The 72,089-nt window shown below is 32.1% G+C and overlaps 2 protein-coding genes across 2 annotated transcripts in view; one reads left to right on the top strand and one right to left on the bottom strand.

Moving 5' to 3' along the window:
- The window catches only part of LOC123692642, a 945-nt gene extending 404 nt beyond the window's left edge, over positions 1-541 (top strand). Inside the window, exon 1 of the mRNA XM_045637410.1 lies at positions 1-541. This exon is cut by the window's left edge and continues 404 nt beyond it. Coding sequence (XP_045493366.1) covers positions 1-541 — 541 coding nt within the window.
- A 23,843-nt stretch (positions 542-24,384) lies between these two features.
- LOC123692351 lies at positions 24,385-67,038 on the bottom strand. The gene is made up of 9 exons (XM_045637089.1): positions 66,891-67,038; positions 49,069-49,312; positions 43,766-43,974; positions 38,962-39,097; positions 34,438-34,571; positions 33,759-34,070; positions 32,503-32,626; positions 31,142-31,205; positions 24,385-25,000 (listed from the first exon to the last, which is right to left on the bottom strand). The coding sequence occupies exons 2-9, from the start codon at positions 49,109-49,111 to the stop codon at positions 24,961-24,963; spliced, it is 1,062 nt and encodes a 353-aa protein (XP_045493045.1). The 5' UTR covers positions 49,112-49,312; positions 66,891-67,038; the 3' UTR covers positions 24,385-24,960.
- Between the last annotated feature and the right edge of the window lie 5,051 nt (positions 67,039-72,089).

Below are 72,089 nucleotides of genomic sequence, written 5' to 3'. Positions count from 1 at the left end.
GGGCTCACAAAAACCGTCACATTTACTACGGCGCATGAAGGAACTTGGCCGAAATACCCAAGTTTCTGATAAAACCATCCATAGTTTATGGCTCTCAAGGTTACCATCTTCAGTACGAGCTGTCTTAACCGTGAGTCAAGATCAGACGCTAGACAATCTCGCGAACATGGCAGATAAAATATTGGAAAATATGAAGGGAGAACAGATTGCTGAAGTCCATAGTTCCAGTAGTCAACACCAGTTTCCAGTCAGCGATTTGGTTACTCAGATGCACAAAATGAATTTGGAAATTGCATCACTGCGCGAGGAGGTGAAGGACAGGCGACAACAATACCACCGCAGCCGTTTTCGAGGGTATGGCCGTGGACGAGGAGGATTTCGAGGAAGAGCGCGTTCCAGATCATCGTCAAGACCACGCATGACTCCAGAACATCCAAACTGGTTGTGCAGATACCACTTTCGTTTTCGTGAGCGAGCTCGAGCCTGTGAAAAGCCGTGTGCCTGGAAAGCGCCATCTCGGTCATCTTCACCGGAAAACTAAGTGCGGTACGGATATCGGCGGTGGATCACGTACCTAACAAGAATCACCGTCTTAGTGTATTCGATAAGGAGACCGGAATGACATTTTTAGTGGACACAGGTGCAAATATTTCGGTGGTACCAGTAACACGTAAGCAGAAGCTGTCCGGTGAGTGTTCTAATTATAAACTTTTTGCCGCGAATAATAGCGAAATTAAAACTTATGGTGTAAAAACAATACATTTAAATTTAAATTTAAGAAGGTCTTATCGATGGACATTTGTAATTGCAGACGTAAGCCAACCTATATTAGGAGCGGATTTTTTAGAGTTTCATAATTTATTAGTAGATTTAAGAAATAAGAAACTTGTTGACAGGGTAACTAACTTGAATGTTGTTTGTTCTATAACTAATTCGTCGCAGGCACCAATATGTACGATTATGGATACACACCCGCTTTATAATTTGTTGAAAGAATTTCCTAATATAACAAAACCAGTTTCGTTTAAGGAAACACCTACTCATGCCATTTATCATCATATTGAAACCACTGGTCCACCAGTTTACGCGCGGGCGCGGCCATTGCCGCCAGATAGGTATAGAAGGGTTAAAGAGGAGTTCCAGGTAATGCAAGAGATGGGCATATGCAGGCCATCGAAAAGTCCTTGGGCTAGTCCGTTGCACATAGTACCTAAAAAAGGAGGCGAGATAAGACCAGTAGGTGATTATAGGAGGCTAAACGCTGTTACTATTCCTGATAGATACCCTATTCCGAGACTAAGGGATTTTACTTACCTGTTAGCAAATAAAAAGATATTTTCGCGGATAGACATAAATAGAGCTTATCATTGCATATTAAATCATCCAGACGACATTCCCAAAACTGCGATTATTACACCTTTTGGATTGTTTGAATTTACTAGAATGATGTTTGGCATGCGAAATGCTGCGCAAACGTTCCAAAGATTTATGAATTGTATTGTTTTACAGGGATTTGACTTTTTATTTTGTTATTTAGATGACGTCATTTTAGCAAGTAATAGCTTAGAGGAACATAGGGAACATTTAAAATTAATATTTGAAAGATTTGACAAATATGGTATAACTATTAATTTAAGTAAATGCGATTTTGGTAAGACAGAAATAGAATTTTTAGGCTACAAGGTAAATACAAACGGTATCCATCCATTAGAGAGTAAAGTAAAGGTTATTGAAAATTTTCCTAAACCAAAAACGGTAGAGGAACTACGTAGATTTTTAGGGATGATCAATTTTTATAGGTCACATTTACCTAAAGCCGCAGAAAATCAAGCTATATTAAATTCATTTATACATGGTTCAAAGAAACGCGATAATACTGTAATTACGTGGAATGAGTCAGCTGACAAAGCATTTTTGGAATGTAGGCGACAGTTACGACATGCTGTAACGTTAGCGCATCCGTTGCCCGATTGCGAGTTAGCACTTTTTACTGACGCCTCGAACACATGCATAGGTGCGGTTTTGCAACAATTTGTTAATAATGAATGGCAACCATTAGGTTATTTTTCCAAAAAGATCACAGATTCCCAACAGAAATACTCCGCATATGATCGCGAATTATTAGCTATTTATATGTCAATACAACATTTTCAAAATTTAATAGAAGGGAGACAAATAATAGTCTTTACAGATCATAAACCTTTAACATACGCCTTTACTAAAAAGAACTGTGAGAAAGAGGTAGCTAGGAGAACAAGGCAATTATTATATATAAGTGAGTTTACAACAGACATACGTCACATATCAGGTGAACAAAATGTAGTCGCGGACTGTTTATCACGAATAGAAAGTATATCAGGTCAAAGTGTAATAGATTATAATGAATTAGCGGAAGAGCAGAGTAAAGATAGAGAATTACAAGAGTTAGTCAAGGACAATACGCAATTTAGGGAAATTTTAGTACCGACATGCGATAAGTCAATTGTTTGTAACGTTAGCGGACAGAAAGCTCGTCCTTATTTAACAGAGAAGTTTAGAAAAATCGCTTTTGATATAATCCATAATTTAAGCCATCCCGGTATTCGCACTAGTAGAAAAATGGTAGCAAATAGATATTACTGGCCAGGTATGAATAAAGAGGTAGGGCAGTGGGCGAAAACATGTATTAAATGTCAACGTGCAAAAGTACAACGTCATAACAAATCCGAGTTAGGTACTTTCCCATCATGCCAACGCTTTGAACACATACATGTAGATATAGTAGGTCCGTTACCTAGCACACCTGAGGGCTATAGGTATTTAGTCACGGTTATAGATAGGTTCACGGGGTGGCCGGAAGCTTTTCCTATAAGAGATATACATGCGGAAAAAGTAGCAAAGGTTATATACAATGGGTGGATAAGCAGGTTTGGATGTCCTATCAGGTTGACAAGTGATCGAGGAACCCAATTCGAAAGCAATTTGTTCCAGCAACTAATGAAATTATTTGGAATAAATAAAATAAGAACAACTAGTTTTCACCCAGAGAGTAACGGAAAAGTAGAAAGATGGCACAGATCTCTTAAGGCAGCCCTTATGGCCAGAATGAGTGAGTCAAATAATTGGTTAACAGAGTTAAGTACAGTATTGTTAGGATTAAGAGTAGTTCCACGCGTAGATACTAGTATTAGTGCAAGCGAAATGGTGTATGGTACAAACATAAGAATTCCAGGTGAATTTTTTGAAAATAGCGAACATCATTTTAACGAGGCACATGATTATGTTAAGCATATTAGAAATATAATTAGCAAATTAAGACCTAAATCAATACGTCAATATAATTCTAGAAATATTTTCGTACATTCAGATTTGAAAGAATGCAATCAAGTATTTGTTAGAAATGATACGGTAAGAAAATCACTTCAACCACCTTACGATGGCCCATACAGCGTCATAAGTCGTGGTAATAAAAGTTTTGTTATACAAATGCCAAATAGAAAGGTTAGGATTTCTATCGATAGGTTGAAGCCAGCCTTTATATTAAAAGATGATGTTAATGTGGAGAACAATATTGTTCCGCATAACACTCCTGTATCGAAGTCGGTTCAGCATGCGCCGCCCATAAGCGTAACTAGGAGCGGTCGCGTAATCCGACGACCCGTGCGATTCGCCGATATATAGTACTTCACACGGTCTTTAATTCTAAGCATTATCTGTGCTGTTATTCAATGTATCATACTTGTGTGTTATATACATTTTTTTTTTTTTTTTTACATGTAGCTATCGCGTTTTATACAAATTTTTATATTAATTGTTCACTATACAACGTTTTAAAGTAATTTAGTTTGTTTTTATTGTTTCATATTATTACTGTTTATCATTACATGTTTTACATAAATGTGATTAACATTATATTGTGCATATTTTACATTTTTGTGTACCTATTGCGAAAGAATAAAGTAATACGATAGTTTTGTTTTTACGCATTGAAGATGCCTATTTAGTATTTCGTGTTTTATAATAATTAGTACCTATTTACTAAGTAAGTTATATCGGATTACATAGGTAATAATATGGTCACTCTTTTAGCATTTTTATTAAACTTTATTTATACAGTTCAATCTTGCAATTAGTTAATAATTTATATAATATTTTTTGTAACAACCTATAGGCCGCAACATTCAAGTAAGGAACCCCAATTAGTAAGTAAGTCTAAGCGAAGCGTTTCATTTTCAAATAGCGATAAGTTCGTACCTCGTACCACACGAAGCGGGCGAGTTACGAAATTATCAAGTAGATTTTTATAAGCGTTGCATATTTTTATGTAGGTCACAGTTACAATGCAATTTACTTACGTCTTATGATATTTGTTTCATTTGCTATCAAACCTCATTAAAAGTACATTACTTATCTTATTTTATTAATATAAAGTAAAATTATTTTCAAAATGGGTAAAAGTTACAGTAAGAACGAAGAAATAATTATAGCTCAAAATGGAGCTAATCAATTGGACTTTAATAATATCGAAAGACACATGAAGAATCATTATTACTTATCTGTTACAGTTCTATTGTTAATTATAATTATTTTATGTTATTTGTGTTGCGGTAAATGTACTGGGAGAGTAAAGAAATGTTTTAGAAAGGAGATGGATAATGTTATTCAGAAACGAATGCAGCAAGTTTAAATAGGTATGTAATTTATAAACATAAAATATGTTATATTATGTTCCTAGCTTATTTAAAATGTTTGTAACTAGATAAACTAAATGGTAATGTTTTTGTTTTAGGTTTTTATATATTGTATTGTATAATTTTAACTATTGTTACACATTTTTTTTTTAAAAAAGGGGGGGAATGTTGTGGCGACACGTACTTATAGTTATACCTAAATGTGTGAAAATGATGACAGCGCAAGATGCGACTTGCGAGCGTGCGTTGTGTTACAATTTTATTTCATACAATAAACCAGTTGATATCTAGCGTCCGAGCGTTTCACTTGTCTCCTTTATTCACGCAACTTAACATTGGTGACCCCGACGTGATCTCAGCACGATACGATACGTGAAGTGACGTGGCGTGAGAAGTGATATCAACTCGCTATGTTTCCCATGTCAGGAAAACAAGTCGCAGCACCAGCTACGGAACCGACGCCAACACCAGAAAAACGAGATTCAGATAGAGACGCTACATATAAGATGGAGGAAGGACAAGGAGAATTAGCAGCAATCAGCGTCGGTTCTCGCATGCAAATGTTCTTGTTATCTGCACTTACAAAGGTTACGTACCAACGAAATCATTTACATATATAAAGTCCCAACGAATTGTGAACATTACATTTGATAGCGGAAGCGTTATCGACGCGTGCGTGGTTCGAAAAGTTTATGAGCGGCTTAAGAGTCGAGTGCCACGGGAAGGTTCAATAATGTCGAAGGGTTGGATAACGATGGCTAGAAGTTTTAATTAAACAGCAACATCTGCTGAGCTCGTTTCTGACACGACAATTATTGTTACGAGCACACACAAAAACACATCACTGGCGATACGTTTTGTTATTGTGCTAGAGTTTGCTCTTCAAACATCATTGTTTTATTGGACGCGTATCATTTTCTGTCGTTAGCTTGGCGTCTGGTATCGCCTGCAGTGGTTCTGACTTGAATTCGACCGGTATATTATGAATAAAATTGTAATCCATAGAAGGTCTAATGCTTTGGTTATAATGTAATGTAATGTAACATTCCGATATTAATTGCTATTTTATAAAAAAAAAATGTTGGAGAAATGGTCATTTATAAGACAAATTAATGAAAGTGTAATATTATGACGGTGTATGTATCGTATTTTTTGCAGAGTTAAGAATTCATTACAAAGACTACAGTGTAATATTTCAGGATAATACTATCCATCTACTACGCCCGGGTTTAACAGAGATAAAAGTTGGCACTCTTTGTGTTATCTAGGTTATAAATTATACAAGATATATTAAACAAAATTTTAAGCATAACTAGTTAGTATATTGTAGAATGTAGATAATTGAGAAACAATAATACTTAAGATTTTTTTGTAGTTATAACTTTGTAGTGAAATAAAGAGTCATTTTAAAAAGTCCATTGTTTGAAATACACACACCATTTTTACCGAAACTAAGTATTTAAAGACGGCGCTCTCAATAAATATGTAAATAAAGCATGTTTTACTTTTATTTAAATTGAAATATCCCCAATGTGCCTTCAATCAACGACAGAATTGAATTCAAGTGAACCGTTCCCGCAAAATCGAGAACTGGAAATAGCACTTATTGGCATCAAACCAGCCATAAAAATCACTACTCCACTATCCATTGTGTCGGTGCTATTGTGCGTTTCATTTTTTAAAATGTGGCGCACTACTAAACATTTATTTTTCAATTAAGGATTTTCTGTACATACATTTTCATGTATGATGACGCTATGATACATTCGTTGATTGAAAAATATCTTTCGTTTTTTCGAATCCTTCATCTGAATAATTAATTACTTTCATACTAGGATGCCTGAAAGATATTGCTCTATAGAACAAAGTTCGCCTCTTTGTATAAATACATAATACCTTTTTGTTACACTGTTAATATTGGTATACAGATACCGGGCATTGCATTGAAAATTTGGATGAAAAACGCAAAAAACCATTTTCATTTAACCCCACGATTTTAATTGTCACACGAACAAAAGAAGACATGCAATGAGATGGGTTAAAACAGCAAACATTTGAAATGGTTATTGAATGTACACATGTGTACGCTCGCATGATGTATGGGAAAAACTAGTGCACATATATCATAGAATGCTTCGAGCGACCGGTTCCTCTGTTTTACATAAAGGCTGTGAGAATCGCAACAATTTTCCGGCACATTTCCGAGCGGGCTAACGAACGGAAACGCAGGGGACGCGGCCAATTGGCGGATAAATGCACCTCAATTACTATATTGTGGCAACATTTTTCTCCCTAGATTTGTTCCGTCTGAAGTTGCTAAAAGTTTTTTGTTCGCGATCAAGGATAACGAGCGGGACTTGTTCTCGGGTGAATATTCATTTTAATATTTAACCGGCGTATCTGATTCTGCCAACCAAATTTAAAGAAATACTTCAAATTTTTGATGTATTTTTGCAGCTTGGAAGAAAGAAACTGATAGACTTAATACGTCTTATATTACAGACAGGAACACAAATAAATTAAAACTCAACGCAAATGATGACAAAAAAACGAACTTATAAAACCCACATAAAAGAAACCTCAACAAAATAATAACTAACATTCTACGTTACAAGTTCGTACTCAATTTGAGCAAAATGTTACTTTTAGTAGGCTTGAAAAATTTAGGGAATGTATTCGCATTACATTGCGACGTTACTTATGCTCTCGACTCAACCACGAGTCCGTCAGTGGTTGACTAATGGCCGTGGTCCGGTAAAATATGTTTCATGGAACCTCACGACTTTACATATAACTGGCATCAATAGTATTTACCTCTAGCTAATATTAACAAAGCTATATTTTTCAATTATCTATACTAATATTATAAAGCTGGAGTGTGTTTGTTTGAACGCGCTAATCTCAGGAACTACTGGCCCTATTTGAATAATTATTTGGGTATTAGATAACCCATTTATCGAGAAATAAATAGCCTATAGGCTATATATCATTACTCTAAGACCAACAGGAGCGGAGCCACGCGGGTGAAATCGCTAAGTGCAGCTAGTTTAATAAGTATATATATATATATATATATATATATATATATATATATATATATATTTGTTGGTATTTATATATATATATATATATATCAATTTTCAGTTTCTATAGAAAGAACCAATTCTATAGAATCGGTGATCCTGAATTTGATTTACATAGTCGGCTGATAAAAAATGGTCTAAATCTGGGAGTGCATAGAGACCTGGTCACCTATTTCATCGTAAAGAAAATTGATCAGTGAAACAGATGAAGTGCATCTACTCTTTATCCACAAGGGGACATAACTATTTTTAAGAGAATGTTTAAATATTACTCAATGACTTTGTATTATTTTAAATAATACATAGTCATTGAGACAACCTTCACATGAACGAAAATATACCAAAATGTAAATGAACGCTTTTCTTGGAAGTTCCTTTTTTACAGAAATCAAGAACCGCCAATTCAGGGAATCAGAAAAGAAAAAAATGCTTAATGCGAGAGCGTAAGAATTTATAATTATCAAGGAATAATATTATTCTTTATTCGAGATGTTTAAATTACTGTGATATTTATTTGAACCCGAATTCCAAGAAAAGATTTGAGGATACTTCTCTTTTAGCCACGCATTAACGATTTATTAAAATTATAATATCATATAAAGTTAATTAAAATGAAAATCACATGTGTTCTTTATATATTGTAGGGGATAATATTAAAGCCACAGATCACAGATTAAAGCCTTCTTGGTCACACTAAAAGGCTTTATTTATAATTAAGCATATTTTTGGGTACTAATTTGCTGAAGGTTAGGTGGCGATTATAACTCAACCATCTCAAAATTAAAATTACATTGAGATAAATTGTGTTGTTTAAAAATTAAGTAAACGAGTCACAATTTACCTATCGAGTAAATCGCCTATTTTTCTAATTCAGGAAAAACTATGTGGTGATTAGCAAATTCACTGAACTTAACATTGTTGAACTGACATCAATGAATTATGAAATCATATTTTAAATATATGATTTTAAATAGTTTTCTGTAACTATATAGGTGATACCTACTTGCAATATAATATACGTGACGAGGCAGCCTCGCGGGTATCGTTCTACTTTCATTCAGGGAAGAAGGTTAAAAATTGCCCGGAATTTCACCTGTAAAAGGTTAAGCAAAGAAAAATTAGTTGATATAATGTTTGGGGAATGAAGGTAGAGCGAATTCGCAGGCCTGCCTTCATTATTCTTCCGCCGTTCGTTTAAGTGACTTCATTTTGTCGTCTCACTTCCTTCCCTTCATATTGAATAATTTCGGCTCACGACTGTAATTGAAATGAGATTTATGTTATTTCACTTTAATCAAGTTTGTAAGCAAGTTTGAATTGAAGTTAAATTGAATTAGTAGGTTGCTAATGGTTCTCATCGTGATTAGCGGAATTAGAAAAACATTTTTATTAAATCAAGGTTGTAGAGAGCAGTATAAGATAGCGTTCATTTCATTTATGAAAGTATTATGTTAATGTTTGTTAACTTTATTGCGTTGTTTAGCAAACATATTAGTGTTCTCTCAGAATAATGTTATTTCAATTTCATGTATTAATTTATAATCTATTGTATTGAGTAAGAAATATCTTATAATAAAATTATTCAATAATTTTCAATTGGGTGTACAATGTACAATGTACCCGCCTAATTATTCCACCCCATTCTATTAATCATACATTTCGCTAAAATCTCCTGTTTCAAGAGGAAAACCGATGTGTGAATAAAAATAAGTTTAATTATAATCCGCGAGCGTAGACACAATGGCAAAGTTGTTTTATTTGGTCGTCGTTTTATTACCTTTTTAACCTCGAGGCTTGGAAACGAAGGAAGTCGTAAATATCGTCCCGTCCCCGGCCCGCGAACTTCACACTAACTCTGCTTAAATTTTCGACAATCATATCTTTACCGAGGAAACTGAACAAAGGATATCCTTTACATTTCAATTTACTGTTATCTTTGACTACGTTAAATATTTGGAACGTGTTTATTTAACGGAATGAATTTACATTAATGTGTATAAATGAATTTAAAAACAGGTATTTTTGAATTTTTTATAATAATTCTATGTATTTTATTCGAAATATTTCCAGTAAATTTTAAAAGGGATTGCAACGAAATATCCTGTGGTATATTCAATTGTTTAGAAACCATATAAAATTGCTAATTTTGTGTGCAATATTCCATAAAAGTTTATATTTCGATAAAATAATCCATTAGATTTAAACACAGCATTAAAGTTTTGATGTCTGATAGTATACTAAAAGTGTAGTAAATATTAATGTTGCTATAATCCTACCTCTACTAATAAAGAGAGTAACGATAAACCAATCATTTTATACCGCGGGAGCAAACAAAATGAGTCACGTCGCGTTCTTACATACATTTGTTACAGTATTTGTGTAAGTAACACGAGTAAACGAGAATCACCAAAAGTCACGTGAGGAGAAAATTGAATAAGGTTTGTTTACCGCGTGGTTTAACATACTCGTTGGATAGTAATGTGTGGGAGGAAGTGAGGTTGGCTGAAGGTGCCGGTGCGGTGCCTCGTTTAGATAAAGCGAACCACGAACGATTTTCAGGCTCCTTTCAGTGTTACTTGGAAAGCGCTGTGGCCGCGCTCGATATACTGCAATGTCTGATGTTATTTGGTAATTTTCAGTTTCAGCACAAAATCGAGGTTAAAATACATTTACCAAAATACCTCCTTAACTAGCTACGCTTTTCTGTGTATATTTACATGTTTATTGCGGAGGCTCAGAATAATAGAGCACACGATTAATTACCTGCTTCTTATTTACACATTTTATACAAACGTAGCCGAAGTACCTACGTAAAAGAACTAGACATGTTTACTATTCTCATAATAATCTAGAAGGTAATTCGTGGTTTCTAGAGAAAATTGTTTAACGTGTATATTTAAGTAAATTGCTTAGTGGTAGCTTTTGAGACGAAAGCTTAAGATTGTCTCAGATGCTCTGTAAATATGTAATGAATATATAAGTATTCTCTTATACCGCAGACACATGGAATATCTCTGTTCGAAGTTCAATATCAGCATTTTAAGGCTCAATAAGATTTTACATTCAGCTGCCGAGGGGTAAATGTCTATAGGTACCAAGATAAGAAATGTTACCGACAATCGCCGCGGTTTCTAGATTATATTTCTCCGATACAATTTCTCCAAAATATACTTATTTTTATATGGAAAAGCGTCATCAGTTTTGCATTCCAATGCTTATAAATGTATCCAGAAAATCTAATTTGTGATACTGAGTAAGTAATGAACAGATTAAATGATAAATAGAAGAAAGATAATGAACTAAATAAATTGAGTGTTTCTCAATGTAAATAAAAATGTTTATTTTTTTTCCTTTTTTTCTCAATCCGATTTTTCATGTAATCTGCCTGAGGACTTGCCATTATCCAGAAAAGTAAAGACTAATGTACTAGTAATATAAGATTAAAACACGATTTTTATGACAAGACAAGGCATTAGTTCTATAAATAATATCAAGTTTTAAAGACATGAAATTGGAAATTACATTTACATAAAAATTAAATATAATTCGTATTGTATTGGTTTGTTTGCAAAGCCGATTCAAACAAAGATCTTCTTCATAAAATTCATGCTTAGCAAAAGTTTAAATACCTTGTTTCTCTGAACTCGCTCTTGTGATATTACGAACTTTAATTGAATTTGTAAACAATCTGTAAGCGATCTTTGATACAACAATATGAAATTATTATCAAGTTTATTTTTGGTAAAGATTATTATTAAGTTTATTCTTTATATAGGGAGAATCAACAACAATAATAATGAAATAACGTGAACTGACTAGAAAATAATTTATCAGAACTTATACACACTATTACACACAATATAGATGCTATATCTTCAGAATTAAATTGAACGTTTAAGTTTTTACACACATAATCAACAAAATTGTCTCTATACGCTCTCCTTAATTAAAACAGGTGAACTAATAGGTGGAGTTGATAGTATCTATCGAAACTGCAGGTAACTTTGGTAAGTGGCTGGAGAAACAGCTTTGGCAGTTCGACGTTAACGGGAAGGTAGAAAGATGACAGCCACACTTTTAATAAGGTATTAAGGTATGAACTTAAGCGATTGTTAAAAACTATAATATCACTACATAGCATAAAACGAAGTCGCTTTCCGCCGACGGTGTCTGCATACTTAGATCTTTAAAATTACTCAACATTTTTTTTTAATAGATAGAGTGATTCAAGAGGAAGGTTTTATTATAAAATGAATTAGATATTAGACATAGCGGGTGATGCCGCGGGAGGAAAGATAGATAATAATTTGAAAATACAGCAACTTTGTTTTCTCGAAAATGTTTAAAATCTAGGGTTAATTAATACTGAATGGGTTTTGAGTTTCTACAGCCTAAATTTCTAAATGTGTCCTAAATCAAACACAATGAGATGCTCTCAATTGTACTTCGTATCATTTTTAACAAAGAATAGTAGTGAATAGATAACATACAATAGCTGCGTAAATTTAGGTTTTGAAAGACTGTAAAGTACATTAGAAAATCTTTATTTATTATAATTAAAACTCTACATAGTGAGCCGTTAAATATCAAAAGAATATGTTTTTAATAATGATGATGATTAAAAGATTTATGGAATATTTTGACGCTTAAAAAGGAAAATCAGTTCATCGTGACAAAACAGCTTTTCAATAAACGTAACAGTCAATACAAAGGGTATTCAGTGGGTATATTAAATAAAAAGCAATCGAACGTTGCGGGCATCACTGAATAATAGATTGTTACAAAGCATTTGAAAAACGAAACCTTTTTATTATGTAAACGTCATTTAACTTTAACTCATTTCTTTAACTAACAGGCTTTTGAATAAATTACGCTCTTTCTTCTTCTTGTTCAATAGTTTATATTTGTTGTATTAGGATTAGAATTATTTCAACATAACGTGTTGTGTTTTACTTGTTTTCCAGTCATTGTGAGCTCTATAATAAGCCGTTAATACAATACGCGTTCAACAGACTCTACTCTAAGGAAAAAGCACAGCGCAGTTGCCAAGTGTTTGAGATAACAACTGCGCAGTGACAAGAGCCTCCGCAAGTTTTACCTCAAGTTTCAACTACCGCCCGCACTTTCCGTCTGAATGTTGCAAGGCATATCTTGTATCTAAGTAGCCAGGAATACACAACTTTATTGAGTTCGGCGGCATACTTTGCAGTGTTAATGAAGCAAATAATCAGGTTTGTTGATTTCAGCTACAATTCCGACTCTTTAATAGTAGCTGTAGGTATTACAGGTTTTGCTTCTAAGGAACTAGTTAAGGTGGTAACTATAACATATCTTTAATCTACTTGAAATTTGTAAATGCCACATTATTTGTACTTTATCAATAGTATTAAAAATACCTGACTTATCTGCCAATAATCGGAATATTCATTTCATTCCTTTAGTGTTTTATCAAATGTTCCTATTTTGAACGTCGATAACAAACTTAGTTCAGTCGTTTACTGAGTTTCTAAAGTTATGTTATGGTTTAAACCTTTGTATGTACGTCGACCTTTGATCCTAATTTAGTTACAACCATATTTTTAAACTAGGTAAGTTGCACAAGACTTTTAATTTGCAAGAAGTATTTATGCACAAATTTTAACATTAGTTCGTTTGAAATTTCGTAAGCGAAGAATGACTGCATTTCAGAATTTTCTTTAAAATGGGTTTTACTATTGTAAACTCTACTTAGTAAGTTTAGGTACTTTTAATTCTTCGATACTCATATTTTTTTACAAATAAGTATATCAATGTACATACATGTAGATAGCATATAATAAATAGTTCACAGGTTATTTGATACATCCAATTTTGGGGATGATAATTCGATATATAGTTCTCTGATGAGCTTTTGGAAATTTTGTTCAATTACCAAATAATGCTTCCATCGACGTTGTATTTTATGCTCTACCTTCAACAATAAAATTAAGAAGAAAAGTTTATTTTTTTTAATTATTACTTTTAAGGTCAAAGATATTTTTCATTATAATAAAACTGTGAGAATCTAGAAGACTCTATATAATATATAAGTCGAAGGTTCTCAATCAAGTACGTATACTAGTTTTCAATATGAAGTTAAAACTTCTGCGTCAGTTTTATTGTTTGCTGTTGCATAGACAATTTTACGAATTGCATGTGTTATGAACTATTAAAATAATTATCGTGAAATATACAGCTTATATACATATTTCTTATTGTATAGTTTTTCAATATGAATATTAATGAATTCAATAATTATTGATTTGCGGCTGTCGCACATTTAATCGTAATTACCACAAAAACATCAACAGCCGTCAATTATCCGAATACACAAAAAGCCCGATCATTAATTTGATAGTTATACAAAAATAACTGAGTTTGAAGAATGGAGTGTCATTGATAAAATGAAGGTAGCCATTGGTCACGTATTCTGAAGCAGCATTGTGTAGAACTGTTCGCTAGAAAACAGCTGCAAAATAGTCTCAAGTCCAACTTAAGAGATGCTCCTTGAAAACTGCTTTCCAGACATTCCGACTCTTTAAGCATTTGTTTTACTTAGAACTTTAACAGTTCTTCTTATTGTTATTTTAGTGTTTGTGTCAAGTATAAAAATTGTTTCTTTATAGGTCAATAAACATTCTATACGTACAATGAATTTTGGTTGAGTGAAATCTTTATTTCAACACTGTAACTTCGATATTTTTTTAGGTATAGATCGGGGTTATGTAAACATGATTACTTATTATATGGCTTGGAGAAATTCTAAGAATCCTGATGTTTTATCTGAGGTATCTTGTTTCTTTTGCCTTAAACATAAACACGTATATTAAAAACCTGTATCTGTTTGCTAGAGTATTTTTTAATAAAAACAATATTTAAAATCATTGTCAAATAACCTAAATTATTTCTTGTGTCGTCTTTAATGTCTTATTTCAAAAAGTTTCTAAGATATGTTTTTTAGAATAAAATTTATAAACATTATTTTACCGCGAGGCATTGCATATTTAAATAATATTTTTAATTATATTATTTGTAAGTAATGGTATTGTTTTTTCATGATTTATAGACCATAATATATGATAGACTGTATTCTGTGTAACGACCCTCTTTACCATTTTTTCTCTACTACAAGGGCTCAGAAACCCAGTGTCAATCCTTGTTCATATAATTATGAATATTTCTTTCAGTTATACCTTTTTATGTTTTGATTTTTTCAGTATAAGCACAATATTTTATTAAACGTTCAATGTTCATATAAATGCTGTGCAATAAACTAAAACCATAAAGCTATCTATGCGTTACGAGTATATTATGATGAATTTTGATCACAAAACATCTCAGTTTTAAAGACTTTTATTAATAAAATATGAAATAGTGTGAAAATACATTTTTCTCTAATGTAGATGATATGGACACTAACATGTTCAAATTGATTTAATAGAATATATTAAAACGTGTTTCATTTTATGAATCAGAATTTCATTGATCGGTATGTTTCATTTAATTACAATTTTCATAATGCAAATGAAGTTTGTTGTCATGAAATAAATTAATGAAGAGCATTGTACAAATATACCTATTCATTTTATAAACGGTTAGGTACGTAATCCTTATAAGTTCATATGTGTAGATAAAGTTTTTGTCATGTGACAAAGAATACTAATATTATAAATGCGAAAGTTTGTGAGGATGAATGTATGTGTTTTGTGTATGTTTATATATGTATGTTTGTTACTCATTCAGGCAAATACTACCGAACCGATTACATGAAAATTATCACACATTTCATGGATTAAGACATAGGATAGGGACGGGAACGGGAACTATGCGAGTTTTTCTTTGAAAATGCGGGCGAAGCCGCGGGCATAATGCTAGTAGCTCATAATAAAATTTGCGTATTATCTACAGAGATAAACTATCGATAACATAAGGGCAGATTTCTTCGCCGATATTAATTACAACCCGATTTTATCCATAGACTAGAATGTATTAACAATAAGCATTATTTTTCCTTTATCATTGAATCTGAACGGTTCTTATAAGTATACTATATCCAAAGCAATTATCTTCAGAAGACTATACATATACAGTTTGAAGTAGCGGTGTGCGTTGAATGGCTCGATGAGACGGGAATAATTTATTTCCTTTGTAATTACCTATTACTCTGAGGAAAAGTAGTTATTTACCACAGAGGTTCTCTCGATTACAAATAAATATTTAACAACATAAAAATCGTGGAGTATGAGCGGTTGGGGACAAGTACACGATTCGCATTTTCCCAGTAGCCTGTGCAATGTCGTAGAAAATATGTTACAAGAAGATTGAATATGCTAAGAATTGTTTAATATTAAAATACTTTAAAACTTGGGTCACTGCAGGGACTTTTTAAAATTAATATGTCTCTATGGTCTCTGTAGTAGAGACACTGACCACTGCCATCATGTTTCATTAATGTACTTACAATGAACGTTACTAAATATCTTTAAATCCCGTATTAATCTTTCTATGGTATAAATAAAAAAAAATGTTATGACAATAGTAACCATTATCCATACTAAAATGAAAGTTTCATAAAAATATTTTCTCGTTTTTAATGTTAAATATTTAAATCGACGACTATATATTTTGTTCTTGTTAAGCAGAAATAATATTTAGGTTGGTCGCTATAAAAGATATCTCAGGCTTTCAGATTGCTTTTGCGAACATCCTCTGGGAGTGTTTCCCCAATCGGTTTATGCAACAGCATTGCTCTATAATCACATTCTACAATTACTTGAATTTTAATACTATTCTTTCTTGTCTCTTCATCATGAATATTATGTTTTCTTATGTTTTAAAAAACTCGCTTCACTTCCTCGAACCCGAAATAGAGGATTTCCGTTACAAAGTCAGATGAAGTAAAATTTGCATATAAAACCCAACGTGGTCGATGAAAGTCCTTCCAGTGTCTGTTCCGTTTAGATTATAACTTTCGGACGCTTATGATATTTACCCACTCCTATCGTATAACTTCCATAGCATATCATTAAATATCAATGAAAAGCTTTTAGCAAATTAGTTTGTGTATTCTTAATTGGTTTAGTACTAATTCATACCAATCTTTAACTATTTAGTTCAATGTTGGTATCATAATGATCATTATCATCCCCATTACCACCATTATTTATTTGCCATTGTTTGACCTTATTTTATGTGTTTGGGCATAAGGCACGCAGTAGCGTCTCATCATATGCAGTATCAGTGTATAGGTTGATTATGTTAGTTATTCACTGTATATAAATAATTGTCCATTCGCGATTTCATTTTGCATGATTTTTACGAACTTGATCTATTCCCAGTAAAAATTTTCAACCTCTATTTCGACCCTTTCAATGAAAATTGATCAAAATCCATTCCACGGCACGGGCGTGAAACCTAATACAAAAGATAGTCACTTTCGTATGTGAGTACATACGATATATAAGCATAGAACAACAATAATAATTAAATTTAATGATAGTACACGCAAACTAAATCCTTATCTAACTCATGTAATGTCTAACTTTCATGTTAAGAACAATAGAGTTAAAGTAATTAAGTTTAGATTGAGTGTGATTAGATGGAGATACAATTGTAGCCGTAAGTTTTGCAGAGCAAACAAACTTTGTGTATAACAGTTCACTAGGAAAGTAGAAACTTTGGTGGGGAAAGCCAACTGGAACCAAATTTATTATTGTTATCGCACTCGCTATCTTAAACTTGAACCGTGGGATAAGAATTGCAAATGTATTGCACTAAACTGGAGCTTTGTGAATTCAATATTCGAACGTTTATGAACGATTTTATTTCATCGAAGTTTATATTTCATCTTTTAAAGAGCTTACTTAGCGACTTTCTCAGATATATTAATTTAATAAACTGATAGTGTCTATTTTAAAAATAAATTTAAGTATATCGTATTTATTGCACTCTTAGAAAGATAAAGAAAATAATTATATCACTATCTGGTCAACATTGATTGAATTGGTGCTGGAAACATGTGCTGTGAATGCTCTTTAGCCTTAATGCATTTTTTTAGATATTTTAACAACTCTACGATTTTATTCTTAACCATTCTTCGAACAACCCATCAACGAAAATGAGCGTTTCGCTTATTAATGCGCTGAACGCAAAAAGAGATACACAAATAAGTGACTGTAGCACACTAGCTGTTTCGCTGTAATTTACTGCCAAAGATAAATTAGGGTTATCCAATTCGCTGCCATTCCTGTTCCAACGCCGACGTATATAAACTGTATGCACTTACCGATGTCGGATCTCATCCCCGACAACAGTTTTCACTCCACATTTTAACAGCTACCGAAGACTGAGGAGATCCCTGATGAAAACATAACTCACTGAGCTGCGTTCTCATTTCTACACCGTTTACTACGCTTCTACAATGGCGTATTTCTCAAAAGCTGAACATAGAACGTATCGATATAAAAAAATCAGCTCACTCACACAAAAACTCAGCAAAGCCGACTGCAGTCGAACTACGTTTTCGTACTTATTTAAGTGTGTTTTGTACCCAATACTCTTTTAATTCTTTGTGATTCAGATAACCTATTCAAGAAGTGTTACTTCGTAACTGCTGTTTTTTTTTTAACTACCTAGGACAACATGTTGAAACACAGAACTAGGGACTGCATACACTATGGTACTAAATTAATTATTGATATGGAATTCCTGCATTACAGATTCCTACATGTAAAGTTTAATTATACATTGGTAATGATTATAATTAATTAATTAATATAATATATAGGTACCTAAATTGTATGTTAAAAATATATATTATATTAAATATATTTAAAAAGGTATACAAAGAAAGTATGTTGTAGCATAAACATAATTATACAAATTTTAATAAATGCCTTCGCTTTATGATGATACGCATCTTTCAAATAATAAGCATATTTCGAATTTTATGGGATGTTTGTGAAATATTTAACCGTATTAATTTCCCAAAACATTATATTCACGGTAATATTATATTTAAGTGAAACTTTTATTACATCGTCTCAAACTTTTTGGTATGTGTAGCGCATGTCGCGTGACGCACGATACGTACGATAATTATCGTACAAATACGATAATTTTTAGTTAAATGTCTATAGTGTGAAAAAAAGTTTCACTTTTACCGTGGTTTCATAAAACCACACAACATTTTTATGAAGTAATGCCATTATCGCTCATGTAAATATATCATCTAATGACTAAATACTCTTTTTTCTCCATTTTTGCCAGCAGTTACTTAAATATTCATAGAAAAATCAAAGCAACAAAAAGCAAGTGCTTATTATTAAAGTATTTCAGTTATTATTGACTTATAAGCATTATGTTGCAGCTATTAATTAACAGCTGCACTAGTACGAAGCCTAAACTCGAAACCCGAACTTATTTTTACTATTCCAGTACATTTTCTTAAAAGAGTTTTAGCAACATTAAATATCATACTAAACCACCGATACAGAAAGCAATTTCTCAGAGGAGTAGGCATGAAAAATCTGTTATCACTAAAATAATACGATATTTTGATAAAAAAACATCTCGGCTAAGCACACTTAAAGTACAACCTACAAAACAGCAAGTTTAATACAAGAAATAACACCAACTAAAGAACAATTAGGATTGAAGGAAAATAGATTGACCTGACTTATTGACATGGGTCTCGCACTCTAGGAAGGTAATTAGGTAACACTCAAGGAAAATTGCTGATAAGAGTTGTTACGACGATAAGATAGAGTTGTAACCCTTTCTGTTCGACGAATTTGTTGAGATCCACAGCCGCAAAATATTTAATTACACGTAACACATTCAATGCGATTTATGGGAAATGCTCTTGATCAATATAGGTATGTCTCTTACTGATAGGTATATCACCTGAAGCTGTTACAAAATAATGTACAATAATAACCAAAACTAATTGACATGTAGAGTTAAAACTTCATGTACGGTCATAAAAGCTTATTGCAATTGCTGATACTGATTATTTTTAGAATTCTTAGTAATGCTTTGTCACGTAAGTTGGGACGTAAAATTAAAATGGATACTATTTTTGGAAATAAGCTGTTATGTTTAAAAAATTTTTATCTGTCTGTCTAGGAGACAAAAAAAAACTGCATACTTTAGTGTTCTATCCAAATTGTTTGTGCAAATAATTTAATTTGATACGGCTTTCCGTATTACCCGAACTCGATTAAAAAGTACTTCACATGTGTATCGAAAACTGTAAAATAACGCATTCCTCAAACCATTATTATAACTGGACTCTTAGTAATATATCAAATTATACTGCGTCGCGAAAACTGTCGAGGGTGAAAAATACGTTGGAAATTTATTGCTTTCCACATCCGTCACCCACTCGGCGGGTGCCGTGAGAGTGCCCTTGAGATTCAGCTCTTTGCACTTTATTCGTCTAACGTCTTGGAACACATTTGGAACACACATTTGTGGCGGTGGTTAAATGTTGAGCACTTCATTCAGACGTTTGTAATAGGCATTTTTTTTTATAAGAAGGTGGTCAACTTGATCCTGTCTTCCTTTGGATAATATAGCTTAGAGAACATCTTACATCAAATTTTAATTGTCACCGAAATATTCCATAATTTTATTTAGAAATTATCATGTTTTTTGTACAGGAAAGTGGTAAATTGATTCTGTCTCTTGATTTTGTGTCGCATTTTAATTGTAACGTATAATAATTAAGACAATTGTATTTACAAATTATTAGAGAAGCAGTCATTTCTCCAGAAAACAATGGCTGAATCCGGTAAGCGCATCTGATTAATAAAAAGTCTCAAACTGGCGAAGCATAAACGCTAAAATACTGGCCCATAAAGAAAAATGAATCAGTGAAACAGATGTGAAATGCATCTGCCCTATAATCCATAAACTACATACATCCTGACTATATGTAGGTACTAAGTTACGTTCTTTCATAAAGAACGAAGCTATAAAGTTGTTCGTATCAAAAAGGTATCAAATCACTATGCCATATTCACTAATATTATAAATTATTATATATTCAGAATAATCCTGTCTACACTCATCTGCTGGTTGCAGACAAAGAACATCCTGATCAATCTACACAGTAATTTCATTTCGACCAATGTAACCAAAAGGAAATAGTTGCTCCCATAATCGGACAGAACCACAAGGACCAGTGTATTTTGGCCTCTCGACTTCATTTGAATGCCCTTGTAGATAAGGTGCATAGTGCCGTTCGGCTTGTATAACAATAGGTTAGCAACTATGGAATAGAGCGGAGTATTAAGATCGTGAATAGTAAATTCTGAGGATCCTCTGTGGAATCGATTCACAAGTCGTTGATGGACATGTAGGTGTTTCTCGTCTTAACTATCTGAGCATATTATTAGCAAACCGAGCCATAGGCAAAGTGTTTCTGCAGACTGCATGTACAAACTTTTTGCCATTGCAACGGCATTTGCACGGCACGTGTTGTCAAAGTCCTTTTTGGAATAGCACTTATTAAAAAAAATCTGTATTCTAAAAAATAAAACTAAGTATACTTTATACTTATTCCTAATACTTAAATATAGTAGACCCTACTATCAATTGGTTTGTATTTTTAAGTATTGCTTAAAAATACAAACGAATGTTTAGTAGGGTCTAAAATTCTATATTCAACTAAAATTTTACGATGGGAATTCGAAGTGAGAAATAATACTACCTACAGAAAAATTTCGAGTCTAAGTACACCCGATGAAAAAATAAAAATTGTAGATGGGATATAGGAAGAGTATGTTTTATTCAGTGCTAGTGCGAGGTTAGTTTAAGGCTGCAATGAGGTTTAAATCCAGTACTATTCAATTTATCTAGACTTAAAATTCTTAAAATTCACACACTTAATACGAGCTTTATCTGCTGCTTTTTAAAGATAAATTCTAAAAAAAATTGAATTTACTTAATGAAAATTGGAAAGCATTTATTTGGAATGGTCTGTCGCTTTAATATCCTTTTCTATACTTAATCGTTTATTAAGTACCTACTTAAAAATTGCTGAAGATTCACGTAAAATATTGTCCCCAGTTCGATACTTTATGAAATTTTATATAATTTTGAGAAATATCTACAAAAAAACTTGTAATTCAAGGCAAAGAGTTTCCAATTCCGTGACATGTTCTGTGTCAGCGGGCATGCATCGGTACAATAGTGGTCAATTACAAATCTCTTTGAGCAAGACATGTGGTCTGCGGTCCGGCCTGCCGTGAATTTATATCCCACATTCATTTCCGTCAACAACCATTTAATAATAGCGCCTAATTCACTATAATTTATCTCGCATTGGACTCTGGAATACAGATTATCATGCACCTGATTTTTCTTTGCGATTATTTTGTTATATATGAGTGTATACACTTCTATACACAGTGATGATTTACCCACTATAATAGAATGCTATACCGTTAGATAGATATATAAAGAAAATATTAAAAAATTAAAATGTACCTATTTGAAAAATCCGTTTTACTGTGAAGCTTCGTACTTTGCATTAGGAATCACTTACGGCAATAGGTGCCTATTTTATTAAATATTATAAAATAGGTACATTTAAATTATATCAGATAACTATCTTATTTTTTTACTAAGGGATCCGTTTTCACATAAAAAATGACATACCTACTCAATTTATGGCTGATAATAATAATAGGAACAGACCCTTGTAAGAGATCACTCCGACCCTATTAAGATCCATTCGATCGAGAAATTTCTATTACATGCAGACTGCTGTTTTATCAATGGATAGTGGGTACGTATTGCCGTAAATTGGACGAGATTCAATTATAAGTGCCATTTAAGTGACTAACTCTTGCAACGTATTCGGAAACTTGGTTTTGTTCCACAAAGAAGGCGCTCTACATTAATTGATTTTACTGTGGATTTTATCCACTCAATCCACTACTATCAAGAATGTCAGTTACTGAAGTGTGCAGTTATTCCGAACGATTTATTTGGAAAATTTTGTATTGAAACTTTATTGTTTTGTGTTAAATAGTGTAACTTAACTACACAGTGTGTGTGTACTTAGTAGTTTCATTCCTCAACGACACACGATATAGTTTAACTGAAACACGGCAAAATGCTTGTAATTCCACTACAAATTCGATCTGTACAGGCAGAGCCGGTTAACATACGTGAACATTACGCATATAACGATACACCGACCAATTTGCTTCAGCTGATATTGCAAACTCAGCAGATATCATAGTGATCAATTTTCAGTGATGATTCCGTTAGTTAACTGTAAACCTTTATTAACTTCAATTTCAATCCTTCCAATCAATATCAAATTTTAGTTCTAAATACTCTTTCTAACTACAGTAAGACTCCAACTTTTTTGAATTAGGTACTTTAAGAAAGTGAATCATGAGATATATATTTAGGCAGGCTTTTATGAAATATATTTCATAAAAGCCTGCCTAAATATTAAGATTGCACGTTGTAAATGATTGCTCGTAAATGTCTCACAATTGCAGTCTCTTAAATACGTAATTAATAGACTCCAATGATGAAACTTTATAGCTCTAGGCTCGCTCAGTGAGGAAACAAATTTCAGGCAAAAGAACGATGCCGTATGCGGTCGTCTTCTTTAGTTACTAATAATAAATATGTGCTTTCCTTTCCTGATATGAATCACAAAGGACCTAGAATCACGTGTAGAACCTATTGTGAGTTAGTTCTTTGTGAAAGTATTACGGAAAAAACTATCCGATATTTATAAAACTTTGCTGTTTTGCAGTTGGTAGGTACTTATACTGTATACTACATAAAACTCTTTTTCAATAATATTGATCTGCATTTTGGGTATTACAAAACCTATTCAAATTTCCTATATCAGATATTTTTAATAAATATATTCATAAAAAACATTCTTTCTTTAAAATTAATTTCGTCTCTGATTGCAACTTAAAAAAAATAATCGACTCTATAGACGTATACTGTAAGTTGTAACAATACAAGTAGAATGCCTAATAAACATGTCTCATGGTATTCTAAGCTGAGATTCCGTGTGCCGTGTGACCCAAATAAGCTGGAATTGGCACAGCAAATATTTTAGAGCAAATCCAACGAAACAGTTTGAAACATTAATTTGTGGGTAAATAAATTTTAGTTTTGTATCAGAGTGACATGATGCTGTATCGGTGTGTGCCTGCGAAGTTATTTTGAATTAGTAGTTTTGTATTACCTACTCAGAATGTGCCTATTTCGTTAAACAACATACAATATGTTTAGATTTGATAAAGAACTTTTGCGTCAATTTAAAGCTAAAAGAAGATATAATTATTAAATATTACCTCTGGAAATAATTGAATTTGAACAAAATAGTTTCTTCAATATAATTCTCCTCTTTTTTCCTATAATTAAAGAAACTAATACTGCTCGACGTGTCCTGAGTAGTGTCGAACTATCAATCGTAAATGAGCTCTCTGGGAGCAATAAAGGTAAAAGTTACTTAGAAAATGGTTAATTTGTGGCTTGAGAAAAAAGTTTGCTTTAACAAGAGGACTAAGTAAAATGACATGAGATGCATTAGTGTCTAACAAGGTTGGTTGTAAATAAAAGAATTGTGAAAAACAGAGAGTTTTATTATACTTATAAATTACAATAACAATTAATAGTTACATAGAGGATGTGAAGCACAACATCACTATTTCCTTACACGATCTATTATTATACTAATTATTATATACAAGTATAAAATTCACTACTTTCAAATAAAAATACTTACAGATAAAAATTATATACCTGCACAATTTGATTGTATATTACACAACTAACACCAAAATACTATCGATTATAGTTAAAATTAAATTTTCACCACATTAAATTTAATTTACATGTTTATACTCACTTCGTGTTACATACTACATACATACATAATATATTAAGTGAAGTGAGGACAATAGATAGTTAATTCTCTCATTTTACAACACGAGAGTATTTATTAAATATCACATTTTGTACAAATCTTGACTACAAAATAGAAATAAAGTATACACTGAAATTAATTTTCACCACTTTTGTAACAGATTGTAGATAGGTATATTTTCACAATACAGTAGAAATAAAAATTATATTTTATGTCAACTACAAATTTGGATTCATAAATGGTTTTATTAAAAAAGTCTAACACTGATTGAAATTTAAAAATACTTTCTAGAGTCTTTCCACATTTCTCTCCACCTGCAAGAAAAATAAATACTTTGAGACATAAATTAGATTTAAAAAATAGACGATTATTTGATCACTTCTACTTTTGATCCTTTTACTTTTCCAATAATATTGAAAAGTTAATTCAAAAGATTTAAGAAAGGATAATAGAAAATAAAATCTAGAGAAGTATTTCAGACAATTCAAGCTTTTACGAGAAACATCGATTTCGACTCCATCTAATTAAAAAATGCTCGACTTGGCGACTTTTATGCACAGCGAAGCATTTCAAGATTCTTAATTCAGCAGAGTAAATATATCTTTGTAAAGACAAAGAGCTGATTTGGCTCTGCCTAAAATTTTAATATATAAATAGTATCTACAAATAAGAGTTATTTTAAACGACTTAACTTACTTTACCTTCTTAATGAGTACATATCGAGTTTCTTCGTACATACTCGTATTACTTTGTATTGTGTACAGATTTTTAATTATTTTTATATATTTTAATGACTTAAACCAATAACAAGTAGACTTATCGCATGTACATAAGTGCTAGTAGTAACTAGTAAGTATATTTAAATATTAGCAAAATTGTTTATTCCACACAACTCAACACTTAGAGCAGGCTCCAAGGAGATGTTCGTTTGCAAAAATAGCGGACCTAAATCTGACTTCTGATATATATTGTATAGATCCCAGACATCCTATAGACAGATGTTGCCAACCAGTTTTGTGGTCCCCCCACCCCGGTAATTAAATATGGCATACAAAGAAAAACATAAAAAATTCCAAAACATGCCGTGTGGGTATCAAATGAAAGAGCTTATTGAGTAGATCACGAATATATAGCATACTATAACATTTCTTACACTTTATCTAAGATTTTTTAGAAAATTTACGAAAATGCTCCATTTTTGAGTTAACTTTAACCCCTCAGCTGTCGCGGCGCGCCGCCTCAAAAAGGTGCTGTCTGTCGGGCAAATTCGAGCTTTCGGCGCTGATTTGCCGATTTTTTTCGATATTAAAATTTGTGATATAAACTTTAACCTGTGAGACTCTTGTAAATTTTGATGCTAACTAGATAACCAAACTTTATATTAGTTACCTTACTTACTCCCTGGCATGCTTATTTTACTTATTAGAAGCATTTTTTCCCACACATTTTGAATAAATGTTACATTGTAAAGAAAAATACTCATAAAAAAATAATATCAAGGTATTTTAGATTTTTATTTTTGTATTTTCATACTAGAATAGACAATCTTTTGAGTGAATATAACAAAAACATAGGTTTATTTAATAAAAATTCGAGAAAGTTGATTATGAATATCATCGTTTACGCATGAGCATAAGCGGGCGCGATCTCCAATCATGTTCATACAAATACAGACTTTACAGGGTGCTCCAAAATGACAACATTTCAAAATTTTTTGCTACTTGTTTTTATTTTTATTTTAATAAAAACTAGATAAAAACTAACAGTAATTTTTACTTTTTGGAAATATTTAGGTTTTTATTAATGTTTAAAAATCGTCTTATTCCTAAATGACGTTATTCTTATAGTGGGCTTTGTTCAAACGTCTGTATGTATAACGTCTCCACATGTCTAATTTATTTTCTCTTAAAATTTGCATTTAAGAAAATATTTTTTGTGGTAACAAATATCTATACATATAATAAATCTGTAGAAGGGTCAATTCTGTACATTGAAAATATTGAAAATATTAATAGCAGGGGGTGTTACTGGATCGATACCAAGCCCAAATATGTGATTAAAAAAATTATTGTCTGTCTGTCTGTCTGTATGTGAAGGCATCACGTGAAAACTAAGGTTTCGGTTTCGATGAAACTTGGTATAATTATACCTTATTATCCTGGGCGTAAAATAGGATACTTTTTATCCCGGAAAAATACGTAGAAAAAATCTTAATTTTTTCCGTGCGGACGGAGTCGCGGGCGGAAGCTAGTAATCGTATAATATGAAATGTTGTCCAACTACAAATCGAAAGGCACTGTATCCATTCAGAAAAATGTCTAAGCTGTACAAATGTGAAATCTACATTTAATTATACCATAACTTAATTATAAACCGTTACATTTAATTTATAAATCAAAAATTTACGGAAATTTGAGTTTGAAACATTTTTTATAAAATACAGCTTATGTAAAGGATAAAAATCAATAAACAAACATATAAATGATATTATACATCTAAATGTTATACTTATCATTCTAAAAATCAACAAATAATAGGAATCAGAAAACATACTAAATGAAAATCATTATATTATGTCCCTAGTTGTATAGAAGAAAGAATCGTATCATATTATTGTTTTATTAAAAAAATGAACGTTATGTCTTAATAAAATTAACGCTCCCAATCCTATTTATGCTACTACCTACTTAGCCACGCGTTACTCAAATAATTTTGTCCGTGGACTAAATTAGCTTATGAGTAAATAAATAGTACAGAGATTCTTAAAAAAATATCAATCATCTAACGGATTGAAATAATAGGTAAGTACTTAAATAAATTTTATTTAACTGATAGCACTATAAAAAATTGTTATGAAGCTTTGTGTCTGTACTATTTATATACTCATGTGGTTGTAATGTGTGTTGTTGACGCCAACATTGGCCAATTAAAAGGAATATTTGCAACTTAGCACAAATAACGTCGAACAGAACGAACTTGTTCATTATTTCTTGTAATATATCGAACACAACGACCGCCTTGAGACGACGATTTATTACCACGAGGTTCCACTTGAATTTGATCAGGAAAGTGATGAAAGCTATCCAATCTAGTTTTTATTTTACTTCAATACATGCAGTATTTCCAAGCATATTGTAATTAAGATATAAACTAATCGGTAAAATTGTATTAAAATCGGTTCAGTAGTTTAGTCCTAACTACTAAGTCCGTAGTACACAAACGGCATGGAACTTAAAAATATTTTGATTGGAATAAAATAAAACGTAATGTGTAGAATTTCATGAAGAATCCTGGTATCAGGAATTAAAAGCTGCAAATTCCCAGACACTGATCGTGTAAGTATTATTATCTGTTCATTTGACAAAGTATACAGCGTTATATTTTCTTGATTTCAAATACTGTTACGTCCTATTGTTAAAGTAAGCCTTGGAGTGTCTTGTCTTCCATTGCCACAAGGATCGTTGTTCCATTTGAATTCTCTTTTATTGATACTCAAATGCTTACGAATCGGAAAAAGGTAATCCTATCAAATAGTTACTTAGATATTTTTATCTTCAAATGAAAATTAAAATATCAAGGTGGAAGTTTATTTAGTGTTACCTAACAAATAAGTAATTATTGATTATGTGGTTTTAGACAGCAATGTGATATCTTCAAATAAAAAAATTGCATTCTTCTTCTGGGTAATAGAAGCAGTTTTGACACCAAAAATACAATAATTGTTATCGCTAGTCATTTACAAAATGAGAGGATAGATTTATATTTTCAGGCGTACTGCAAATGATGCATTTAATTCGTTTTATTAAATCTGTAATGTTCCAAGGCTATTTAAAGTCATGAATGCAAAAAAATAATCGTCTTCAGACAGCGATCTACATCTATAACGTTCTGCCTACGAATGTACTACATATAGTACATAAGAATAAAAAACTCGCACACCGAGGGCTCCGAACAAACCAATTTTTTATTATGTTGTAACTCTAAAATTTTATGATTTTCGAAATTATTCCTCAATCTGCGCTATAAGAGCTTATTTTACCCCAATTTCAAAACTCTACGTACACGGGAAGTACCCTGTAGGTGTCGATTCCCTTGCTAATGTCGAAATTTGCGAAAATTTGCATCATAAACGGCTGTATCTTTTGATTGCGTTGGTTTATAAGTTTGATTTTTTCGCAGCTTCAATCGACTCAAGTAATCAATATAAATTTCAGTTAAATGTCACATTACGCGCTCCTTATAAAATGGGTCTTGACAGACAGACAGACAGATGGGCAGATGGGATGGACAGACGTAATCTTATTAGGGTTCTGGACCCTTAAAAACCAAACCCTTTGGGATGCAGCCGTTAATACTGCAATTTTTAACAAATTTTGACATTTGCAAGGCAATCAAAACCGACAGGGTACTTCACAAGTACATAAAATCTTTAAATTTGGTAAAAAGCAATGTTTTATAAAAACAGATATAAGAATAATTGCAAAGAACATGATTTTTTAATTGCCATTTACAAATAAAAAAAGTACTTAATAATTTTAACTTTCAACTAATATGAACGCCTACGTGTATTAACTTGATATTCACATTTAAAACTCAGATTTACAATTTAAAAGATACCTACAGCATAATAAAAAAAATAAGTTTGTACGAAGCCCTCGGTGCGCGAGTCCGACTCGCACTTGGCCGGCTTTTTATTTTTTCTGAAACTTAAGGTTCCTCAATAAATAATAATATGTTGTATTTGTATGAAGGTAAGAATATGTTGTACAATTAAAGTGTTAAATTTCTTTTTGAGTTTGTCCTACACAAATTACATAGTATCACTTTGTCCTATATATAGGTCATAGTGAAAACCATTGTTCCCTTGTTCATTGTTGTTTGTAGGTTTTTTTACTATTTTTCCAGCATATATACACTTCTAACCATAATATACTAAAACTAAAAGAATTAAGAAAGAAAATGTGTCTCTGGAATTTTTTCGTAAGCAGGTTACGGACTATAATTTTTGAAGTTGATTATGTATATCGTTTTTAACCTGAGGACAATTATAAATACCACAAAAACGATACCTTTCAATATAAACAAAACATATTATCATGTACATTTTATTTTGTATGAAAATGAAAAATTTAATTGAAGACGAAATTTAAAAAATAGTGACGTTGAATTTGTGAACATCCTGTATGCGGATTTTACGGGGAAATTATTGTCGGTTTTGATTTGAAAACGAAATATCTCTAAAATGGAACACAGTATCAAATTTTGAATTATATCATTAAAATCTTCATAAAATTTCTCGTAAAATGATGTAAAGAACAAATACAATATGTAAAAAAAAATATGATTTACCAGGGGTCAAAAACTAAGCAACGTACAGTTAAGTGATAGATACATATTTGAAACCATTATTTATGGTATAATTGTTGGTAATTTTCATTATTTCGGCACATAAACATTAGGTTATATAGTCAATAATAATAAAAAGACCAATAAATAATTACCGTTTTTCAACTTTCCGCAAAATTTTACATTTTGTAAAACTTTAAAAGTTAAAAGTTACTCGACTAAAGTATGACATAATTACTGTTATATTTCGAATATTTATCGGTCAAATTATTATTGGATGGACTTTAAATATTCAGTAATTCATAAGCTATCAACTAAATAGTCGTTTATGCAGATTTGAACTATATTTGCGTTACAATGAGCCAATTTCCAACCGGCGGTGATTTGGCACAGATCTGTGCCCCGACAGACTACGGGTACAAAATTTTTGGCACAGATCTGTGTTCCGACAGACGAGGGTTTAAACCACTATAGATTGAAAACTCATGAATATATTTTTTTAATTATTATTTTAAATAATTAACAATAGTCCATTGGTTGGCAACATCTGTCTATAGGATGTCTGGGATCTATACAATATATATCAGAAGTCAGATTTAGGTCCGCTATTTTTGCAAACGAAACTCCACTGAGAGTCCGGTCCAACTATCTATTCTTAAGATTTTCTCTAATAAAATGACAAGAGACAGTTCTTAAATTCTGTGATTCTAAAACTCAACTAAACGACGTATTTGATATTATTCTGTACTATTAGCTAACAAAATAAACACTCGCAGTAACTGGTGTGGAGTAATCCTTACTTATTGATACAGCCGTACCTACGCCTCAATTTACGCGGCTTTCCTATTGTACTCAGAAATGTTTCTCTTTGTGAAACATCGAAACTATTGGAAGTGCGGGAGGCTTTCACGGTCCATCGCTCTCGAGTTTTTGTTTCTATTTAATGCAAGAAACAGCTTACAGTTTGTTCCTTCAAATAAACGTTCAAATAAATCATTCTGTGTGGGTAAAGCTACGCTACTACTACTATAGCGTACACTAATATACGCGTATACTAATATACGCGTATACTAATATACGCGTAGTCATCAATTCTTAAATATACTTACTGGTATAAAAATAATAAAGCATTCACTTCTAAGAAGATGCTTAATTTGGGTAATGGGCGGGCACCTGAAAAATATACAAACATATAAAATATTCACATTCCTGGAAAATGTTATGAAAATATTATAAAAATAACAGTTATTTACATATGAAACGACGAATATATATTTTTGTAATAGAAAATATATTGCAAAGAATAATGAAGATTGCTGCAAAGATATTTAAGACATATTATATGGTGAATAAATATTTCAAATACCAATTACTTAAAAAAAAGCCCTTTTTCTGTTAGGATAGTATGAAGGTCACGTTATCGCTTGCGTAGCCTGAACGAAATCCGCTCATGAAATTATAGGGGCGGAGTACGCAAATTTGAACATCAGCATTTCCCTCATTCAAGAGGATTAGGATTGATTTCATTGGTTTATGAGCACTTTAATATTACCCCTTCTGTGTAAAACGAACGGAAAATCGTTTGAGCTGAATTGAGATTCATTCTCGGTTTCGCTAAGCAATTTTAAAACAAGATTGAAGCGATGATGCAGTTGTAAACAGTCATTACATCCGCTTTGAAGTTTAACTAGAATGAACTTTATTCAAGTGTGTCGATCTGTTCACTGAAGATGTTTATAGATTCGTGTATGCAATTACCTACGCGAATTCGAAAATTACAACTCTCGTATGGCTGGCGAAAGGTGAAATTTTATTCAAAGGATATTAAGTTTAAATATAGGTCAGAAGTGTCGTGTGTGTAAATATGTCCATATTTTTCCGTAAATTTAAACTTTATACGTTAATATATAAAACATGCTTTAGCTTTAGCAGACAAATATGTAAAATAGGTAGGTAGTCTTTTTAAAAAATAAATATGAAAAAACACTTTATCGATAATTTATATGGCACTAGTTATATACAATATAATTCTGGTTGTAAATTTTAAATATTTCGTGCATTTGGTGCAAATATCTTGAAACGCCTTTAAATCATCGTGATACCATTGCGTTGCTGGTATAATGCCAAAAAGTGTAAAAATATACCTATTAAAAATGTATTGTTAAATCTTTCTACTTACTATCTTCTTATATTCTTTATTATTATCTACAAGAAAATCGAGCATTATTACTAATAAATTTATTTATAACAGAATAAAGTGAATATATGTTTATTCAATTGTTCTCAAAGGCTTCGGACGTTAACAAGAATAGTGATAAAATTGATATATAAATGGGAAACCTATTTCTCAAATTGCCTTTGTTACACAACTCGCCTGGCTGTTCTTAGGTACTCACACGAGCTGATAATAAAGTGCATAATGTACACAGCATTAAGTTAGTGGAAATAACCGCCGATAACAATATCATACCAGAATTGGAGTCTCGACTGCCCATTACCGGCGCAATCTGCGGCCGCTCCTCGTCCAGAATCAGCACAGCGCTGCCAGACCATACCGACAGTATCCGCGCCACACAAGTCACATTCAAACGACCCTGCCATTAAATGTGATTTGATTACGAATTGTAAATGAAACGATTCGAAACGTTACTGCGAGCCTGAGCGCTCGGGACTCGAGAGTACATTACCGTGTAAATCGCTGCCAATCCAAAGATAATTTGCACATTTTAGCGCCTGACGGAATTAGAAGGATACTGTATTTGTAATTATAATATGTGCGGCGTAATTACTGCAATTTGATTATCCTATTACGTCGCATATAGATCTCAAGAACCTTGGTACTAGGATTGTTATTACATGTCCTTAAATTCCACTATAGTCTCTATTGTGTAGAAATTAACAATAGCATTTATCTGCAGAATTCAAATGAGTTCAAATCACATCTAAATTCCGTTACATATAAAATGTTAAAGCTTATGGGAATTGGGAATTGACATTTTGAATTAATTCATTGTGAAATGTAGATTGTTAGAGTTTGTTAGTTCCCGTCTCATTCTATCGATCGGCTTGAGAATTGTACTCTTTGTAAACACCCGCCCCAGCTATCTGCCTCTTACCAAGAAATGCCATAATTTATTTAAACTAAAAATAAAATCAAACACTCTAAAATGTTTTATTTATCTGCTTAATAATTTTTATAGCTCTCGTATAAAACTTCGTATTAAATATAAATTATTTTATATGACCGACATTTTACTGTGTTATTTTAGAATCAAAATAACTGAAGATTTTTGCTACAAGTTCTACTCCAGAATTCCGTTTTTGCGTTATGGCGCCATTATAACATATTCAGCAAGGCAAATGAAATTATATATTCTTTTGAAAAAGCATAAACACTTTGAATGAAACGTTAATGGTAGATATGTTTTATATCCGCGTATAATAAGACAACAAGAGCAAAAATTTTACTCCAGCGTCATTAAAATGTGTTCCCAGTGTATATTATTTTTATAACGTGTTTCAAAATGTTTTCCCAGTAGGTACCTAGCCCTCGTTAAGCGCTCTGTTATTGTTTGTAATATTCGTTTCCTAAGAATTGTATAATTTAATTTATTCTTTACTAACTTAAGTTAACTATTTTTAATCGTATCAATAAAAATAACACAAGTTTTCAGAAGAGAACATAAACATAATAAACGTAAATTATAGGTAAATAATTTAACTCACTTTGTGAAAATGTGACGATTGTACTCTCATAACGAGCTGGCTGAAGGAAGATGTCTTATTTGATTTCTCCTCTTCAAAGGATGTATTTCTACTTGTATCAAATTTGGGTGTAGCTGTAGTACTCTCATATCTTTGTCTCTCAGCTATGTTCACATTGATATTTGGTTCTTGAGTTACAGTATCTTCATACCCGGTGAAGGTGTCCCAAGGACTGAATATAATTCTATTAGCGTCTTCTAATGACGCGTCACTTATAACATTTTGCTTCCGATGATAGGACATATCCGGAGGAGGAATATCAAGACCCTTTACCTATTTAAAAGATGATAATATAGTTAATAACAATGATAGTTCAGTTTACGCTTAAATCATAAACAAGGGAAAATTCAAATTAAGCAATAATTAGTTAACTGTAATAAAATACAGATTAATATAATTAGTACAAGTATAGTTAATGAAAGAAATCGTTTACATAATAATATAACAAATACATTACCGCGTTAACATATTTTTCAATCTATTAATTAACTATACCATAAAATGATGATAGCCAATTAGCTCTATTTGCATAAACGAAGTCCATTATAATTCTAAGCCAACAAGTGGACGCGTAATTCCACTGCAATGCGATCTAGTAATTTTAAAGTTAAATGCAATTACATATAAGGCTAGTTAATACCTCATAACCATTTAGAAGCCACGTGAGGTTGGCAGGCGGATCGGCCGGTGGAGAGGTGCAATTCGCACGTAACATATCCCCTACGGAGTACCAGCTCTTTTGTGCTCGAATTATTGGCTCCGTCTCGGGCAATTCTGCGGAATAAAACCTAGCTATAAACTTATCCTTGGACGTACTTTTGGTGTGTATATCCGATTTTCTCTTTTACTCAAAATTTTTTTATAACGTGGGATAATAGATAATATTGTATTTGTCCTGGCTTTTAAGAATGAAAAACTATGTAAGTATGGAAATTTTAATGAAGGTATTCTGATTCGAATAAGTCAAAAAACGACGAAATAAACTTCGTTAATTTCTAAGGTTAATAATTTATATTCGTAAAGGAGAATGCCCATTTTTGGTACTGGTTTTTCTCATGCATCAAGACAACAATATATTAAAAAAAATCTCGGCAATTTAGAGGCCTTCTTACCATCGGAAAATATATTTTGAACAGGGAATGTTTTGTAAAATCTAATAAGACATGTAATTGTTTAGATCCGTTATTATAGATTTAGTGTCCATTACCGTTTACATTTTTGGTACAGGTTTTTTTCTCATGCATCAAGATAAAAATACTATTAAAAAAAATCTCGGCAATTTAGAGGCCTTCTTACTATCGGAAAATATATTTTAAACCAGGGAATGTTTTGTAAAATCTAATAAGACATGTAATTGTTTAGATCCGTTACCATAGATTTAGTATCCATTACTGGTTACCACGGTAACCAAGCGGTAACTATTATGACATTTACTATGGTAAATAGCTAATATTGTTTTCATTGAATTACAAAAAAATCAATTAACATAAAATCACTCTGTAAGGTATTGTTTATACACTGTAGGTTGTTTTAACATATATAATAGTGAAGTAAAATAATATAAATATATATAAAAAATATTATTATGACATAGCTTGTAAGATAGCTTGGAAGGTAACCAGTTATTTCTTATTTGTTTCTTTCTTCGAATATGTAGTGAAAAAATGATTCAAACAACAACAACAATATGTAAACTGAATAAAAACTCTATTGGCATTTTTTAAATATATATTTAGGTTTTCTTGAAATCCGTCCCGGAAGATTTCTGGTGCCTACCTACACTAGCCGATGAACACATAGACTTTGTCTGAAAGCATAAGCGCTACGCATAGATTAAATATTATGTTAAACGAAAAATAGCCTTCAGACGATAAAATACTACCTAAATCACACATAAACCTAACTAAATCGGGTTCATTTAAGTTTTGAGGTTAATTCACATTTTTCTCAATATCTTGAAAACCCCTGTTTTTATCACAAAAAAATGTATTGGTAAAAATCTTTTGAATATCGAAGAACCCTCCAAAACCACTCTGGCATTGACGCAACACTATACTGTGGTCCATACTTTCATGGGCATTCTCCTTTAATTTATTATTATTGTTAATAAAGAATTAAACAACAACATGTAAAACAAAAAACAAACGCGGAACAAAAGTTGGGTTGTTGCGTGGAAAATTTCAAAACATATTTATCAAATCCCTAACAAGGAATATAACAAAACCGAATGCGCGCTGTTGCAAATTGACAGGTCGTGGAAAAGCGTCAACATGAAAGGCAAAAGAAAAAACTTTGATCGCCATAAATCATCGAAAGAGGTTGCACGCGTACAGCGCTATTCTGCGAACGCCAGCCGTGCATATTCATCCTTTATAATCGTTCATCGCGTTTCGTGGGAAATTTTTGTAGGTGCATTAAATCGTCAAACAGGCAGGATGACAGAACTAAAACTCGACGCTTTGTTTGCTTGAAGCTTTCGCTCCCCGTTTCAGAACCGCCGTGGAAAGTTTTAAGTGTTTACATTCCTGTTCTGACGCTTTTTGCCAATTCTACTTAATGGGGACGCGGGGTTCTCGCGCTACGTTTAATTTGGAGCTGTTTAAGTGTTTCAATAGGACGCCATTGGATTGTTATATGAACGTGGAAGTCCTTGTTAGACAGAGGCATCGTTTTACGTCGTTAGAGTATTATCTTAAAATAGCGCAGTAAGATTCTCTTCACTGAAGTTGTTTTTAAACAATGGTGGAAAATGTTTAAATCCAAAATTTTTAATTCGTTCGTCGTTATAAATTTAAAACTCATTATTTTTACAAGAAATAATAATAATAATCTTTATTTATTTCTTCCTTTTACAATACATATTATACATACAGGCAACATATACAAGGTGTAGAAAGCTGGTGCCTGTGGTAGGTGTAAAACCTGTAATACAGGTCACCAGGTCTCCACTACTCGGATGAACAGAACATTATAATTAAGCCAAAGAAAGAAACTATGTAGCTTAAAATAAAACACCTGAACCTAATAGCCTTATAGCATTCAAAAGCTTTATAATTGAGAAAAATCTTTTAAAATATTGGCAAAAAGACGAGGGTTCGAAGAAGAGGGTTCGAATCTCGCCTCATGATCGAATTTGTTCTATATATTTCTCAACACCTGAACCTGTATAAAGCAAATTAACCGGATTATAGCACAAATAATTAATTAGTGTCGTAATACCAAGGAACAGAAACCTACACTAAGTGCTTCTAGCGCCTGAGTCTTTGGAAACGTATTAAATTGAACTTGTGTGTCACAGCGTCGTGTTGATTATACTTAGTTCAATTAACATTAATCACATTCTTGTTCGATATCTACTGAGTTATGCATGGCCTGTACTATACGACGAAGAGTTAATCCGTTAAGCATCTAATTGAATGCTCACATCAAGACGTGACGCTCCGACACTGATGAGTCAATTCATGCCTAATCATACATAAAAACCACAGTTAATAGTACTTAGTAAAAAATAACAGTCCCATATATCATCTTCTATAAGCTTCAAAGGCAATTAACATCAATCACAAAAGAAACTATGCGCTAATAAAGTTCTTATTTGTGCCATGATACAATGGAATCATATCATAATAATATAGAGGGCAGCCTTTTGTATGGTTTATTTATATACCTATTTTCGTATTCTACATTCGCATTACATCGTTTCTTTTTACGACAGTTTTTAGGACAAGCTATGTCAGACGTAACATCGACCCTTTATCGATCCCTATACATTATTAGCTTATATATCTGATGTATAAGTCATGACTCACATGAATATTTTACCAACGTTGAATTACTACTATTCTCCATTTCTGTGTTTTTATATTTATTATTTTAACATGGTCATTTCAAACTATTTTATTTATGCTTACATTTACTTATGGAGAACCCAGAACGTAGAAGACTTTTAGCTAATCTTTACCAAAATCCCTATAGCTGTGATATCTTTCAGAATAACATAAAGATCCATACATGTTTTTAAAACTCTTACTTATCAAATAAGTATTCATAGAAGAGTGATTCACTGTCATTCAAACATTTTCAAAGTGGAAATACAGTGTTTCTTTATTCAACATTTTAAGTCCTTCCTAAAAGACTGTTATCCAAAAGTTTAAAGCTTATCCATTACTAACTTGCCACCTAGATAACCTACTTCTGAACTTACTTAATGTAGGAAGCATATAATACTCTCGAATATTAGAGACGGTTACGTGAACGATTTTCTGAGAGCTAGGTACATTAAATGAAGTACCGATATATGTTATTTTGGTTTCGTCTTAAACCACACTAATACCTAAAAACACGTACGTGATTTTCCTTCATACGGCAGTTTCTATTCTCCAAGTTTAGTTTGTTATAATTTAGCTGGTTCGCACCTCGTTGTAAGCGATTTACTACACAATAATCATAAATTAAAGTAGATAATCCTTAATCAAACGTCCCTTGTGTTCTATTCCCGCATTTATTGCCCAACAATAGTTCTGATTTACGATTTAGGTTTGCACGAAGTCGCTACGATTGTTTAAATTATTTATACGACCATCGTAACGTTGTTATTAATCGAACTAAGTTTAAACAATGGGATACCGTAATAGCACTCGCAAATTTAACAGTTTATAACAGAATTTCATTTTGTAAGTTGAAATCGGCGCTCCAATCAATACGGACTTCATTCGCTATTAGTTTATCTAGTTCGGTTTCGTCAAGTAACTTTCAATTACTCAATTTAGTACCAATGTATCAGAGACCACGGTATTATATCATGATTTGTTCCAGTATTATGTACAAAATAAATTAATAAAAACGACATTGTTTGTAACGTAGTATGTTTATGATGAATATTTATAATTTCGATCAACATACCCGCAGTATGCGCACCAAAGATTGAATCAATATTTAAATTGGTCGCACGTTACAAAGAATGTTTTAATGACATGTTTCCCTCAAAATGTTTAATTGGCATTGTTATAAATCTTTTTGTTTTTAACGGAATAAATTCATTCATTTCGTATTAAATAAAACGTGATATTTTTATGGAAGTTTTAACGAATTCAATAAAAATATTTGGGTCACATTTCTATGAACGTTACTATTAAAAATAAAGTAATAAATAAATTTATCTTACCAACAACACGCATGTAAGCGCTTTTGTAGACGGTGTGGAAAAAAGGGGCATCAGCCGATACTTCGCAGCGGTACCGTCCAGTGAGGCCCTTTGTCGCCCCTCGCAGCACCACCTGCTGAGCTCCTGATCTGGATATCTGAGTAAAAAGTTACTAATTAGTCTATGTTCTAGTTCACTCTTTCGTAAAAACTTACATCTTTAAAATTGAATTAATTTACTCTTAACTATTTGCTTAAATTTGGTAATGAAATGAAATGAAATGAAATGAAATAATTTATTTGCAGGAATTGTGGTCTACAAGGTTTTACAATATATTACATTAAAGTCCGCACAATTCGCCAGCAGACTGGCATACAAATATTTATGTGTATTTAACTAACTAAAATACAATATATATTTAGATTAATTTTAAAATTTTACATTACAGTTATTATTATTATCTACCTTTTCTATCTTTAGTGTTTACAAGCAAAGAACTCATTTATATTATAAAAGCAATGAGATTGCAGCCACTTTTTTAATTTAAGTTTAAACAATTGCATGGGCAATTCCTTAAATGCTATTGGGATTTTATTATATATCTTCGCACTCATAACATGACTGTTTTTGCTACATAAAGCTGTGCGACAAATTGGAAGTTGCAATCTGTGAGGATCCCTGGTTGGGTACTGACTGTTTTGACAACTTTTAATGTACATATAGGGATGCTGTTTCACAAATATTCCAACCTCCAAGATGTATAAGGAAGTAAGTGTTAAAAGTCCGAGTCGCTTAAATAAGTCTCGACAACTTTCCAAGGGCCCTACTCCACATATTGCTCTGACACACCTTTTCTGAGCTATAAAAACTTTTTTTACGTTAGTAGAGTTGCCCCATAAAATAAGACCATACCGAAGCAACGATGAAACATAACCATGATATGCAATGATTGCCGCTCTCTCATCAATAATCTGTTTAATTCTTCTGAGGGCAAATACAAACTTATTTACACGGGTACAAACAGAATCCGTGTGAGCTTTCCAATTTAAGTGGTTGTCTAATGTGATACCTAAAAATACCGTTTCAGTAACTTCGTCAATACGTTGTCCATTATAAATTATGTCAAGGTTATGTCTAATGTTATGATAATTACAGAATTGCATTAGTTTTGTCTTTGTAATGTTAGGAGTTAAATTATTATATTTTAGCCATTCTGTTACATTTTTAATAGTCAAATAAATGTCTTCTTTGTAGGTGGTCAATTTGTTACAAGGTATGGTGATGGATACATCATCCGCGAACAGAGTACATTTATGTTCTGTAACGTTAGGAAGATCATTTATGTACAATAAGAACAGGAGAGGCCCGAGGATACTGCCTTGTGGCACTCCGTATTTATTATGTACGTATTGTGATCTTACCGACTTTTTTAACGAATTATTGTCTATATACGATATCTCTACACATTGCATACGGTTAGTCAAGTATGAGGTCAGCCACTTGTGCGCTGGACCTCTTATTCCGTACAGAAAACATTTGCTGAGTAGAAATTCATGGTCAACACAGTCAAATGCACAGCTCATATCAAAGAAGACTACAGATACCTCATTACGCCTATCAATGTTGTCAATAATATTTTTTGTCAATGTGTGAGTTGCGAGTGTGGTCGATTTACCTTGTTGAAATCCATTCTGTTCTTGTTTAATGATATTAAATTTACTTATAAATCGATTTAACCTGCTATACATAATTTTTTCATAAATCTTTGCTATTATTGGTATAAGGGTAATTGGTCTATAATTGACTAATTCCTGACGTTTGCCTTTTTTATGTATAGGTCTAATGACTGAATATTTGAGTCTATCAGGGAATATACCTTGTGTAAGAGATAAATTAAGCAGATGGACTAATACAGGACATATTACTTTAATACACATTTTAATAGTACATGTTGGTATATTGTCATATCCTACTGCTGCAGTATTATTCAAGGATTGTACAGCTTTATAAACATCGGATTCTATGCACGGAGATAAGAAAATAGAGGATTCGTTAGACACAATACTATACTTAGCAGAACCAGAACCATTAGCGGAGTTATGTCTATTGAAAAACGTATTGAATGCTTCTGCAATTTTAGCTGGTTCATTTATTACAATATCGTTTTGTGATATATATTCGATATTTTCAGACATGTTACTATTATTAATTTTATTTGATATTATATTCCATGTCGCTTTTGATTTATTTTTTGATTTATTTATATAATTACGGTTAATACATTTTTGAGAAGATACAATACACTTTCTTAAAACTCTTTCGTATTTTTTATAATTATTTCTGTTATTTTCAGATTTATTTAAGGTAAGTAATAAATAGGTAGGTATTACAAATAATAGAGTTCTTTTTCAGTCTTCTAAACTCTTTTTTACTCGAACATTATAGTGGTTTTATATGAACAAATAATCTTGCCCCGATTTATCTTTGGTAAAAGCTCGGTAAAGCTAAGGTGAGAACCTAGACTAAGGCTATGAGCATCAACGTGTGCGACATAACATTTATTACGTCTGCGAAATCATGTTACGAAGAACTGTGAGCACTTAACCGAACACAGCTGGAGCCGACCAAATTGAGCTAAAAGCCTCGATCCATCTTACGGCAAGTCACTACTAAGAGAGAATATCGAACTAAATCATACACGTTCTACAGACACCGTTTGACCCGATTTCAAGAAGCGCATCACTTAAAAGCATTTTGACTTACAACCCTCTACTTTCAAACTTTGAATATTCGTTATCTTTGGAAGGAGTTTTTAATGTATTACTTTGGCACAATATTATAGTGGTGATGGCGACGTGCCAACCGTTATGGTTTAACGTGTCTGACGTTTCTTAATTGATTTTTTTCACCCGCCCTCAACAGTTTAACACACTCGCAAGATGTTGAAATGCTGTTGACCTATATTAAAAAATTCAGTGCGCCAGTGGCTAGAGGTAAAAGACTAAACTAGAATAAAATACTGTGGACATGGAGCAAATAGCCTTATTAAATAAATTGAAGCTAATGTGTGTGTAATTTAGACTTGTTTGCTCATCTCTAATTTATCTTAAATTAGCCGTTTTAAGGTTTTAAACTACTTTCAAGTCATATCAAATAAAATGTGTGTTATATCTTTATCCTATAAAAAATGAATACACATTACCATTACAATAACGCATGTTCTAAAACTCTTGATTCACAATAAATTGCAGTTAAGCAAGCAATATAATTTTTCGAAAGAACCGTTATTACCTACATTGAAAGCTCCGTCACAAAATAATTTCCTGACTATCTCTTGTATTCTTAGTTCTAGGATTTAATCTAAATAATCGCAAGAATGACTTGCTCCTTCGAGACAATAAGCTTGCTTCCCACTCGAAACTTTTCATATTTTTACCACTTATTACTATAAGTTAGCGACAGATGTCAGTTCTTATATAATACAGTAGGTAACAATATTTTTTTTATCTTTAATCCTTTTGAGGGGGTTTGTCAATAATAATTGACAATGTCATCCCCGTAGAAACAAATTACATGATATTTAATTAATGCAAATAAATTAATTACTACCACATCAATATAGTTCGTTTAATATATAATTTTAAAGTAAGAAATTTAATAGTGAATAGGTTTTTCTGACTTGACTGTTCTGGTTTTTGACTGTTTTTCTCTTAATATTCGACTTACCTAACTGTAAATTTTTACTACAATAATATGTAAAAATAATAAATACCTAATATAGTTCAGGATACATCGCCCATTTTTGCAAGTGACTACTATCAAGCTGATTTTCCGTTTGTAGCTTTATTTTTATGAGACACCCAATAATTTCGTGTACGAAACTCTCGATTGTGGTAGCTAACAAAGATAACAAGGATACAATTTTTTGATTTGATGGTTCTCAAATATTTATTACGCAATTTGTAGGACAATATGTCTGTTGAATTATATAAACATTAACGAAGTGAAAACAAAAAAATCAGCTTGTTAGTAATTATTTATGATGACCTCGTTATCGATACACTTTGGAAAGGGGGACTCTTTGAACCAACCATAGATTTTGTAGGACAAATATTTTTTCGAATAATTTAGGTAATTATCTTGAGATTGAACAAAAAAAAATTCAGTTCTTAGTAATAAATATTTGAGAACCATCAAATCAAAAATTTTTATCCTTGTTATCTCTGTTAGCTACCACAATCGAGACTTTCGTACACGAAATTATTGGGCGTCTCATCAAAATAAAGCTACAAACGGAAAATTAGCTTGATAGTAGTCAATTGCAAAAATGGGCGATGTATCCTGAACTAATAACTATCGTTTGAAATTTAATTATTGTACCTCTATATAGTTGTGACATGTCTATATAGTTCATTGATCCGAGTTGAGTTAAAATTTCAAATACTTAGATTGACACGAGACGAAGGTCGAACTGATTTGAAATTAATAAATTATAAGCAGAACTTTTGGAAACTAATAATAATGTACCTATCCAATATAAAGTATCGTTTTAGAAATTTTCAATAACGTGAAAGTTTTAAATCCTCTGAAGCCTTAAAATCAAAGCAGAAAATATAAAGCCTTTTTTAAGTAAAATTATTATTTGCTGCTAGCAGTAATCAAAAAAGTATTAAAATTTCTAATTGAAAATGTCAACTCGATCCATGAACTCGATCTGAGTATAATGAAATGCTATACATAGAGCAGTAACAAAGTTCGTAGTTCGTAATTATTTACTCGTATAGAAACAAAAGCAATTAGTACATAGTATTATGTTTACACTTACATCAACACTAATTCCAGTTTGCGAGAAGACTCTCGTATTTGGTAGTTCTTTGGGCACGAATCTGAAGAATTCTTGCGCCCCGTGGTACCACTTGACGGTGTATAGGGCTTCTCCTGTGTCTAACGCCCAACGGCACCCTAATGTAGCACTGGACCCTACTCCAACTGCGTCTGGCACATTCAGCTGTATGTCGCGAAGACCAAGCACACCTGTTAAAAAATCGTTAAATTAGGAGTCAATAGGCGATTCTACAAAGAGAGAAGCAGCTTGGTCATGTGGACGTGGCTCAGTCAAGTTAAATTCTTGAGCTACCATTTTTTTCGGCAATTGCTTCACGACGCTCCTCGCCATGTGAACCGGGCTAATCAGAATCGGTTAACATGGAAACATAGCCATTGGATATATGTAGGCATTTCGGATAGTCCTTTAAGTCTTTAACAAAGGCAAACCCTTGTTTTTCAGAATAATACGCCTAAGCGATAATAACTGATGAAACGATGCAATGAAATTTTGTACAATAATACTAAATCTGAGTGATTTCCAAAAATGTACCTCTATGTTCGGCTCTACTGCATACGTCGAGCCGAACATGGAGGTACATTTTTTAATTAATTTATATGGGCAAGAAGCCTATATAAATTAGTTATAATATTACTCTATGTTCGATGCATATGTACTCTTTAAGTGAAATATGATACTTAGCCTTAGTATAAGCATGCACTTACACCAAGAGTATGTTTAACGAAACAGGGACAATGGCCGTGTCAAGAAGCGAAACTTATTATCTACGTTTAAAATTCATTTCGTACTTACTGGAACATGTTATTCTGGAAACTGTTATTTTAAACTTTAATTTTAATAATTTAAACGCGAAATGTGCAATTATTGTGTTGTTGTTTTTAATTGTGTCACTAATTGTCACACAAAAACATTAAAAAAAAATGTTTATCCTAACGACCATCTCACAACCTACAGTTACCTATTGCAAACGTAATAATGTAGAAATAAAGAAAAGTGATTTTACTATTTCAGAAACTAGTTTTATATTTATTAGATTCGGCCTCATTCTCTACAACAAACAAAGAATTATACTCAATAAACAGTAGGTACAGCAATTACCAGCTCCCGTTGGTTTATTCAAAACAAAAATAGTATGGAATGAAATGTTTGAATGTGGAATAATGTTTCGCCCTTAATTTTAAAAATTTATAAATTATCTAAAAACTTATTTTCTATTTATTTTTACTTAATCGATAGGTATAATAATAGCGCTACTCTTAACATTGTGTACAAAGCCATTATCCAGAAATATTTCAGCCATAATATAATAAGATGGAAATTGACATAATTTTACCAAATTATTTGCTATTTTTATAATGAAAAATTCTTGTGAAGGGCACTTTTTATCAACGAGTCTAAAGCAGGAAATCGTTATGTATAATAATATACCTTTCCCAAATAACTTTAGTCTTTATTACCTATATTGAATCGCGAAATGATATTTTGTGTAATTTTATCCAAATCAGTTAATTTGTAATCGCGTGATAAAAATAATAATTGTTAGTGAAATCATGCAGCAGATCTGTCATATTTTCTTCACCTTAAAAATAAAAACTACAATATTGCGTATTCCGAATAAAAACTCAATCAAAAACTATTAATTAACGCTTTCTACAAACCAATTCGCACAATTTTATTCTGTTTTCAGGTCGGGTCAATCTGTTAACAGTTTATCAAACAGAATCCCGAATTGACGCAAGTAATCAAATCTTAGCCTGAAGCCATACTAAAGGTGGTCGGAATACATAAATCAAGGGAAATGTACGTGATCGAATTGAAGATCAGCCCAATATACGATTCCCGACAAGAACTCATTATAATGTAACCAAATTCAATTTACTGTTCAAGCCACATCATAATATTTCATCTTGTGTGCCTGTTAATAAGCCCGTATTTAATCCGAAATTATTTGCTCGCAGCCATATGTTATGTGCGTAATAAGAATGAATGTGAATTAGCTTACTGTCACGTAGTTATTATACGTGAAGATAATTCATGTTTACAGTATTAGTCGACCATTTTGTTTAACATTTCTGCTCTTATTGATCACTGATTTTATCTATGGTATTATTATTTTCATATAAAATCACATTTATACGCTTTTTTTTCTAATAAATCTATCTCCAAAAGAATAGATTTTATAAAGCGCCATATATAATGGATTACAACTGACTAATATTAACCTAATAGCTTAAGTAATAGCTATCAGGCGCAGTAATTTACTTTAGAGAATTGCTGAGTTGTACGATAGTTTTTCACGACTGGGGACTCCTTGACCCGGGAGGGAGTGATGCTAATGCCTTCGAATGAGGCTTTATTTCTTTTTTTAATTGAGACCAAACTTCCTTCTTACATCTAATCATGGTTGGGGATCATCCATTAATCAGGGCCAAAAAATGGGAGGACTTTTGATAAATTACACCTGGGATTGGAGAATGTAATGAGAATCTGCATTTTTAACACACTTTTTTCAGAAATAAAGCAATATGCATTAAGTATAAAAAATTATCTTGGAAGCGGGGTGTATCTAATACCCCAGGAACGGTTAAAAAACTCTAAAAACAACACTTGATTAATGAACGACCGTCTCCGTTATTTTGGATACAAGTCTCTTTTACATTAAACAGATAGAGAGAAACAAGTCGAATAAATGTTATCTGGAAACGACTTTAGATGGGGCAATTTGGAGCTTTCTTAATCCGTATTTACAAACAAAATCGTCAGATGAACGCTTTATGGATATAGAATTACGACACAATTGGCGTCACAGCTATAAGAATTGTTAGTATTCAGGCCACTGTCCCAATTTTTTCCTTGTTATGTTATTAGGTAGTTAACATATATCTGGTTTAAAATATAATGCATAATATATATTTTAAAGATGGAGTTTACTGTTTCAAATTTTTTATTTGTGTTATATTTAAAACGTGTTTATAATGAATTTAAATGGTAATTATTGTGTTATTGTATTTTACTCCTTACAGAACATTATATAGTTAGATGTTAATAGGATATTCTTTAAATAATTCACAAAAGATTTTTAAAAAGTGAAAGTTAAGCTGTACAAATTAATTACGATTTTAAAAAACTGTTTTTTCAAAGAATAAAATAACAATGGATAATGAGATATAATTAAGGACACTAAAAATGAAAATTATTTACGGTTTAAAATTTAATTTCACCGCTTTGTCGAAGTTATTAATTTTACATTTAATAATAGCCATGTTTTGTTCAGTCTACAATTCTAAAACATGCATTCAACACTTTATCCTTAGATTAAGGATTGGTCTCCGCGCGCGCACTAGACCGCGCGCGGATCCATAATCTAAGACTTTATCATTATAATTAAATATATATCTCAAATGTTATAAAAGTGTTACCTATATAGCGTAATACATATTATAATAGTCAGAAAAAGTTCATTCAAATACTATTATTCCAATTTATTTCAAAATGATTTTACTTTTACTCAGTATGAGTACAATTATAAACATGAACCAAGTTGTGAAATGTATTTTTTAATTGGTGTTCTTTTTAACTTATAAAATAAAGTTCGATCCTAATAATGCAAACAGTTTCATTTAAATTGAATCGACCCCAAACTAACTACACAATATTCGAATTAATTAGTACGAAATACATAATTTAATAAGTTATTGTAAAGGTCTTTAAAATTTTAAAGTAAGATTTAATATTAAGAACGATGAATGTGATGAAAAAGGTTAATTAATATGAACAAGATAATTGTACTTCGTTAATTAAGTCCGTTTAATCAATAATTGCAATAAGATGCTTCTATGTTTGATATTATTATATTGAAATCATTTTTTATAATTGGTTCGATACATTCTTTAGTTTTTGTTAACAGTTTTCTGATTTTTATTTATCAGTTACCTAAATTTAAAAAAAAATCTAATAATATAAAATCTTCACTTTAACTCAAAGACAAATAAGGATGAATTTAATTTAACTATAGATAATTTAGCATTTATAAAATAGAAAAGGTACGCGCATAATGTGTTTCTTATCGATTTGAAATGGCCACCTAATATTAAATGTCTAAATTGCTCTGTATTTTGGTGTTACCCTTTCAGCAGATATGCCATAAAACGTTCGTAATGTAGCAATAACATCAACGTTTCTCCTAATGTTATAAACTTTTTCATTCAATTTGTTTGCATGCCTGACCCTTTCGCAATAAATCCCACCCGAAAATAGTTTTATGTCCGCAGGCTTCCGTTTCATCAACAAAACCACTGTCGTAATCTGGTTACTTAATTTCCAAATACATTTCTCTTAGCCGGCCATAAATGTCAAGCAGGCATATAATTCACTAAAACTTTCGTGAGGTTTTAGATTAAGGAATAATGTCGACAATTTGAATGTTCCGCGGAGAACTAACACTATACGTATACTATATGCGGGGTATTTCATTCTACGCACCAATAATTCACGTTAAGTTTTGCCCGAAGAATTGGCACTTTACAGGAAATTTCAAGGCCTCGCCGCATTCTGAGAATTCCAATAATCAGCTTTACTTAAGGGATTGGGTTCCAAACTCGATTGTATCCGGAGTGATTTTAATAATACATCAACCTGTATTCGATACGGGTAGATTACAGGATATAAAGTCACAACACATGTTTATCTACCGAATATATAAAGTTTTATAAGAAAACCAGTGTCTAAAAGCAACGTGATCAATTATTCAAAAATAATTCATAAAGTTAATATAAAACTACTAGCTTACCGCCCGCTGCTTCGCCCGCTTTGTCTAAAACCTAATAAATTATATACTAAAACCTTCCTCTTGAATCATTCTATCTATTAAAAAAACCGCATCAAAATTCGTTGCGTAGTTTTAAAAAAATGAAGCAAATATAGAACCTTCAATAGATTCTATATTTGCTTCATACAGCAAATATATCTAATTATTCAAAAGATAAAAAACCTCATTAAGTATGATCTTGCTATTAATAAAAGGTTTCCCTCTTGGTAACTGTGTAACACGGACCGGACTTACGCCCCGTAAGCCACGATAAATCTCCAACACACTATTAGTTACACCTACCACGTACATTCCCTAATTAAAAGAAAATAGACTGTAGATTGTAGAACATTATGTGATCTAGGCTTAAACTTTCATCCTGCCTTCATAATAGAACAGTTAACTTTGATATTTAAGTTGTCTTCTATAGATTAAATGAACTTTAGGTTAAGTGAAGTGAGTTATAGAAACTTACTTCCCACGAGCCACAATAGTATGGCGGTGAATTGTGAAGCCATTATGTTTTCGTGAGCGTCTCCTCACACGTCAAGTCGCGGGAACGTGTAGACAACTCCCGCGCGCCCTTCCTGTGCCCTCCTTCATTTTGGAAACGCCGAAACAAATATTGAATTCCTTCTCGTCATACTGAAATTGAGTTATTTGCTAGTCGTGCCGTCCGTGACCTGTCATAGCGCCTCTTTAAGTGATCATGTATGAATCTGTAACAATAAAAATGTCTATTTTAGGAAAATTGGGAACCTGTTCCTTGCAAAGTTATCATTATATTGTACCAGTTTTTATTTATTTGCATTGAAGTCATGGTTTCGTTTAAAAGATTTATAATTTTTAAAAATCTTTGTATTAGGAATGGATTGTGGACTTTGTGTTAAAGTGGGAAATAAAATATGACTTTTTTTAGTTACAGTTTTGTACTTTTTAATAAATGATACATACATATATATAGTGTTATAGATTAATTCCCAACTGGCAACCCGAACCGAGTGGGTGTTTATAAAAATGAGTTGAACAGCGGATTTGACACACTTTCCATTGGGCTCTCGGACGTAACGGTCGTTTTGGTTGTGCTTAGTTGTGTTAATAATTATTTTGAGACGATTATTATTTTATTGTTGAAAGTAGACATATAAAGTCATTTTGTGAGGAATAAAACCTTTCTAGGTTGAATTTAAAATCGTTAAGAATAGGTATACAACGCAGTTAAATGGTTAAGTGGTATATCAATCACAAAACCAGAAAAATAAAACAAATATCTACAGATACTATAACTTATTTCGATGAGAAACATAGTCGATTATTATCATCCGCACACATTAAGAAAACCGAAGTCTTTTCATTAAGCATATCGAAGACATCGGTGATTTATCGCCTCGCGAGACGCTCTATTCACGACGTGCGTTTTGTTGTCTCGAGATCGATTGGCTCCGTATAAAATACATTCGCCAATTGAATAGCGCACCCCAGCGCAATGTTTCAGAGAAAGCGACACTTTTTCAGAGGAACGGGAGGACTAATGGCTTCACGCGCTTGCCCCCGGCTTTCAATAAATGGTCACCCTCCTCGCCCCTACACGCCTAATCTATCCACCCGTCGTCGTGTTTTTTCCAATTTCAAGCGCTTAAGTGACGGATTTAAATAAATAATCTATTCCAATCTTTTATGAGATCTAAGAGGTTTCCTGAGTTTCTGAACGGATTATTCTTTAATCAATCTACTTAAATCAAAGATTGCATAAATTCTATAGATTCATAGTATTTACAACATAATATGGTCTGAAAGTTGTAATTTTCTAAGTAAACCTAATAAATTTTTCAAATAGAGAATATAATTTTGTATAAAGTTTATTCATTTACCTTTCACCAGAATAGAATTAATTCTATGAAGCTGTTTTTATTGCTAGAAATCGTTTAAAAAAGTTTGTCGGTGTTCAGTGAAGTATGCAAGTCGTATAGATTACAATAGGTAGTTATATTCATCATCAGCCCATATTCGTTCCCACGGCGGGATCAGGCCATAATCCACCACGCTGGCCAAGTGCGGGTTGGCGGATGTCACATGTCGTCGAATTTCTTATTCTTCGACATGCCGGTTTACTCACGATGTTTTCCTGTTATAGTTATATTAATCATTAATAATTACCATCATACTTATATCCTTTACAATACAACAATTGATTGGATAATTGTTCCAAGCTTGAAACAATATAAATTAAACAATATACAGTACGATTACATTCCATCTGCTAGGTACATACTGTCCACCTAAGCCTATGCATGTCAAAAGCCCGTGTCCGAGGATGGCGGTGCGAAGAGCTGTTAGCGCTGTACAGTGTAGGTACCTACCGTACAAACCTAAGAGGCTAACAAGGAGACAATAACGTAATTGAAGTAGCCGATATAACTAGAACTAGAACGAAAGAGCTTCTCAATCTGCACTGCGATACAAAGAGAATGACGTCCCTAGAGCACACAACGCAAATACACTCTCTGATTTGTTTTAATGACCTTTTTATTTTAAAATACACGATAACTTCGCTGAAATAGAAAACGTTTTGTACCATCGGGAATAACTTAATTGGAAATATACAGATTACTTATTCGAAAGAGTTAATTGTATAAGCATTTTAAATATGATTTTCCAGTCTATCGCTTGTGAAGGTGATTTAAAACAATTTTTTTTTATTTCGAATAGTTTAGATAATGATAATGATTTTTTTACGTTTTAATTAGTTTTCCCAGAATTATTAATGATTCATACGTACGTATTTGAATTCTACCGAAGTTATGATTTTAGATTGTTTACATAAAATGTTGATTTAATAGGATTGTAAAATAATTATATAAAGAATTCAATTTAGCATAAGCAAATTAAACGGATCTATACTAGAAAAAAAAACGTTATTAAGTAAAAAACAATTGAAAAATTATATACAATATTAATTTTCAATTGATTCTAAGAGCTTTTTAATAAACAGATTAATTGACTGTTTTATGACGATTTTAATTCTACCTACTGAACGTAATTTTCGCCCTCTTCAGATGATATCTTATCAGAAATCGCTTTTAATATAAGTCACGCTTTGTTTTAGGAGAATAAAGGAAATAAAAGATATTGTAGCTACATTTTGTTCAGTCTAAATTTATTTCAGCAATTCAACCTGGCGCTCTGAATTCAGATTAAGTCTATCCTTTCTGAAGTTATGGAAAAAGTTGAAACAATCGAATCGAAATTCAAAATCTATATTAATAAGATAAAACATTTTTTTTATGGTTTGTCGATTATTAAATTATAGATATAATAATTTTGTTATTTTTTTACTTTTTCATGGCTTTTCCAAATAAATATGTATCTTAAATTTACTGTGTGGTTTTAATATTACAGCTATTAAAAAATAACGTTTTTATGTCATTATTTATAGTCTGTAAGTTTGTACTTGTTAGGATTACTGTACACATTTTAATATTATAACTTTATTGTTTCGTAAATAACGTTCGGTGACAGAGAGCGGTTAGAGCTATGCGCCGAACTGTCAACCAAAAGCTTGATCAATAGAGTTTCGAGCGGTCAAAAATGTTGTTCCATTTTGTTTGTTTCATTGTACGTGCGACATGTCAGTCTGTTCATATTTCCATCATTGCACTACTTTTGTAAAGCATGTAATTTCGAACAATGCGCAATGTATGCGAAATTCGGCTGGCTGGTTTGCTGTGCGAACGTTGTCCCTTTACTATATGTGGATTTTACTTATAAGCTGTTTAACACAAAATTTGTACAGCAATCTCGTGTTCGCTAAGAAATGCCATGTTACTTTTTTATTAAATTCAAATGATAATTTTTTCAAGGAATACAAAGCGTGATTTTTTTCCTTTTTATAAATCGTTTAAGGTCAAAATTGTTATTTCAAGAATTGCAATAGCTTGAAAAATACTTTATATTATCAATGCCTTATACCTACAACATCGAAATCTTTCTATTTTTGTACAATAAAATAATAATAACAAATAACAAGAATAACATAACTGACAAACATAAACCAATATGCCTTGTAGCATACCTCAATATTCTAAAATACATCTATATAATTATCTTATCTAAGCATATAAAAATGAACAACCTTCACTTCTTTTATTACATTCTGTGCACATAGTCTGTTCAATGTTAGTTATTGCATTAACATCATTTCAAATTAAACTTTTAATTAGCTTTTATCTTGTTCTAATAACGGAGTCACTTTGGTTTCATTAGTGCACGTCGCTTTAAAACACTTACTATATTACTGATTTACTTTTTTTGCCTTTATGTAAGGGCAGCGGATCTAGCGGTACACGTATGCCGGTATGCCTAATGGTAGGCGGTCATCACCACCCATGACCACAAAACAAGGGGTACCTACTGCAAATGCGTTGTCTGCTTTCAGCAAGTACCTAATAGATAACCACCAACACTATGAAAATCTCAGAGGATGTACGCTATATTAAAAATGTACATGTTCAGAATCTTCAGTCACCCTTGCTGTATATTTGGTCACGGTGACTAATCTCAACGGAGCTGGAAGCGAGCAGTATGAAATATTTTATAGTGCACAAGCGTGAGTGTAATCACAGGTGCACTTTATAACTTCTTCCTTTTCTACTCTGGCGGAACAGTATCATTTTGACACAATCATAGAGGATCTTTGTTATCTGGCTAATATTTTATCCCTTAGAAACCCATCTGACTATTGACTGTTTTCTTGATAGAATTATTATGGCGAGATTTTTCTCTACAAGAAACTTGCTTGCAGAACGTAAACGGTCAAATTAGTAACCTTACCACCTATTTGTACTCTTACCATTTATCTGATAATCTCGTCTTGTATATGTCGCGTCTAAACTCAACTCAATGAACGACCGCGACGCAAGTCCATTCCTAGGGACTACTTTATTCCAATTGAGTACATGCTAACATTATTCAAAGATTACAAGCAATATTCAGCTCTTATCTGCTAAAAAATAGCCTGTAACCCGATAATATGGAGTGATCCAATTTAGTGTAGCGGGTTAGTAAAATCAATGAATATTAATAACGTTTAACGAACATTCGATTAATCTAAATGTGTGTCTATTCGATCACAACGCCATGTTGTGTAAACATGTCGTTCTCGTCTAAATATAACGAGACTAAGTAATTTGTTTACTCATTTGGAATACGTGTTTTTGCACTATTTTTTATCGCGATTTAGTGACCGAAGTATTATTGGATGTTCCAAATGAACGGATCGGAACAATGGAATTTACATGCATGCGGATCAAACTCGTATAATATATGGTAGAAAAACCACGAGGAAATAAATAGGTACATAATATTAACATTATGTTACTAAACTAGCTTACCGCCCGCGGCTTCGCCCGCTTTGTCTAAAACCTAATAAACTATAGGTATACTAAAACCTGAATCACTCTATCTATTTAAAAAAAACTGCATCAAAATCCGTTGCGTAGTTTTAAAGATTTAAGCATACATAGGGACATAGGGACACAGAAAGCGACTTTGTTTTGATACTATGTATAGTGATTTGACACGATAAATGAAAGTATTACAGTTCCTTCTTCTTTAAACTGAAACGAAAGAATCAGCTCGTGAAAAATACTCTCATTCATCCTCTTAAATGGTAACATTGGCAATATTGGAAGTTTCTACAAAAAGTACAAATACTATCGGTCGATAAACAGTATTATCGCAATGTAGTTGTCCTACTTTATTACGTTTATCTTTCCGTCGACTTAAAAACTTTGTTTTCAAAGTTCTGATTCCTAGAACCTTTAAAATTTAGATCAACTATAAACTGGAGGAATATTGCCTTCATTTTTCACTTTGGAATAATATATTCTATGCATTCATTCACTCAAAATGTTATTGATAATATATTCTATGCATTCATTCACTCAAAATGTTATTGATTACGTCATCGTAATTCTTCCTAATATAAAAATTCGTTATTAGTTTTTACATCTTATAGAGCCATCTTTCGTTAATGATTTTACCAATTCATATTATGTTTTTAAAAAATAAAAACACACCTACAATCTTATCAGGATAGTCAACAATTATTTACCGATTAATGCATATTTTATTGCAACATGGATTACATCGATGAAAACATATCAATATTGAATGTTAAAATACAAAATAATTGAATTACCTTTTCAGAACGCAAAAGTCATATATCGATTCCGGGAACCTATAAACAACAACCTCTTTTGCAAAGCGGGCGTCTGATATTATTAAACTACAGTAAAATGGTACACAATTGTTAACTTGTTTTAAATTATTCAATAGGGCAGAGTTTATTTTTACTCGGAATGTAAGTGAACCTTAAAAAAGTTGTTTAAAATTTCAATGTATATGTATTGTTTAACTTCAATTATTATTAAACAAAATTTACTGTATTTTCGCTGAGCAAACATAACTATGAGACTTGATAATTCAATCATATATATATATTTATTTTTAGTTGTTTTGTAATAGTTCTACAAATAACAGACCATAAATACGCAGTTCTTGCACCAGAACCTCTATTTTTACCGAACAGTTTCAAAATAAACACTTTTATTTGTTATGATGATTTCCTTCCTTCAACATCACAATCTAAACCTCAAATCCGATACAAACAGCGTCTCCCTTGACGCTTTATTTTATTGTCCATTCGCATGCCAATGAACTGTCTCGAATGTCTCGGGAATATTGCGCTTTTGCAAATATCCACGAGCGAAAAATTGAAGTATTCACACTTTTTGTGAAGTTTGCTTCAATCCAACCAACCTTTTAAAGGAACATTATATAGGTACCTACGTTTATTGATCTACGTTTCAACTCTGCCAATTCTGTATTGTTAGATTATATTTAATTTATATTATGATTATGAGACTGATATTGTGTGAAATCTAATAAGTTTCAAAATGATAAAAGCAAGTTAACAATGAAAATGTTCATATACAACTAATATTTATATACAACATAATATTAACCAATAGGATCCCAATTTAATATTAACTCGCATTCTATTGAATTGAATGAAATTATTAGAATAATGCACAAGAATAATTTCAATATTTCAGGTTTCAATGAGAAAATAATTTCGATCAATGTATGGAGGATTTAAATACTATGTTGGATAGTACTTATATTTCTATTTGTAACGTTATTCAAAGATACTACACCCGAAAATATATTTGTATTTATTCAACCGCTCTCAAAGAAAAGCGAAACATCGAATACTAACGAAACATTGCACAGATGCTATGCGTGTTTTACGATTGCAAATAATCTTACAATTTCAGCAAACGTTACGTTTTATAGCAGTTGCATAATCTTTCAAGCTTACCCGTAAAGAGTTTGAATCATATAAAGAAAATCGAATGTGTTTATTATAGATTTATAGATATTTAAAACGATAAATATATTAAAGAAACTTTCAGCCACATTAACATATAAAAAAAGACGGGTTGCACTCCGGGAGTGCCGGTAGAAGTGAAAACTTGATTATTATCGTTCAGCATGTTTGATATTTTGGAATGGTATCCGTCTTACGCATGGAATATAAGGGCTCAAAAAAAAATCCGTCTTACGCTTTTTCGATCAGGCCACGTGTCCTGACGCCAACGCCGCTAAAGAAGTTTTCACTTCAAAAAAAAAAAGACGGGTTGCACTCCGGGAGTACCGGCAGAAGTGAAAACTTGATTATTAACGTTCAGCATGTTTGATATTTTGGAATGGTATCCGTCTTACGCATGGAATATAAGAGCTAAAAAAAAACATCCGTCTTACGCTTTTTCGATCAGGCCACGTGTCCTGACGCGAGTTTAAGATTTTATACCCAACGCCGTTAAAGAAGTTTTCACTTCAATAATACATAATTTATAAACTGTTACTATGTAACTGAAGATAGAAGACATTACTATAGAGTACACATATATTACACGTTTCCACACACTATCATCGCTCAATGCGACGGAAGGTCCAAGACAATGGGAGAGAAATCAAGCAGACGATCGGCAGATTTACATGCTCTCTAGTCTCTACGGCAATGGAATGTTGCCGAACCGTCTTATATCATATCGTACGTTTATATGGCCCTTTCATTTACATAATATGAAATTAATTTGAAGTCCATTATAAATTATTAAAACTAGTATAATAGATGCAATATATTCATGGCTAGATTTACAGCTATTTATAAATGACTAGCTGTGCCCCGCAGTTTCCCCCGCATTGCTCCGCTCTTGTTGGTCTTAGTGCAGCGTGATGATATAAATATAGCCTTATAACCTTCCTCGATAAATGGGCTATCTAACACCGACCAGTAGTTCCTGAGATTAGCGCGTTCAAACAAACAAACTCTTCATCTTTATAATATTAGTATATATTTAAATATTATGTTCGAGTTCTGTAGGATAAAATGTTATGCCAAAAATATATAAACATTTACTTCATATTGTTAAATAGGCCATTAGGGACATTATGCGGTAAATCCGGCCTTTAGTTTTGTTTTAATCTGATTATACGTACCTAATTGTTATAAATTTGCAAATTTGCTAAGCTCAAGTTAATATAAACATAAGGGATAAAGGTCCCATACCGGTTGCCGACGTGTTCTTCAGGGAATCCCATTTATACTTCGTTGCACCTGGGTAATCATTACTCATGAATATTAAGGAAAGTGTTATCACATATAAGATTTCCCGCTGAATTGTTGCGTATGATTATTGTACGAGTTATCGTTTCTACCATTCCGCGTAATGATGCAATTTGTGCCATGGCTATAACAGGAACAATTGTTTTACTTTTATTTACTTTTACCGCTTTCTATTATGGATTTACTAAAAATGTATGCACCAAGCTGGATCGCCTGAAGGCATATAAAATATCGAACGTATAAAAATTTCATGAATAGGTATGTAACAATTTTGTTATTCGGTATTTAAATTAAACGGCTTATATCTATTTAATGTTTCATATAATATTCTGTTTGATATTATTTTAATATCATAATGAAATTGCTCTCAATTAACATAATAATAATTAATTTTAAATGGATTGAATAATTGACAAAAATATTATATCAAATGCTTAAGATTGCAGTTTGATAAATAATGATCACAAAAATACTAATATTGCTAATAAAATACTTAATTAAAAAGTAGGTAGGTATGTTAAATTATATAAGGTAACAAAAAGACATATTTACTGTAATTAGATTTCTAAATCTTCAGTTAGGTCTTTGAAATATTTTAATCAGAATTCTTGACTTGAATCCTCATAATTGTTGTAATACGTATATGTATACGAAACTTTATCAAAAAGTGACAGGGCTATATTTGTAACTAAAAACCAATTATTAGATCAAAAAAAAATTTAAAATTACTTTAATGCGATGAATTTAATGAGTTTCATTTGAAGAGATGTAATTATTGTTTCTTATTCAACTCAATAAATCTATTTTAGAACTACATTACTCAATAGTATCAAAAGATCAAGAAAAATCTACTAAAAAAGAATTCTTATTTCTTATTTTTCTTTTATTACATTGCACTAATACTTATAATATTATCTGTGCCTGCACTATCTTTCTTTGTCACTTCTACACGCGCCATTGCATTCCAGACCACATGGGTGAAGGAATTCGAAAACCAGTATTTGAGTTTATCCAAAACAAACCAATAAACATAAAAATCTATTCCATTTATAAGTCATGCGCATGACAATATTGCATATTACTCTGTTTGACTTATGTTTACAACCTCCCACGTTTTTCATATACACTATGTAGTATCTATCTCATGATAATGTATCGAAACCGTTATTTTATCATATATGTACTTATTCTTTTAACGAATAAGAATAAGCGATACTTAGTTGTAATAATTTTGCAATTCAATATTCTATTCTCATTATATATTTTTTTCGTTTTTGTAAAAGATAGATAATTTAATTATCAACTTGCTTAAACTTTTGATATAATATATGTATACTAACATTATGTGACATAATTTATGTCAGTGTGTTTTTATTTTGTTTTCAGTAAGTACCGAGGGAACTTAATTTGCTAATAAAACCACCTAGAAAATTAAAAGAGTAAGGAATATAATAAGAAAAACAAGCTAATTTATTCACCTTTAAAACGAATACCTTGTTTCTGCTAAACCAACAAACAAATTTAATTTATTTACGATACCGGTGAGATGAAAATATATTGCGTTGAAATGGATTCACAAAAATAAAATTAATGAAAATATTGTAGAAGTTGGCCATTGAACGTTATTCGACTGTAATTTATTAAAAGCTCAGAACTCACCCATTTGACTTTTAAAAATTAATAGGATCGCCTGTTGGCCTAAATTCGATCTTCCTTCTAACGGCTCTCACCTGCGTTCGACTGCACATATCGCAATGAAACATACATTCTACAAATCTGCATTGTAAAACTAGTATTGAAATATATGAATCTAGCCAATATGTATAGTATAGGGGATTCTAAAATACATATAGAACAAGTTTTCTTGTGTAGTATTATACAGATAATAAATAAAATAAGACACGTATTTCATCCTCTTAATTATTAATCATCACGATTATCTTTATAATATAAAAATGAATCCCAAAATGTGTTGGTAAGCGCATAACTTGAGAACGGCTTAACCGATTTCGTTAATTCTTTTTTTATAATATTCCTTGAAGTTCGAGGATGGTTCTTATGTAGAGAAAACGTGAATATATACCACGGGCGAAGCCGGGGCGGACCGCTAGTTTTTCATAAATCTTATAAACATTTAAATAAGCTCACAATTAATGTTCGACAGATTATTATCAAGATTTTAATGTTATTAAAGCTGCAATAAAGCTGAGCCGATACTTACAATAACTAACAAGTTCATATAGATCCGAATTCAATTAAGAGTTTCATGAAAAGCTTGCAGCCATGTTTCAAATTATTCATCGATAGTGAAGTGAAACTATGAAAAAGTACCTGAACGATGGAACATTTTACATACACCTTTTCTAATCATCGTGTTACTAATCCGTTGTTTACATAATTAAATTTAAGTATGTGTGTTTTTCTTTTTAATAAAAATTTTGGTATTGTTTTATTTCAAACAATGCGTGCGCCAAACCACTCCGTACACTCCTACAAGCAATAAATACATTAAAATGACAAATAACAATCATAAATAAGTAGTGAGTCTACAAGTGTATGTGCGATGTGATTTCAAAGGCCATAGCTCAGCATGGTCATAGCCAAAGGTCGCAAAGCAAGCTTCACAACACTGATAATTCTGCCAGATACCGAGATTAGATAGTTTAGTAGTACTAGTAGATCTCTTGAGAGTTGAGACCAAACATTATGATAGTGGTAAGATGGAGATGGCAGCCTGTCAAATAGTTTCCGTAATTGTCTTTAATATAGGTACGCATCGGCTTTATACTATGTTAAGAGTCAAACGTGAATATTGATGAAATGGTAATCATGCAATATCCAATAATGGTAACGACGACCGTATCTGCAGCCACATGAGCGTGTGGTCCTTATTTTATTACATTTACCTTGCATTTACCTAATATTATGTACATTAACAATGATTATACTACTAATATTAAATAGTGAAAGTCTGTGACGGTGAATGCATGCTCTTTACATACGAAAACAACTGATAGGATCTGTACATAATCGCACGAAAGAGCGCTGAGGGCTCCAGCATGTTCATAATAATATTAGAAGAAAGGTGTTTTTTTATGATTGTCGCAGGGGTCTGCCAATTTATAACGCTAAACCTTAATAAATAATTTTTAACCATGCTATCATAAGGGACTACTAAGAATTTTAATAGATAATAAAAATAAGAAGTTCATTTATTTGCCTTCACAACTTAAAACTATTACAAACGAACTATATAATATATAAGTATGTAGCATGTTCGTTATGAAGGACTAGTAGAATTGAATGAAAACGTAAAGAAATACTTAATAATTAGAAAAAATACGCTATTGCATGCTATGCCTTCAAGCCACACCTCCGTGCCCGTCGGCGTGGGGAGCGTGAGGTTTTTTCGTTACGGAATTTCTGGATTCGGTCCCCGCGCTCGAGGCCAGCGATAGAAGCTATGCAATAGCTTAAAAAAATTTAAAGCCTTAAAGTGATCAAGATTTATCCTACAAGCTAGCTTTAAACATACTCTTTAAAACGGCAATTACTGATTACAGCAATAATCGAAATTTTATAAAACATTTTTATTTTTCTCACGAACCAGTCACCATTAATTAAAAATGATACATTCGTTTCTGCAAGAAATTATATTAAAAATTCAATAAAAGTAATATGAAATCAGGATTATATTTATTCTTCTCGCTGTAAAAGAATATTCACTTTTAATAACTGTAAAAGAATATTCACTTTTATTAAATTTATAATGGAATAGTAAGAGCCGCCGATTTGTTGAAAGTTTTAATATTTTTAATTAAAGTATGTTATAGTAATATTGCTTAAAATAGCTCATTCTTGTTATTATTTATTTTAACTCTCAATTACGATTCGTTTACTTCACAGAGAAAATATAAAAGCAATTTAATTTTATAATTAATAAAGCTTAATAAAATTATGATGATTCTTCCTTATAAAATTTAACCGATTTCATAAGGGAGAATTATGGTAGATTGTTCTTTCTGCTATGCTCAGAAATCTGGCTTTTATAATTGTATCGAGAATATTTTTGTATTGAACCTACCTTACCCATGCCGCCTCACACACGTGGTATTTATGAATACAAATCTGTACCTATACAAAATTTAATAATGATCCAGACCATTAAAAACATATTTTTTTATTGCATTTATCTCTTAATCGTTTGATATTTGTTTAAAATGCATTTAAAGTTTAGTCATGTAAAAGATCTATTTCACGTTTTAAACTTTAACAAACATTCGTGTAACTTTGCAAAACTCAACGACGCTCGAAAAACTTTCAGATGTGTACGGCGTTGTACCTACCTAGTATCTACTGCTAATTTTGTATATGTATTAAAGTTAAGAACAATCTTCATAACAACTTTTGATTACACCAATTTTAACTAGCGTCAATCAAATTATAATTAATATTGGTTGAAACGTTATTACACTGTATCGGTTTATATACCACATAATTAGTATCAACATAATTAGATATTACATAAAGATGTACTGCGTAATTGAATATATTATGGGCTGTACGGAAAAAGCAAGGAACCTAACTGGTATACCTAAAGTTGGAAATTTTGAAAAAACTTCATTTTGGCGGCAAGAGATGAAACATGTGCCAATCGATAGTACATCAAAATACAAATAGGAAATACTCTTTGGTAAAATGTCGTAATTGATACGGTTTCGGAATAAATAAGGGTTAAAAAAATTTATTTTTTTCAGTTTTTGAATTATTTGTTACTTCTTACACTTAAAGGTTAAGTAAAAAAAAACTTATTTACTCCAATACTCAATACTCAATAATTTATTTGCATCCGAAACTGAAACTAAACTGATCTTCATCGTAACTAACCATATCGATAACGGTTGTCGATAAGTGACGCACCGCACGTGCGTATCCCTAGCCCAAAGTTGGTTTATTACTTTCGTTTTGATAGTAATACAACATTTTGAAACCCTTTTATTACAAATTAGAAGTTGTATATGCTTTGTCTTAACGTTTAAGTGTAAGAAGTAACAAATAATTCAAAAAACTAAAAAAAATTTTTTTTTTTAAACTCTTATTTATTCCGAAACCGTATCAATTACGACATTTTACCAAAGAGTATTTCCTATTTGTATTTTGATGTACTATCGATTGGCACATGTTTCATCTCTTGCCGCCAAAATGACTTTTTTTTTATCGCAAATTGGTAGGTATACCAGGCTTCATACTAAAATGTCCCATGCTCTTTGATCCGTAATTTTATGTCTTAATCTTTTGTATATAACTTATATCCTACTAGGTTTAAAACAGTGTTTGGTCCAGTATACTGTACCTATGTATTTATGCTTTGAAATACTGTTCTGAAAGCACAAACATTTGTAACCCATATAAAAGTATCTATTTGTCTTATGTTTAATTTATGTTATGTCCTTTATTCGAATTTGACAAAGAGTATTATTAGTATGATTGTTGTAACATGTAGCGACACCTCGCTCTGAATCGCGCAAGCGAAATGTTTCGCTACAGAGCTATATATACAACTTTCCGACATCATCCATTGGGGCCTTCACGGCCGGCCAGTCGAGTAGACTGGTCGAGGATCCTCCCTTTTTCGATGGAGGAATTCCACCTTCGTTCCTCCACAGTGGTGACCCCTGACAGTTCACAACTCCTTCTGTCCATCCATGATGTCCATGCTCACCTATCCCTTCCCCGCCCACGATTACCGCCCGCCAGCCAGCGCACTCGGCTTCTAATGGAGTACTGTCCACTACCATGTGCGATCGCGCATGCTTGGTCAGCTCCACAGCCATCCTCACTGCACACTCCGACTCACTGGAGCATTACACGCAGCATCACCGCACTCAGTTCCGACTCACCGTGAACTAGCGGCTTCCTGTTCCGACTCACTGGAACATATCTGGCATTGGCAAGGCAATTCGTACTACGACCTCCGGTCTCGGAGGGGAGTCCTGTAGCGACACCTCGCTCTGAATCGCGCAAGCGAAATGTTTCGCTACAGAGCTATATATACAACTTTCCGACATCATCCATTGGGGCCTTCACGGCCGGCCAGTCGAGTTGACTGGTCGAGGATCCTCCCTTTTTCGATGGAGGAACTCCACCTTCCTTCCTCCACATAACATAATATGAATGCTGTTTAAATCCCCAAGCTATACAGAATAATTGACAACAAAGACAAATTCAATAAAAGGAACTTAGCGTATCTCCAGTGTCCAGCGCGTTCGAATTCGGACTTACCACAATAGCGAGTAACAACTCGAGAGACCTGTCGTTATCGCATCTTCAGATCGATGTATTGTTGTTCAATTCATCGTAAGGGACGGCTGTAATAATTTTTGTCTAGGAACTAGATGCGATTTTGAAGCAATTTTCATCAAAAATTAACAATACCGTCCAAATCTGTTTATGATAAATAAGAGTAATGTTTTGTTTAACAAGTAGATAACTGCGTTAAAAACAACCGACTTCAAACTTGCACTTGCAACATTTACAAATACAGACAAAAATGCTCATAAAATAAAAACTACTGGGCCTACACCATCCCGCATCGAACAAAAAAAGAATCACGTAAATCGGTTCAGAAACCTCGGAGTAATCGGTGTACATACATAAAAAAAAACATACTGGCCGAATTGATAACCTCCGCCTTTTTTTGAAGTCGGTTAAAAATAAGTTGATATTGATGGAGCGCTTACATCTAACGTGGACCTAATACAAAACTGTGAATGTTTTAATGCAAATTTCGGTCGTATTCACGTGCCTTAAGTCATGTAAAGCCACGCCATTATAAATTACATAATATAATATGTAACAACGAATTTAAGGTCAAAACTAATGAAAGAAGGGTGAAAAATAATCACATATCTGGTTCATGTCAATTCAGAGGTAAGAATAAATTAAAGAACACATATACACACAACACTAGTCTCTGGTTGGGTAGAAATAATAAATATGTCGTTGTTTTGGATTTCTATTCCAGATTCGACGAAAGCATGTTTCATCGCGGTACGTGCACTGGAATGTAGGTGAGCCCTCGTTAAAGCGATCACGAGATCCCGTTGTACAATTTTTTTAATATTATTCTTTAATAATACTAAAAAAAAATCGAAAATAATCTATACTAATATTATAAAGCTGAAGAGTTTGTTTGTTTGTATGTTTGTTTGAACGCGCTAATCTCGGGAACTACTGGTCCGATTTGAAAAATTATTTCAGTGTTATCAAGGAAGCCTTCCTAGGTTACATCATCACGCTACGACCAACAGAATTAGCCACGGGGGTGAAACCGCGCGGAGCAGCTATTATGAAAATATACCTTCTTATTTTTCAAAGTCATGATATTAATTTACCAACTATGCCCATTTATTAAACAAAATAATAAATAAAAAAATAAAAAGTTCATTTATTGCCTTCACAACAGCTTAAAAACTATTACAAACTTACTGTATTTAAATGTAGCATGTTCGTTGTGAAACACTCTTGTTATGAGAATAAATCTTTATATATATATATATATAAATCTCGTGTCACAATGTTTGTCCTCAATGGACACCTAAACCACTTAACCGATTATAATAAAATTCGTACACCATGTGCAGTTCGATCCAACTTGAAATGATAACAACACAAATATATAACAATAGAAATGATACCAATGAAGTGATTGGTATCATTTCTGTAGGTGTAAAAGACAATGGCCACTAAGCGCCTGCTTAAAAAGTATAAAAGGGACAAAGAGACTGTTCCTTTTAATAAGATAATGATTGTATTGATCCTTACTTTGAATATACAGTTACCTGTACCTTAGAGTACGCCCACAAAAACATCAATTCAGATTTGTAACAAGTCTCTCGTATAACGATCATCCAATGCATCCACAATGGATATAGGTACTAACCTATTGTCCTCTTAAGATGTCATACTTTTCATGTATTTCGTCTCTACCATTATTCGTTTCAAATATTAGATACAATAAAAATGTATATGATATTCGAGTCGCAGCATATTCCTACCCGTACAATACAATAAAATTATAACTTTAACAACTAACATTGTGTATTTATTGTGAATGCTACAAAGCTAATAATATTTTTACGTTTTAATAGTGTCCTCGTTAGTGTTGAGTATTGGCCGTATTGGTATGCATTGGTTGATTGCATGTAGTTATTACGAGTCGCTGCGAATCGCTTTGTAATTAACGAAGTGACACCACTAAGCGACCATTAACTATGGTAATATTTCAGTCTTATATGACGTTACAGTAGTTATTTCTTTAGTTCCTCAGTGTTGTTTTTTAGTTCATCATACTCCTGACTATTCTGAGTATTATATAAAAGCCAATAATATATAAATAAACCTTAAGTTACGTAAACATTAAAACAACATAGAACAAGATCGCAATAAACACGTGGATCTTAATTTTCCGAAGGAGATACAAAATTATTTCTGCGCTAAAATAACGTAACAAGACGTGTATCTCAAGCGATATCTTCAGCCTCGTAATTCGCTTTAATGAGCTATTACTATCTACGCCTCACATCTTCGTCGTGTGAATTATCTATTATTTTTCTCATAATACTTTCTATACTTACTGTCCTATAGAGAAATATATAAGAATCTACTGAAATATAAAAATCGTTTCTCCTATAAGCAGCCTATATTTTAAGGAAGAGAGTCGATTATTATTTATATCTAAATCCATTTTATTTTGGCCAATTTAATAAGAAGGTTGCGTAAATTGTTGACCTCACTCAACTGTCAAACACTTTAGTGTCGGAGCCAATCAAAGAGGGGCGTTATGAATTCTTAAACGTCATTAATTGTAGAATTGCAGTTTTGATGGTACAATACACAGACATAGAGTTTTAATTGGCTCTTGGGGTACGTGAATTAACAACCTGTTTGAACTGTTTAAAATGTAAAAGAACTTTTATGTCAATCTGAAAAAAAAACTAACATAAATAAAAACTCGAAAAATAAAAAGATACCTCTACTTGATGAACAATTACTTAAATTTGATAAAACGTTTACCTTTAAAAGACTTGTTAACTAGATTCAATAAATTGAAATGTGAATTTAATTCATATGAAAACAAAAAGTACATTTATGTGTCTTTATAATACAAAAGATGTTTTTAAAGTTATTGTTGACAAAGAATAGAAAGCGTACGTACAACAATTTCCCTACATTTGCTGCATCTGTGTCAAGTCAGTAAGAAAAACTGCTTCATTTGAATTAAAATACTCATCTCTCTATGTAACTTATATTTAAACACTAAATTATAACAAAATAAAAGTATACTTTAACGTGTTAATATTATAAAATTGGTTTAAAAGATATAGAAATAAAATGAAATATTTAACAATATTCTTATCAGGCTACTTAAGTTATGAATCCACATTATTAGCAGCTCAACTTTATAAGGCTTCAATATATATTTTTCATTAATTATACATTGAATCCAATAAAAAATATACTTATAATAAAATCCAGTGAAATTATTTAAATAAAAATTATTAATCGCATATAAAAGCACATTAGTTTAAATACTTAAAACTTACCGCTAATAATATGTATCCAATTCAAAAATATGAAACAAATAAACAATTCACAAACACTATGTACAGTCAATAGTTAGAACGATTAATGGGCACCGAGTGTTCGTAGGCGCGCTACGCGGGTTCCACGTGAGTGCTACGCGCGAGCGTTGTCGTCGGAATGTCAAGAATAACTGAAGCCGAAATACAGGACTGAGGCTGCGCCCGGTGCAGCTTAACCTCTACGCGGATGCAGTACGGTATACTTCTTAATACATCATGCTGCCACTACACTAATTACTTTCTATAATAACCTTACAAGGCTAAGCGAGATCCTTTTGACATACATTTTTAATTAATGTCACATTCATATCTTGTGAAAACTTAACTTAAGATAAGAGTAAATTTATAGGGGGCTTAAGATTTTTAACATGTACATTGTACAATATGCATACCTAACTGATTTAACCATTTACATTGATTTATTAAGAAATTTTTTCTTCTTCGGTTTTACGTTTATGATATAAGCCGTACAAGGTAAGAGTTAACGTTTCAATGTTGGTATAATTATTTATTATTATGCAAGTACTTTCTCAGTATCAGAATTTTTAGTCCAAATGGAACTTAAAGAGATTATTTTTGTTTTGACTGGAATAGAATAACTGCTTTGGACATATTATATTTTTCCAAACAAATAAAGTTTCATCCAAACAAAGAAAGTTTTTTTAGTAAAAAACAAATGTGGGCAACACTTATAAAGCCAGAATAAATACAAAATAATAATTTGATTAGGCAGATCAACGATCTTTTTTAACAGTTCTATATTCGATATGAATTCGTAATGAAGTAGAATGTAATATATTTTTAACGAAAACAATGGTGGGGCGAAAAGGTATTCCCACCTGGCATCCTGGGCTAGATGAATTTATTAGCATTCAAATGATTTATAACAAGCGGGCGGCAGCTGAATATTTTCTGATTCGCCTTAAATTAAATTCTTTCCTTCCTTTGAGTGGATTTCATTAAGAGTAACGAAATGCCAGGAAGATGAAAAAGATAATCTGAGCATGACTGCACGCTGAGTTTGCGTCACCCCTCATCAACGTTTCTTGAGCCCTTTGATGGTCTTGGAACCTTTACATTAATTCTATGGCCAGTCAAATGAATACATTTTGTGAAACTTTAAACATATTTAACGTTTCTTATTATGCGTGTGCTCTGATAAACATTACAGTAAAGTTCAACGAAACATTGAAACTCACTGACCAATTTTCTCAGCTCTTCTGATGTTTCTTTTCTCTGTATGGCCCAAAATTATATGTAGATACTATGTTTAATATAAATTCCATATTATTACAACAACATAGATGAAAAGTATCCCATTTCATATTTTTGTAATAAGAAGGAAATGGTGTTGAGTTAAATTAAGATTGGAGCTTTACACAAAGCTGCACAGTAAACAGACAACGATCTCCATCCTAATTACATAACCAACTACTATAAAAGATCAAGGAAAAGGTTTGTTTGAATAAATGAATTCATAATGTAGTACGTATATAAAGATGCTTACCCATAAAGCATTTATTTTAATGTCTGAAAGTTGGAACACCCATTTTCCTCAATTTGTCTGAAGCTAATTGCACGCATATATTATGTCATAATATTCAGAAGTATTTCTTAATTCAGACGTAACAATGTTTGCGTCAATTTAAGTTGTGTTTTAATCATATCTTCCTACTTTATAACTTGAACGTACTAATTAAGAATGAAGTTGCATCATCGCTTTTAAACTCTATCCGTGTCACTGCCAGGTTCACCTTTCATGCATATTTAGGGCCGATTTTTCAATGCTTGGATAAAACTTATCCGTCCAATAAAGTATAACACGATAATATTAAAATGTCACGTAAACTGTCAAATACGGGCAATTGGAACACGTTTTTAAAATGGTAGTTTTATGCATTATTCGACGAATAAGTTTTCACCAAGGATTGAAAAATCAGTCCGTATTATAAACTAACCTCCCCATTCTCAGAAATTATAGATTAGACTAGACAAGTAAACTAAAGACAAACATTTTAAAAAAACTATCTGTGAAAAAACATTTCAATTTTACCTTTGCATCTATAACGGATATTTCTTGGAAATTGATCGGTTTTAAGTGCTGTGTCATGCTTATTAGCTGCCGTCCCCTGATCCGAATTATCCCTATCAGCGAATCATTGTATTTTAAATAAATAAATAGCAGTATTCATTTAGTCAGAAAACGTGAAAGGCTCTTGCAATCACATTCAACAGGATGGAAAAGAAGATCACTTCCCATTTTTGCTTTTGACACGTCCCTCGGCCCGCTTGCTCTTTGTTCGATTCTCGTTACAATATATTCCTGGACATTTTTACACAAGCTTATCTAGTTGCAAACAAAGCAAGTATAACTGATATCAGCTTTCTGAGATCTATCCGTTTGTACGTGTGTATATTCGACTGTGACTCCAGGAAAATATTAATCATTCGTTTTTAGTATCGAAATTAAATAGAATTGAACATAGTCAAATCGTAACTCCAAATTTAATTATCGTAGCTGCAATAAACATGCTCTTAGCTCTCCTACATACAAACACAACAACAAACCTTACAAATCTTTCAATCTTTATAAATTATATTTTATATATATTATATTTTCTTGTGACAGATAGCTTTCTTTTAATTTATTGAATTACGAATAGATCTTTGAACACAAAGATCACACAACACCACACAATTTCTATACACGGTACATGAGACTTTCTTGTATGGTTAATTATTATAGTTTTTTTTAATAGTTTATGAAATAATGCATAATAAATAAGTTATAAATTATTTATGCGATATGCATTATTTCCTAAACTATTAAAAACAACTACATAGCTTTGGAAAAGTAAAAATATTATAATTATTAACCTTTCTTATTTATCTCAAGAGCCCAAAGGCAATATTATGGTTGCTTTTTCTTGGCGACTATAAAAATCATAATTAAATTAAATTATTTCTCTGTTTTATTTAACTCATTAGTTCTGACAAACGCTTGCTTTATCTTTTAATAAAGCGAAGCAAGGGATTTAAAGGGCTGCACTTATCCCATACAACCCTTTCGGTTCCCGCTGCAAAGCGTCCCGACTGCAAAAATACAACACATTACGAACAAATAGTGCTCGGTTAGCGAGCATTTCATCCAAGGTTTACAAGGAAAACATTTCATAGAAAGATAATGATACAACTACTGAAAATATTACGAGTGGTTCACTAAAAAGCTGTTCGTTGGAGTTAAAATATTTAACGAGCTCCGTATAAAAGAACAAAGAGAATTCTATGTTTAGTTGTGTTTGAGACTATGAGGTGCATTTCTGTGTGCGCTTTGCAAAGCGCTAAAAGAAGCCCACGCCGCTGGTAACTAACTGTGACCGTAATTTACGAAATTATAAATAATGCAAACTGCAGTGCAATAAAACAAAACGTTTTATGTAGTAGAATAAACCGAAAGGTTTAAGATAATTTATAATTTGTTGTAAATTATTCGTATAAATTACGTTTTTTTATTATTCTACTGACCTTAACTTTTAACGAAACTATTATCGTTCTGTTTTTTTTTAAATTTTCACGTTAAGAGAAATTCTACGATAAATATAGTTCAATTAAGTTACAACAAAAGAACGTTAAAAAAATTACGTTTTAATTTAACCCAAAAACCTGACGCCTTAGGACATTTCTTGATTAAAACTCACACAAAGGTTAACTCCACACATTATTTGAGTTTTGAATTCCCAGTTTTAATGAGCATCGAATTCAATAAAAGAGGAACAATACCATATGTGAGTGAGAACTATGAAGCTATTGTTTAACGCGCCCGTCGTCATTATAAAACTTTCGCAGCAACAATATCTAATGAGTAAAACCGTATATTATGTATTACCTCGTGGTCAATTTGCTCCAACCTATTGTTATCACAATGGCTCACCTGACTTTTTGTGAAGATCTTTGTTTATCCACTTAGTTTCACCTTTTATAAAGATCATAATGAAACGGAGAAACTTTTTTATTTACGATGGACAATGCATTAAGTTACCTACTTTTTAAATTACCTTTCATTTTTAGAAAGTAGTTTTAATGCCTTCCACAAACTAAATAAAAACACCATCCTTAATTATTAATACAAAATTGGTAAAAACGGAACGTTCAAGAGCAACATTCAATAATAACCAATTTCGAAAACGTAGGACTTTGCCCGGCCCTCAATTACAAAGGCCGATACGAACGGCGGAGAGTTTGCATTATAAGTGGTCCCTTTTATGAATTTTAGAGGTCGGAGCATTGCGTAGGAGGGACGATATACCGCCGGAAATAATGACTTCCCCTTTGTAATTGCAGGCCTGCACTTTGTAAGATCCAAACAAACCAAATTGAAACTGAAATTGTTTATTAGTTTCTGTTTAAATAGTTCAAAATTATCAAATATATAGTATATTTTTATAGTAATTTTTATAAGTATTCATGAAATCAAATGGAAAACCTTGTCTAATATTTCATGCTTGCTGTTTACTTTATACCACATCGACATACATATTATAACAACATTTATATTTTTATAACATAGCCATATTTTGGTAGATACATTATATATTACTTAGAATATTATGTTCTTAATAATGCTATGCAATTGGATTTAAAGTCCATACCTTCAAAATATACATATGTAACCGTTGAAATTCGGGAGGAAGGCGACGGCGCGGAGAGCATGTGCAGGAAATAATGACGTCCGGTGAACTAGCTCCGTAATTGAAACATACCGTACGGGGCCCAAGTAAATTACGGGGAAAACGAATACTTACACGGGAAATTTATTTAGCTAGCCATTCCAGATATAATCTCTTTGCATTTCACAAACTTTATACCGCCGCAACTACGAGCCAAATAAACAAATCCTATTGTACAATAAAAAATATGTAGCGCAATACAAAAGTGTGCAGGTTATTCCACAAAGAAAATTCTACTTTGTTACTTTAATGCAATTTGTCAGTGGAGAATAAACTGATTTTGTTGCAAACTGAAATTGAGAAAATACTCAAGTGCCGTACTATCGAAGTTTTGAGGATAGCGTTGAGAAATGCTTCTTTGAGTGATAGTGTTTTAGCAACGGATAATAAAAGTTTGATATAAACGATGCGATCTCGTGTCTGTCTGTAACAG

This window comes from Colias croceus, chromosome 6 (assembly GCF_905220415.1).
Source record: "Colias croceus chromosome 6, ilColCroc2.1".
In the NCBI taxonomy this organism is placed as follows: Eukaryota; Metazoa; Arthropoda; class Insecta; order Lepidoptera; family Pieridae; genus Colias; species Colias croceus.
This window is presented reverse-complemented; position numbering and strand designations above follow the sequence as displayed.

What these genes read in the sequence shown, in the direction of transcription:
- LOC123692351 (XM_045637089.1), bottom strand. Translation starts at nt 49,111, where the DNA reads ATGGCTTCACAATTCACCGCCATACTATTGTGGCTCGTGGGAA. An exon ending in AAACTGGAATTAGTGTTGAT is followed by an intron (nt 39,098 to 43,765) that starts GTAAGTGTAAAC and finishes CTTTTTACTCAG; the next exon opens with ATATCCAGATCAGGAGCTCA. An exon ending in GCTTTATTATTTTTATACCA is followed by an intron (nt 25,001 to 31,141) that starts GTAAGTATATTT and finishes TTTTTCTTGCAG; the next exon opens with GTGGAGAGAAATGTGGAAAG.